Source organism: Schistocerca cancellata, chromosome 1 (genome assembly GCF_023864275.1).
Source record: "Schistocerca cancellata isolate TAMUIC-IGC-003103 chromosome 1, iqSchCanc2.1, whole genome shotgun sequence".
Taxonomy (NCBI): Eukaryota; Metazoa; Arthropoda; class Insecta; order Orthoptera; family Acrididae; genus Schistocerca; species Schistocerca cancellata.
This window is the reverse complement of record NC_064626.1, coordinates 678,821,186-678,893,274: the sequence shown is the minus strand read 5'-3', so window position 1 is coordinate 678,893,274 and position 72,089 is coordinate 678,821,186. Positions and strand designations below refer to the sequence as shown.

The window sequence follows — 72,089 nt, the reverse complement described above, 5'->3', positions numbered from 1 at the left end:
GCTGCTGCTCGGCTGGACTGCTGCTGCTCGGCTGGACTGCTGCTGCTCGGCTGGACTGCTGCTGCTCGGCTGGACCGCTGCTGCTCGGCTGGACTGCTGCTGCTCGGCTGGACTGCTGCTGCTCGGCTGGACTGCTGCTGCTCGGCTGGACCGCTGCTGCTCGGCTGGACTGCTGCTGCTCGGCTGGACTGCTGCTGCTCGGCTGGACCGCTGCTGCTCGGCTGGACCGCTGCTGCTCGGCTGGACTGCTGCTGCTCGGCTGGACCGCTGCTGCTCGGCTGGACCGCTGCTGCTCGGCTGGACCGCTGCTGCTCGGCCGGACTGCTGCTGCTCGGCTGGCTGGCTGGCTGGTTGGCACCTGAAACCCTAGCGCTTCGATTAGTGCTGGAAAGGCACAATCGAAGGGCGGTATCCTTTCGGAGTACCGCCAGAGATGACCCGTTCCCGAGCTCATAGCGCCCCTTAAATGCACGTGAACAGGCAACTTTTCCCCTTTCCCACCAGAGGGAGACACCAAAGCTGCGATTTTCACAGCGGCGCCACCGCCAGAAACGGAGGGCGACTGCTTCACACTTCGCGCTGCGGCGCGCTCTTCAAAACAACAATTTTTACCATGGCTCATTCATATTAACAATAGGTTGGTGCGTAAGTTCGTAAAGTTTTTGTTTTGCATGGTGATAGTCCGTCTGTTATGAGGTTATTTATCGATTGTCATTTTGTATTTGTAGCTCACTGTTTCTATTCGAATTAACGTATTGTCATTTTGTAATTTGGAGACAGTGAGTGGAGCTGTGTAGTGAGGAAGGTTCAAAAATCGGGTGTGTGGGTACTGCGTGCTTTACTTCAAAATCACAAAGATCAGCGGTTGACCACATGTGTGTTTGTGTTTTCTCGTTATCACTTGGCTCGTGGATATTATCAACGTTTCCTACCCTATAGCCGGCCGCGGTGGCCGAGCGGTTCTAGGCTCTTCGGTCCGGAACCGCTGTAAGCGTATTGTCATATCGCTGGCTTAGTTGTGGAGTATCTTTGCGGGCAGCCGCGTCTGTCAGCGAGTCGAGCGCGGGACACGGTACTGTTATGTTGTGCAGTGCGTAGCTCTGCATGTGAGAGGCTTTTTTTAGTATTGAAGTGTTGCTACAAGTGTTGTTACAGTAAAGTGATGAAATGTGGAAGTGATTCAGAGGAAAGAGTGTCAAGAAGTAATGAAAAAATGAGCAGTACCGTCGATAACGTATTTATGTATCCTCTCGTTGCGTATCGCACAGCATCGATCATCCGCACCGTGTTCCGTCTCCCAGAATGAACTAATGTGAATCAGTAAAAATTAGTTATCATAAAAGAGTGCAATCAAGTGCCAGTATCTTGTAGCGAGCGTGAGAACGTGCGTTCGGTCATCGCGTTCCGCATTTATCAACAATCAGCCGCGCCACGACGGTTACGCGCACATACAGTGTGTAAACTTTTAGATGGCAGACGTCTCCCTAGTCCTGAATCGGTAGAAGTCGGTAAACGTCGGGGGGCTTCTGTAGGCACGCAGTTTCGACTGCTGCCAACATTATGTAGCTGAATGTGTTGTACAAGGTAGCCATTGTCGTCTGCTTCGTTATTGTTTTGCGCTGTACTGTTCTGCGTGTTTTTATTGTTCAGTTGTGCTAGACATTATCAAAATGAGTGAAGAGGCAGTTGCTGGCCCATCTAGGGAGTTTTTTTAGGAATACGCCCGTGGTTTTATATACTTTTTTTAACACGTTTTCGAAACGTGTTGCGAATAGTGTTAGTAGTGAAGAAATAATAGAAAAAAACGTCATGCCTGACGCGGCACTTTTTCACGCATCTCGATGTTTACCATGTCATATCTCCTGAATTATATTTCGTAAAGAGACATATATTTGCCGGCGCATTTACTGATATATGTGGATACTGTATGCGAAATATGTTGCGATTAGAGTTAATAGTAACGAAATAATACATTAAAACGGCATGCCTACTGCGGCAGATTTACGGTATGTACTGAAAAAATGTAAGCGACAACCTTTTTTCCTTTCGTTATTTTTTGGGGGGTGTCAGCGAGAAAAATTTACGTAAAGGTTTGAAACTGTCTGTAACGTTTGTTGCTAGTCGCTAAGTGCTCTCATTCTGAAATAGTGGATGCATAAATCTGGGTATTTTCCCGCGGTGCCACCTCATTGCTTATGACGTTATATCTCCTCAAGAATGTGTCTTATTTCTTTTTTTTCGGCTAGGAACCTTCGTGGGTGTACGGAGAACAAATCACCAAAATTTCATCGCAATCGGATGAATGGCTCGGGAACGCACTGAGGGCAGACATACAAACATTCATTTTTATATAGAGAGATTGACATTTACGTTATACTATATGATCAGTTTAAGTATATTTAAATTTCATAATTAATAGTTTAACATTGCGGGGAATGAAACAAAATGAAAAAAAAAATGCGAGCAGTGGGAATCTAACGCAGGTCCGCTGCATGACAGGCCCTTCCCTAATCAATTGCGCTACGCATGCTACAGTGACCTACCTGTTGAAACATTGTCCATTACTGTTTTCGGGCGTTCGGAGAACAACTCACCAAAGTTTCACTGCAGTCGGATGAATGGTTTGTGAACGTATAGTAGACAAACATATATATATAGTACGATATTTTCCACATATCCATCACGCGTAGCAATAATATGGCGTAGTCTCTGAATGAAATTACCCAAAGCCTTTGACAACGTGTCTGGCGGAATGGCTTCACATGCAGATGAGATGTACTGCTTCAGCTGTTCAATTGTTTCTTGATTCTGGCGGTACACCTGGTCTTTCAAGTGTCCCCACAGAAAGAAGTCACAGGGGTTCATGTCTGGCGAATAGGGAGGCCAATCCACGCCGCCTCCTGTATGTTTCGGATAGCCCAAAGCAATCACACGATCATCGAAATATTCATTCAGGAAATTAAAGACGTTGGCCGTGCGATGTGGCCGGGCACCATCTTGCATAAACCACGAGGTGTTCGCAGTGTCGTCTAAGGCAGTTTGTACCGCCACAAATTCACGAAGGATGTCCAGATAGCGTGATGCAGTAATCGTTTCGGATCTGAAAAATTGGCCAATGATTCCTTTGGAAGAAATGGCGGCCCAGACCAGTACTTTTTGAGGATGCAGGGACGATGGGACTGCAACATGGGGCTTTTCGGTTCCCCATATGCGCCAGTTCTGTTTATTGACGAAGCCGTCCAGGTAAAAATAAGCTTCGTCAGTAAACCAAATGCTGCCCACATGCATATCGCCGTCATCAATCCTGTGCACTATATCGTTAGCGAATTGTCTCTCGTGCAGCAATGGTAGCGGCGCTGAGGGGTTGCCGCGTTTGAATTTTGTATGGATAGAGGTGTAAACTCTGGCGCATGAGACGATACGTGGACGTTGGCGTCATTTGGACCGCAGCTGCAACACGGCGAACGGAAACCTGAGGCCGCTGTTGGATCACCTGCTGCATTGCCCTCTGTGGTTGCCGTACGCGGTCGCCCTACCTTTCCAGCACGTTCATCCGTCACGTTCCCAGTCCGTTGAAATTTTTCAAACAGATCCTTTATTGTATCGCTTTTCGGTCCTTTGGTTACATTAAACCTCCGTTGAAAACTTCGTCTTGTTGCAACAACACTGTGTTCTAGGCGGTGGAATTCCAACACCATAAAAATCCTCTGTTCTAAGGAATAAACCATGTTGTCTACAGCACACTTGCACGTTGTGAACAGCACACGCTTACAGCAGAAAGACGACGTACAGAATGGCGCACCCACAGACTGCGTTGTCTTCTACATCTTTCACATCACTTGCCGCGCCATCTGTTGTTGAAAATTGTAACTACTGTAATTTCGAAAGTTTGTCCGCCTGAAAATGTACTGTTGTCCCAAGCATACTGCAACAAACGGTGTATTTCTATCGCTGCTCGTTTAGTTTTTATTGCCGTTTCAAATATACCGGTCATTTTTGAAACACCCTATATATATATATATATATATATATATATATATATATATATATATATATATATATATATATATATATATATATATATATGACGATTTCAGTTTCGTTTACGAACAACATTTAAAGCGAGTTTTACTTCAAAGCCTTTCGTCTGCTTTCGTGTAAGCATGACGGGCAATTTGTAGTGCCAGCACTGCAATTGGTAGGCGTGCCTTGTCCCCCCCAACGGCTCCTCTGCCCTCGCCATCCAATGCTTGCTTCCTCCTCTCCCCGCACTCCTCTCACAACTCTGCCGTCTTACAGTTAACACACTGTACGTACAAGTGTGAACTGAGAACTGAAAAATTAACTCTACAAACAGTGTTATATCATTACTAGTGTCAAGGAGGACTATTACCAGACATCTGGATGTGTGACGAGCGTAAGAACTTTCGTTCGATCATTTGGCTTCCGCATCATCAACAATCACCTGCGTCGTGTCCGCCCCAGTAGCTGAGTGGTCAGCGTGACGGATTGCCGTCCTCCGGGCCCGGGTTCGATTCCCGGCTGGGTCGGAGATTTTCTCCACTCAGGGACTGGGTGTTGTGTTGTGTTCATCATCATTTCGTCCCCATCCGGCGTGCAGGTCGCCCAATGTGGCGCCGAATGTAATAAGACCTCCGCCGAGGCGGCCGGACCTGCCCCGCGAGGGGCCTCCCGGTCAATGACGCCAAACGCTCATTTCCATACCTGCGTCGTTTCGGTTACGCGTACGCTCGTCTGAATTATATTGTGAACAGATAAACATCAAGGCTGTTAATTGGGATAAAAATTTACGATTTAGAGTGTAAACAGTGCAACCTGTGGTTTCTATATCGTCTCAGAATATAGTTGTTCACACCAGCCGTTGAACAGTGTTGTGTTTTAACGTTGAGTTGCTCCCCTTATTCGCCTGCATATTTCGATAAATATTTTCAGGCAAGCCAGCAGCAGTGGGGAGCAGAACAGCACGACCACCGTTGGGTTAGTCCGCAGCTCGTGGTCGTGCGGTAGCGTTCTCGCTTCCCACGCCCGGGTTCCCGGGTTCGATTCCTGGCGGGGTCAGGGATTTTCTCTGCCTCGTGATGACTGGGTGTTGTGTGCTGTCCTTAGGTTAGTTAGGTTTAAGTAGTTCTAAGTTCTAGGGGACTGATGACCATAGATGTTAAGTCCCATAGTGCTCAGAGCCATTTGAACCATTTGAACCACCGTTGGGTTACCAGGTACGTGGTGCGGACAGGGCGCACGGTCAAGAAAAGCAGGAACGACAACCCGTTTAAGGGTCCCCCACCCCCATTAGTACTCCCGGGCGTGTTACACCGCGCGACTGCTACAGTCGCAGGTTCGAATCCTGCCTTGGGCATGGATGTGTGTGATGTCCTTAGGTTAGTTCGGTTTAAGTAGTTCTAAGTTCTAGGGCACTGATGACCTCTTGATTCCCCGTCACGTCAGTCGTTGGTAGGACTTTGTCTGTTGAATAGAACTGAATAAGTTTATTTTCTCTAAATTTAGGGATCGTCCATTTTCTGAGAACTACTTAATAATTCTTTGAGAAACACCACTGACAACCGGTTCTGTTGTTTTGTCGCTAAGGTATTTATAAGAACACTAGTACCATCTACAAAAGTACCAATTTTTCTCTTTGAATGTTAAATGGAGAGTCATTCAAATATATGAGTAACAGGAGCGTATCCAAAATTGAATACTGTGAGACTTCCTTTGTGATTTCTCCCCAGTCCCGAAAATTTTCTGCTCTTCCAACACTGTATCAGTTATCCAGTACAATATTCTGTTTCTTCAGTGTGATTCAGCTAGTTGTGTGTAAAGCCATAGAGTCCACAAAACTCGAGTCTTTGTGAGAGTGTTACACGATTTACACAGTCGAACACATTGGAAAGATCATAAAAAATTCCAAAAGACTATATTTTACTATTTAATTTCTGTAATATTTTATGAGTGATCGTATAAATAGCATACAGCTCAGGAAAAAGTTCTTTCTTTCAAGAAAATTGCACAATCTGTATGTTGTGTTGAGCCGTGCTAAAAATTGCTGTTTTGAAGAGCGCACCACAGCGCGTTGTGTGAAGCAGTCGCCCTCCGTTTCTGGCGGTGGCGCCGCTGTGACAATTGCAGCTTTGGTGTCTCCCTCTGGTGGGAAAGGTTGCCTGTTCATGCGTATTTAAGAGGCGCTATGATATCGGCAAGGGGTCAGTCTGGGTGAGTCTGGAGTCAGTCTGGGGTCAGTCTCTCGCCCCCAGCTTGCTAGTCTGTCTCTCGTCCGAATTTGTGGCGCAGTGAGAGAACTCAACGAGTGGTCGCCTGGTCGGGGGCTTAGTTCCTGCGTCTGAGTCTACGCGTTAGGACGCCAGTCTGTTCGTGTTGCTCAGGCAACGGTCATTGGCGGTTGGATCGATCGGTTGGTCGGTCGCGCACTGAGACACAAGATGACTTGTCCGCCTTGAGCGTCGGCTTATGTGGGGTCGCCACGTGAGTCCAGTGGGCCGCGCCGTATAGCGAGGGGTAGTGGCTTCGCGACTGACATGAGAGCAACTGGAGTCAACCCACAACATCAGTCTGACCGATGCGAGCTGCGACGCCGTGAGACCAGTGTTTGGCGCGCCTTCCTGCGTCCGTTGAAGCGGCTGGCAGTGGACAGTTCCGGAGAGCGTTTTGGGTGTGCTGCGCCAGGTCTTCGCCAGAAATCACAGTTTATTAGAAGTTAAGTGATTGGTGATATGTTGTTTCATTTACTTGTTGAATTCTACTTGTTTTCTTGGTGAGATCACCAGCTGCTTTGTTTTGGGGTCGTCCCACCATTCTTCTCCATTTGCCCACCCGCAGGGAGGCGGTTATTTATGAATTGGGTGATCCGTTTTTCCCTTGTGGAGTAGGGGCAGGTTAGAGCAACCTGCAGTTTGGGTTGTTCGGTAATCTCCCTATCAATCTCTCGTAGGTTAATAGAAGCCTCTGTCATGTTTGTCGGATTCGGTGTGTTAACGAATTTATTGCTTTAAGTGTAACGGCCTAATTCCTGAAATATGTTTTTATCTTGCCTATCATCTTGAGAGGCGGTATATGTGTACTGTAGAGCATGTTTGGCCAACCTTGTATAATTTTATGTAAGATTGCATTTCATGGGCTTTTACTTAAATGGTCATTTTAGTATATAGAGTTGCCACCCTTCCACTGTAAGACTTTTCTTAGAGGTTAAAATGAAGTTGCACCTTCGGTGGCAAGTTACTCTTTTAATTTTAGTGTTTTGTACCATTCCCATCCTTCCTACTGGGTGCATAGTTTTTGTGCTTGTTTGAATTGTTAAAATTGTTACTTTAAGGTAATCTGGTGTGTTGCAGATTTGCACCTGTGTAGTCTTTCAGAGGTTGTTGTGAGCGCTTGTGACTCTGGCCGTGTCAAAAGGGAGTGGCATGGTTCTCAGCCCAAAAGCTCATACACTCAAAAATTTGTTTCTTTCTGCCTCTGAATAAATTGTAACTTGATATTTAGAGGGTGCTTTCTGCTTATAATTTTAAATCTGTTTCTTAAAAAAAAGCTTTTATGAATAAAATTTCCATTTGTTAAAAGCAATTTAATTTTGATTTCATCAGTTACTCCCTGGCAACTACTTCCGCGGTCACATAGTGTGATTAAATGTGTTAATGTTCTTGACGAATCGCTAGTAAATAAAGTAAATTCTTAAGAAAAGGTTTGGAAGTAAATTCACGGTTCATGTGTAATGAATTACAAATGAAACTACACGATTTCAGAGACTTTCAAGTCACAGATATCTATCAAGTGTAACATGCATTTTATTAAAGCACCTATGCCTCGGTTTTAGGCATGATATCCACTTCATTTGATATTGAGGTGCTATTTCAACACATCTGCATCCACATTCCGCAAGACAACTGACGGTGTGTGTGGCGGAGGGTACCTTGAGTACCTCTATCTGTTCTCCCTTCTATTCCAGTCTCGTATTGTTCGTGGAAAGAAAGATTGTCGATATGCCTCTGTGTGGGCTCTAATCACTCTGATTTTATCCTCATGGTCTCTTCGTGAGATATATGTAGGAGGGAGCAATATACTGCCTGACTCCTCGGTGAAAGTATGTTCTCGAAACTTGAACAAATGCCCATACCAAGCTACTGAGCGCCTCTCTTGCAGAGTCTTCCACTGGAGTTTATCTATCATCTCCGTAACGCTTTCACGATTAGTAAATGATCCTGTAACGAAGTACGCTGCTCTCTGTTGCATCTTCTCTATCTCTTCTATCAACCCTATCTGGTACGGATCCAACAGGAGCAGAATTCAAGCAGTGGGCGAACGAGTTTACTGTAACCTATTTCCTTTGTTTTCCTTAGGATTCTTCCAATGAATCTCAGTCTGGCATCTGCTTTACCTCCGATTAATTTTAATGGACATACCATTAAATCACTCCTAATGGCTACTCCCAGATAATTTATGGAATTAACTGCTTCCGTTTGCTGACATGCTATATAAAGGATCTTTCTTTCTATGTATTTTCAGCACATTACACTTGTCTACATTGAGCTGGCCGCGGAGGCCGTGTGGTTCTACGCGCTTCAGTCCGGAACCGCGAGAGTGCTACAGTCGCAGGTTCGAATCCTGTCTCGGGCATGGATGTGTGTGATGTCCTTAGGTTACTTAGGTTTAAGAAGTTCTGAGTTCTAGGGAACTGATGACCTCAGATGTTAAGTCCCATAGTGCTCAGAGCCATTTGAACCATTTGTCTACATTGAGATCCAATTGCCATTTCCTGCACTATGTGTCAATTCGTTGCAGATCCTCCTGCATTTCAGTACATTTTTCCATTGTTACAACCTCTCGATGTACTACAGCATCATCCGCAAAATGCCTCAGTGACCTTCCGATGTTATCCACAAGGTCATTTATGTATATTGTGAATAGCAACGGTCCTACGACACTCTCCTGCGGCACGCTGAAATCACTCTTACTTCGGAAGACTTCTCTCCATTGAGAATGACATGCTGCGTTCTGTTATCTAGGAACTCTTCAATCCAATCATGCAATTGGTCTGATAGTCCATATGCTCTTAATTTGTTCATTAAAGGACTGTGGGGAACTGTATCAGACGCCTTACTGAAGTCAAGAAACACGGCATCTACCCGGCAACCCGTGTCTATGGACCTATGAGTCTCGTGGACGAGTAGCCCGATCTGGTTTTCACACAATCGTCTTTTTCGAAACCCATACGGATTGCTACAGAGTAGATTTCTAGTCTCCAGAAGAGTCATTTTACTCGAACATAATATGTGTTCCAAAATTCTACAACTGATCGATGTTAGAGATATAGGTCTATAGTTCTGTACATGTGTCCAACATCCCTTCTTGAAAACGGGGGTGACCTGACCCTTTTCTAATTTTTTGCAACGCTACGCTCTTCTAGAGATCTTCGGTACATCGCTGCAAGAAGGGGGGCAAGTTCCTTTGCGTACTCTGTGTAAAATCGAACTGGCATCCTATCAGGTCCAACGGCCTTTCCTCTTTTGAGCGATTTTAATCGTTTTTCTATCCCTCTGTCATCTATTACGATATCTACCATACTGTCATGTGTGCGACAATCTAGAGAAGGAACACATTGCAGTCTTCCTCTGTGAAGCAGCTTTGGAAAAAGTTGGAGAGAATCTGCAATACTGTCCGAGTTTAGTGGGAATACCAAGTGGACTGTGGAGTGAATGGGAATTCGAACTGAAAAGGGATGTGTACTAGGCTAGTCAGTGCAGCTATGCAAAGCCAGTATGCCAGGGTAGCAAAAAGGTTGACGTGTCCACCAGTATTAGAGTACTGGGGCTCCGACCACAATTTTGATACCAAATTGATATCAAATCGACATGCAAATTAATTAAATTCATCAATTAATTATCCCCACACCCACAGTCCAACCTCCCTACCACCCCCCAGGTTGACGTCATGTGTTTTGCTCAGTCAGCGTGTAAGTCCCCGCCCCCTCCACCTATCCACCTCTTACGTTCCTTGTTGGTGGGAATTTCGAGTTTTCATGGGAATTTCTTTACTCCAGGACTCTGTTGACGTCCCACCCCACCACCCACCCAGGAACTGGCGGGAAGCTAAAAATGGTAGTGCTCTTTCCAAGACTCGAACCCTGGTTCTCCTGGACAGAAAGCCCAAGTGCACTCCCTCCCACCCGCAACACAAATATACCACCAGAGGCGCTTGAAATTGGCGGGAAATTAAATATGACTGTGCCCTTTTCGGAACAGAAACCCTCGTTCTTCTGGGTGCAAACACAAGTCCGCCCCAACATATGGAAACTGTCCAGGTGGAGAAGGATAGGTTAGTGTACTTTTTATTTTGGTTGGGAAACTGAAGTAACTATCGGTCTTACGTAATTAACCATAAGGTTCGGTTCTAATTACACAACTATATGTATAGAGCTACAAAAGGAGTACCTACAATCACAATACAGTTCAAAAATTGACGATACCATACAATCCCTGTAATCCTGCTGGGAAAAAATTCATAATACCACTAGAAACTAATGGCAGAAGTACTCAAACTTTATCCTTCACCTACAAGCTGGCAGGAAAAAAGCTGGAGTCGAAGATACTGTATTTTTTGGCAGGAATTGTGCTCAGTGGACAAGATACTGGTATTGAACAGAGAGCAGTTTAATGAGAGAATCACCTCTAAGCAAACAGACTGTATCCACTGCTGATTGATGTCAGAGTTCGCTACAGATGCCTCCCCTGCATTGCTAGACAACTACCCTGCCGCCCAGGTAATCGAGGCCTCTACATCCTACCACAACCGACGGAAAATGCTTCACTGTTCCAATTACAAATCGAAATTTGTGAAAGAAGACCAGCATTTGTACTTCGGAGGGTCATCGTCCCAAAAGATTAAACCAGGGAAGAGTGGCGGCAGTAGAAGTGCTTTCTCCTCGATGTGCAGTCAGGAAGTAGTGAAATTAGAGCTACCTTCCTTCTTCAGTACAGTGCACGCCGGTGGTGGGAAGAGGGGTTTTGGCTGGGTCCTCCAGGAGGCGGTTCTTCGCTGACACAACACTTCACAACAGAACAAAGCGAGATAAATGACGCTAAAACGTAGTCACATCCTGACAAGAGCATAGCTGTCTAGGGCGACCACACACGCCCTGTGGGCCTGGCCCCACTCTCAAGCGCCTGCCGTCCTGCGATTGAGAACACTTGTCAACACACCTCCTGTAAGAGAGCATCTGTTAAAAAGAAAAAAAAAAAACAATCGCGACTATAATGAATGTCCTCTTTCCATGAAAATAGACGTAGTCCATTTTCTTTTAATGTTACAGACAAAGTCGGTATAGTTTTTACGTTCGACTACAAGATACAATTCGTATCTCACTCCCCCTGTCCCCATTATTTTGTGACATCCAATGAAGGAAAAAAATTACAGCACCGCCACCACCTATTACAGATGATAAAACAGTGGAGATCGGGCTACACACCTGCTTAAAATCGAAAAAATACTATCACACGTTCGCTGCGAAGACCATCGATACTGCAGAATCTCTCATTATTTGTAAACCATTGTCGGAGTAGAGGAAAAGCGAGAATGTAAACATCTATGTTAAGCAACTTCTTTAAGCTTGAAGGACAAAGTACAAGGCCTGACAGCATCCCTCACGCTCAAATCAGTATCTGTAAGTAAACTGCCATGCACGTGTGTATTACAAACATTTCAGATACATGAAATAACATTACAGAATACAGCCTTTCACGCCATTTCCTCACATCTTTGAAAGAAACACAAACATCTCACGTTCAACAACAATGAGCTAGAATTCAAGAGGATGTTGTAGTTTTGTACACTATGACAGGTCCAGTTTTACCAATGTGATGCTATGTCACAAAACAAATCGTGAGAGCCTGCCTCCTATGACAACTAGTACAGAAGCATACAAGATTCCTCCAATACATCGAAAACAAATACCATATGTGTAACCACATTTGACTTTTTTTTGCTGCATTATTTGCCTCTAGTGATGTGTATGTAAAGTTTCTCTCATCCAGCAGACAATCATTCTCAATAACAGCAGATTTTTGTATTCTACTTTCATAAGCAATTTTATCATTACAGAACAGCATGTTTTATGCAATCTATTCACATGTCGGGAAAAACACTGTCATTTCCAGGTACCACAACGAGCTATAATTCAGTTGGTGTCTACTTACTAATTAGAGGTTACAAAGTATGAAATAACACAGCACTTGTGGTATTTCTATTAGTTTTACAAGAATAATTGGTGTAGTTTGAGAGCATTCCGTGTGTTGACATTTCAAAGTCAGTAGGCACGAGGGAATTGCAGTCATTTCAGATGTATGAAATACTGCCACAGATCGGCATCTATCCAGTCATTTAGTATGTTCGAAGGTACTCCTCATCGTTATTTTGTAACATCCAAGGTTTGTAAAAAAAAAAAAAAAAAAGAAAAAACTATGAACTATCTATATCCAAACTCTAACGCGTCATTCCACTCATTCTAATAGATCCTCCTGTAAGATTTTACCTTGTCTCTCTCTTCTGATATATATAAAAAAAAATACTGTCTGCATGCTGACATCGAGCATATTACATATATTACTCCACTGGAGCAGATGGCTGATTTGCACAGGCCTTTGTAAGGCTTTTTCTCCTGTACTAGCGGAAGACTGTGTCCAACAGACTATCGATCACAAGAGAGGAGTCCTGTGCAGTTTAATACATTGGTTTTCAGCTGTAGCATATCCAAACTATGTATGACTACAGCTTTTTACACTGACATACACTTTGTTTTTCTATTATGACGTCGAGGTCTGTGTCAGGTGCTAAAGTGACATTAACACGTTCCTATCCATTTGGTCTCTCAAAAAGCTGAACATTGCATGGTGTAAAGTATGCAGCTCCCACAATACACAGGATGGTAGAAATAAAACACAGAGGCATATTTTCTCATAGACAGAAATGTGGAAGACTTCACAACATATGGAAAGTGGATGTGTTCACAGCATTGTATAGTATTTCCAAACAGCTATCTGAAGGTAATGACCTATACAGTAAATCTCATCTTCCATAGTGATGGGGTAGCAGATGTCTCAGTGTTACATTTTGAAGAGCATTGTTTCCTAATTTTGCAGTGATGCACATGAAAAGTGTTCCAGTGTTGACCATTGCTGGAAGGTTCTGTTCACAACATGCGCAAGATGGTACAAATAAAAAGAAGTACTGTTATCTAACTGGTGCAGAGCATCGCAGCACACAAAACAGCAGAACTGGGACGATCATGTGCCATCATCGTGGATCTTTACGAGTATAAAACTAGGTGTGATAGGCGCAGCTGGACGCCTTGGTTTGCTGTTATTACTGGAGGATCTTGACAATATTGTTATGAAATGTCAGTAATGTACCTTGCATCGAAGATGTTATACTCTTTAGCAGGATGAATTTAAATGAGCTTGCATCCCATGCAGAATCGTTTTGTGAAGAGTCCTTTGCTATTTACAGAGCTGTAGCACTGTCGAAAATATTGACCAAGTCGAAATCGAGACTTTGCGATTGGTAATATGCATCCATAGTCTCTGTACATACGTGTTTATAGCTGTCAGCGGCAGACAGTTGTGTTTCGAATGGATAACTTGCTAACTGTTTGTCTATAAATGACATTGATGGAGATGCAGACTCTATAGATATGGAGAAGGGAAATTCTCACATTCAATGATGCTAAGTGCAATCATAACACTGTCAACTAATGAGTAGCTTATTACTAGGATAAAAAAATGCCTGAAATGCACAGTTTGTAGGTGTTGTGGGGATGTATCAGAGTTGGAAGGTATAAACAAAAGTAGTGAAGCTCATTTGGAAACCAATAAGAGCGTATACTTATGGGAAAAATATCAGAACTGCTGCAGAAATCAACTCTGTACACATGTCAACTCCCTGTTTCAGATACCGAAACGGTAGTGTGAAAGTCAAAGAAACATGTAGACCTGTGCCATACTTTGAGTTTTCATCAAGTGCACAGCTACATGAGTCTGCAGACAAAGTCTCTGATGTGTCGTAGAAGTACAATGATTTGCTTCCAGACTTCGAGTTTCCAATCTGTACCACTTGTAGAGCCTCATCTAGGTACGAGGCGAGTGCTACTATAATTCTCATGATTTTCCTATCCAATATGCATGCATGTATATCATCGGGAAGAGGAGAATTCTTAGGATTTTTTAGTAGGCTGGTGTATATGACACACAAATATCCTTGTATAAAGTCAAACAATGCATGGGTATGCCATCAATATTACCATATAGATACGGAAAACTAACAAAAAATATAAAAAAGTGACATAAACTCGGAAAAGATCGAGGAAAACCTGGTATGATTACGACAGATTGATAGGAAATACGTAAAATTGAGGGAAATACGATGTAATATGTAAAATCATGAAATATTTGCCATATTACGTAAATTGACTGAGAATATATAAAATTAGAGAAAAAATACCACGAAATGTGGGGAATTGAGGTGGGTTGGGGGTTCCCAGACATTCAAGACCGAGAAAAGTTTAAAAATTGTTCTCTGTCTGCATTCAGTTTTAACCATCCCCCTCCCCCTGTAAACGACATAGGTTTCCGTAACACATACTTCAACAAAGGCGATATAAGTATTACACAGATGCGCTATATTAAAGCAGCAAAACATGTGTATCTCGATTCAGAATTCCGTTCTCACACATGCTGTCGAATATAGATATTACCGAATTATGGTTGGTTCTCTTAATCAAAGTTATTCTTTAAGCAATAGGGAGAAGAAACGATGCGTTTATCAGACCTAAGTCGTTTCCTAGAGCATTCTGTAGGAGAGTGGACTGATGCCACATATATCACCCTTAATAGTGTGAGGAGAGTGTACTCAAGAGACGTGGTGTTAGGGCGAAACTGCTATATTATCGCATACATGAGCAAAACCACCTAACATCATATCAGGACTTCTTTGCGCGAGAGGAATGCTACCAGAGCCATGGAGATGCTACTGTAAAGAGCAATATGGCTGTTATGTCTCCTGTGGCTACCAGTTTTAGTGCTTACTCCCTCCTAAGAAGTTGCTGTTTCCGTGCAGCAGAGAGTGGTTGGTAGCTCAAATCTATCGACTATCGAAAATATTCATATATTTTTCCTCCATCTATTTCTTAGGCACAGCCACATCTGTGAAAACCATTACTACTAACAACAAAAAGCACGACTGATGTGGGAAGTGTGATCGAGGATATATGTACGTTTCCGACTTAAAAAGACGTATAAAACCCATTAGTTTATTAACAGACAGAACAGCAGCCCCCATGACTTCATTGTAGTTGGTTTATAAACAGCTCAAACAGCATATATACACCGGCAATGTCTTCTTAGGACACTAGAATAGTGTAGAAGGAAGTAATTTTATCATTTTCGTCATCTTAGTGATTGGGGTGGGTATATGTCTGATGTTGGACAAATATATCCTGCATTAGAGTATTAAGAGATTTGCATTCTGCATGACTAATACGTTGGAAACCATTTGGCTTTGACATTATAGCTTTTCTAGGTGCAGAACCGTGTGACCATAGGAGTGTGTATTTATGCTCTATGATCACTTCCATCATGCTGGTACCTTCCTGGTACTGACTCCAGATCCCAGTGGAAAAATTCTTCAGAATTACTTGAAATGTTTCAAACTCCATCCATCTAGAGCTCCATCATGTATAAACCACATGTTTCTTCTTAAGCGCCTCTTATATTACCAACACTCTTATGTTTACTATACACTGATAAGGGCTGCTACCCTTCTCGACATGCATGCTTCTGGATTGATATTGTGCACTTGGATGGGGGTCATGTATAAGACCAGTGCGAAACAGTCTTCAATGAACAGCAGTTATGCACAGAGTTTGCTCTGTTCCTTCACAAGATATGGAATGTAGTAGTTATAGGATCCTAATACTTCTGGTCAGTTGCAGATTAAATTGGCGACGGTGTTGCAGGGAGGATTAGTCCAGGACAGTGGGTGGGGTTCTGTCAATCTCCAACCTTATCCTACGAGTACAAGAATACTCTGTCCATGTAATCATAAGTTTTACACTATGATTGATGTGCTGGGAATATGTAAGTAACCTAACGGTACTGGTATAGAACGCTGTCTTGTATACTTTGTTGTACATGAACAAATGGAAGTGCTGCACAACTATCTGTCTGCATTCACATTCTAGCATATGGTACTTGCGAATTAATGAAGGGTAGTTCAGTGACGATACAGAAACTGGGAAGCATTCTACTGTGTCATGAGTTGGTATTGAAATTGAGGAACAACTGGTAAAATTGCGATTGCACTATCAACTGCAGTGCATATTACATCATCCAATATTGACAGTGTCTTCCCCATCTGATCTGTCCACTGGTACACTGTTGATTACCACGTAATGACTGACTGACACAGCTAGGTTGAGATGGAGAGTGCCTAGGTGGAATGCTGGATATCTGCTACTTGTCACTGTGGAGCATGGGATGAAGTATACAGGCTGTTGTTTGTAAGCATTCCTCTATGTTGTACTCTCGTCATATTTCCATATACTGATATGCACTGCACTTTATTCACCAGTAAGATAACAGTACCTCTTTTTATTTCTACTACTTCACACGTGTTGTGAACAGAAACTTCCAGAGATGGTCAACACCAGAACAATAACCATGTACATGACTGCAAAAAGGAGAAATATGCTCATCAAAACAGAACACTGAGACATCTGATACCCCATCATTGTGGAAGATGTCATTAACTGTATAGGTCATCACCTTCAGATAGCTGTTTGTAAATGCACTACAATGCTGCAAACTCATCTAGTTTCCATATGTTACAATGTCTTCCACATTTTTTGTCAATTAGAAACATCGCCTCTATGTTTTATTTCTACCATCCTGTGTATTGTGGGAGCTGCATAGATTACACCATGCGATGTTCAGCTTTCTGTGAGAGCCAAGGGATCGAAACTTTTTAACGTCGGTTTAACACCTGACACTGAGCTTGAAGTGTATAGTGGTGTACAAAGCTGTAGTCACACACTGATTGCATGTACTACAGCTGAAAAATAGTGTATTAAACTGCTCAGGAATGAATAACACAGGACTCCTCTCTTGTGATTTACACGTGTCTTTGCAAGTGACTTCGACCATGGGCCACCTGCTCCAGTGGAGAGATATGTTGTAACTGTGGAAATACAGATAAGATACCTACAGCAGAATCCAATATTTTTTGACATTTAATATCTGTTGATAACTTGTACTGTACTTCTAGTTCTAAATGTGTATGCTTTACTACAGAAACTATATTTAATACGTAATGGATGTAATAGTGTATTTAATTGTGAATGTATATAATATATTGTAATTATAATGTAAATATTGTAAACTGCTGCGTAATACGAAAGGGAACGTTTTCTTAACAAATCGATTGCAGAGACGCAATAGCAGTAGCTGTGCCATTGTTTATTTTGGCATATGCAGAGTCCTGTCATACTGTGAGCATAGAGCAAACACAGCAGCTTGAGTGATGAAAGAGTGCAGAAGTTTCCAGAATGAGATTTTCACTCTGCAGCGGAGTGTGTCCTGATATGAAACTACATGGCAGATTAAAACTGTGTGCCGGACCGAGAATCGAATTCGGGACCTTTGCCTTTCACGGGCAAGTGCTCTGGTTCGCAGGAGATCTTCTGTAAAGTTTGAAAGGTAGGAGACGAGGTATTGGCGGAAGTAAAGCTGTGAGAACGTGGTGTGAGTCGTGCTTGGGTAGCTCAATTGATAGAGCACTTGCCTGCGAAAACGAAGGTCACGAGTTCGAGTCTCGGTCCGGTACAAAGTTTTAATCTGCCAGGAAGTTTCGATTGCAGAAGTGTTTGTTGGGCACTCTTGTAGATGTGGTGTGCAGCTATGACTGCATCAGTATATGTGAACCAAATTCGTTAAGCTGCGTACTGCGATAGCACAGTAGAAAAAACAAGAAAAGTATTTTACAACAACTATTCTGCGTTACAATATCATAAAGTCACTTCTATCGAAAAAAAAATCTTTTACAATACTATATACAATAAATCTTGTAAGGTGTCCGCATTTTTCGGACCTTACATAAGCTTCATACGTGTGATACAGAAAATAACTCTATATTGTCAATAGGAAGTAAAGGCAGAGAGAAGTCACGACAGATATTGATAGAATCGAGACGGACATGTAACAGCCAGATCAGCATGAACAACATGAAACACAGGAAGTAGAAATATCGAATGAGACCGAAAATGTAACACATTGTGTTCAGTCTGGTCAAATGAATGAACATGAGAACAGCGGTGCGCATGATTCAGATGTAGAATCCATTGTCAGTAATTTACAGTATGTAGAACCGAACGTGATCATATTGAATCAGACAGGTTTGCAATCACATGATAGAACGAGTGTTAGTGCACCTACACTGAGTTCAGAAGAGCAGGAAACGGTTCACGAAAAACGCGAGAGGGAACGGTTACAACAAACGGCAACAGGCGAAAATGATGTAGGAGTAGAAAACGCCGACGTATTTGGTATGTTGCAGCGGTTATTACAACAATCTCAAGTATCAGCAAAGCGTTTAGAAGGAAACATAACCCAAGCACAAAACGAATTAGCAGGCATTTAAAGGTCGCATAACTCAAGGACACTAGGGCTGAGAGAAACTAACAAAGATATACAAAAAACGCGTGATAATATTCAAGCTCAATTAGATCAAATCCGAAATGAAGCTCAAGAAGAACAAATTACGCTTCAAACTCTTGTTACACGGCACACACAAATGAGGACTGACATTAACATTGTCCAAGCAGACATGAAGACGTTACGTGAAGATACGCAACAAAGTGACAAAAAACCTAAACAACAGGTGGAAGCTTTTGCCATCAGAGCGTCGACGAAAGTGAGACATGTCATTGCTGAAACGATGTCCCACAAAAGAACAACGACAGCTGCATTAAAGAAATTCGATGCTCATATTTTAAAGATACAAGAGAAAAACGAACATCAGTTTCAACGGCTCAGAAAGGAAATTTTGCGTACAATAGAAAGTCGTCGAGGAGACGCAGGAAGCGTTATTTGGAAGTCGCAAACGACGACAGAATCCACTTTAATGTCAGTTGATAATACTGTGAAGATGGCAAATTGAACAGCCGCCGATAATACGATAGAACGAGAACGCGAAAGTACAGGTGAAGTGAGACGGAAAGGCACATGTGAATGTCAGTCCGAAACCGCAGACAGAGATCGGGATATTAGTCCAAAACAGCAAATCCCAGAACAATACGGTAACACTAGGGAACAATGTGGTTTGTGACCACTTGTTCAAGAGGGAATAACAGGTCAGTCGTGAATACGAGAATGTGGGTTGCAGCAATGTTACGTACATCACGCACAAAGCGTGACATACGCAGACCAAGCGATAGCGACGCAATGCGCAACACCACAACATGTAGGACGAGTACCGTCGGGTTACAGTACAGTATCTCAAGAGCCAGAATTGCTTACAAGACAAGATACAGAGCCGGTAGCGGGCATTATGCACGCATATTGCGCAATGAAACGTGCAAATGATTCTGCGGCACAAATGTAACAGAATGAGCCCAATTACACACGTTTGCGTAGGTTTGATGCAAACGTAGGACAGAATTCGAGTTTTCAAACACAGAAAAGTATGATGTCACAGAGTGGAGCAAGAAATTTTGATGGTAACCACTTTCTTACAGTGCGCAAATACCAGCACTATAAGGAAGATACAAAACAAATATCCTACATCCTTGCACATTTATTGATCAGTTCAAAGTAGGAATACCAACACATTGACCTGTGAAACATAAACTAGATTTCATTTGCGCGCACATCGAAGGAAGTATAGCCGAAACCATGCAGAAAATAGTGAAAACTTGCGATTCGTATGATTCGTTTCGAGCAGCCTTTATAGCTAGATATTGGTCACCTGAGGCGCAAGTGAGAATAAAGTACGGCCTATTGCAAAATGTCTCATTTGAAAATTCGCGAGAGAAAACCACGGTCAAATTCTTTGAGAATATGGCGAAAAGAAATCAATGTTTAGACAGCCCATATAGTGATGGAGAATTGATAGAGATATGCAAAACTAAACTACCAATGAAATATCAACAAGTGCTGATAGGACATGGGGGCGATAATGTTGTAACTTTCAAAGGTGTTTTGCGAGAAGTTGAGTTCATGTATGAAAATGACGCTCAAAGACGTCGTGAGTCAGTATAGAATAACTTTGAAAGAACAAGTAGTAAAGAGACTAGTAAAGGTAGCAAGGGTAGATCGGAAATATGATTGAATTCCAGACGGAATGGAGATACTTAGGTAAGTAGGAATAGTGGAAATACTTGACCACAACGTAATGGGTATGTATTTAATAATAATAATAACTGAAACAGGACGAATAGGGACGAGAATAGGAATGGCAATTGGAGACTTCGGGAAAACCGACAGACTGATTTTAATCAGCGATCGCCAGGTCAATGGAGAGAAAGTAGATGGGGAGGTGGTGCAAGAACGCAACTACAGCCAAATACGTCAGATAATTACAGGGGAAATGGACCGCAGATGGAGATTGAATTACGAACACCAAAACCAGGGAAGCATACAGAATGACAGGCGTCAGGTATTGCAAGGGTTCAAGCAGATAATACACTTTCTGCAGAAAAGAGTAACGCAGTGACAGCACCGATAAACAAGTTAAAATATAGTGGACAGGAATCGAAACTGGAAATAGGAACGAGAGAAGGATCGTCAAAAGTATCAGAACCGATACTTCAGATGGGAAGGAAGCCACAACAAAAGCGTTGGGACGAGATAGATTGGACACATACGGACGATGAGGAACAACTCCTAGCGTTATCCAATCATGATCCGAGTAATAATGAGGAAGCATTGATGTATATGGCGCAAATGTTTGATTCTGCACAGACGAAAGACGATACTCAACAGGATAATACATATTCTAATGTAATTAGTCACGGTACAATTGATCAAGACGGTAAGAGTTACCCACAAAATACCGCTAGTGTAGGTCAGAAAGAAAAAAGGAAAGTACGATCGAGTACACCTAATCAAAGGTTCGACACGCTGCAAAATTTGTTAAAATCCTTCCATCAAACCTTGGAAGAAAAACAGAAACAGTTGGATGTGTTATGGATACAGGGAATCGAACACAACAGGGAAAAACAGGTATATCATAGGGAGGCCGATGATAGGGCAAATATTTCGTCCAGGCCGAAAAACAAACGAAACAATAAAGCATCTGAATAGTCCGATAAATCGGAGTCAGGGGTATATAATTGTGGCACATACGAGAACATAGTATGGCAATATTACCGAGACTATGTAATCACCAAGCCAGATAGAGATAACAGTATCGCAATAAATAACGACATAGCTGCAAATGTGAATCTGCAACCTTCAGTGGCAGATAACAAAGATGAAAACGAAGTCTTGAATCAGGGTGCGAGTACAAACACACCTAATGTAGATTCTAACCAATCCCCAGAATCTAAACGTGATGTACTATCACGTTTAAAAAATAGTGGTCATGTTTTAAAGTCCAAATTAAATGCGATCACGTGGATGTGTGACGAGGAGACAAAGTTAAAAGAGAGAGCAAGGTGTCAAAATGATGTTTTAAAATCTATATTGGCTAAGGTAGAAGCTGATCTAAAAGCAGCAAGAATACATTTACACAATTTTCAAAAGGGAAATACTTCTCCCCAAACTTTCGAACAAACACAAATACATGGATTAAACTACGAAGTAATTGAGGACGTATTAATTGAGGAAGTCAAAGACGAGAGTATTTCGGAGATAAGTCCGATACTGTGTGTAACAGTAAAGGATATTGGCGTTAACGCAATTGTAGATAGTGGAAGTGAGATAACGACAATATCAGAGGAGTTATTTAATAGACACAATAATGACTGTTACGCATACGAAAAGAATGAAGATCCTGAAGTGGTAAAAGTCAAACATAAATGGAAAGAAAAGAAATTGGTTGACATTCCACAGCACTATTTGTTGAAGAATGGCATGCAAATCTACAGGCACATTGGAAATTAATTTTACAGTAATCATATGACAATTAGCCATGAGAATACAAACAACTAGATCATGAATAATATGGAACAAACACATATATGTTACAGGTTGCAGCAGATATCCAGATACCAACAAGAAGAACTACAAACAAGTAATGATTCAAAGTTATGTCTCATTATACTCATCAATTAAATAAATAAACTAGACGAGAAAAGATTAATAAAAGGAAACTAATAGCATGGCGAAATAACAAACTAATCCACATATCACCAATTGATACTCATAAATGAAGTAAAGGAATCGTAAAACCAAAATAAAGTAATTTAAAGACATATAAATGATAAATTTATGTAAAGTAACTACGAAAATCTTATTTAAATAACGAACATTTAAATATTTATTGTGCTATTTATATAGATGTTCATTTATGCAAATATTTATTTAAAAGTCTATATAATTATTCGATGTAAAGTTCATATTCTTGTATTATCTATGTAATTAATTTATGTAAACTTTATTGTAAAATTCATGTAAAGAAAATTGTAAGTAGTGGTCAAGAGATGAAGAAGACACAGAGCCACGTCATTACCAGCGTATGGGTAAGGAAGGAGCAGCCAAGCTGATGTTAAAAACGAAAGCTCGACGGGAAGCTACAGATCTGAGTTAGCGCAACATGGCGTCAGCAACAAACCAGCGACCGAAGGATAGAATTCACTGACTCACGCCTTACAGGAAGGTGGATAACGAGCCAGGTGGTTATTAAAGAATGTGTCTCACCCCATTTGCCGAAAAGAGTGGGGAAAGACAGCAATTAGGGCACCTGGGATGCACACGTGCAAGGAAGGCAAGCAAACCCCATTAGCGACAACAACAGTGACAGGAAACAAGTTAAGCTAGCATTATCATCACGACCGCTTGGGAAAATAAACGCGAAATATTTCTCTTGGTTACTTAATGGATAAGTGTATATGGGAATGCAGATTTATCAGTTCCGTGATCTGCTCAAACTTCGTATCTCATAACAAACATAATTGATAATCTTTTCTAATAATTTACTGAACAACAAATCCTGTCCCTATGTCCGAGAAGCGCAAGTTCCAAGAATGAAGACGTGAAAATACACCAAGAAACGAAGAGAAGAGAGGGTCCCAAGATGAGGGCAGAAGACAGAAGATTCCTTTATTTCCAATCTCTTACCTTAAAACCAGTATGAGATGTCGCAAATCAACTACAAGTAATATTCGACAAACCTTTACAATTAATTTATTCAGCATAAAAAGGTGGGCAAACCTCCTAGCATAGCTCATATTGGGGACTTCATACATGAACCTGCAACTACTGTTGAGGAGTTACACTCAATATTCTCGATGGCAACTACACGAAAAATGGACAAGGACACCTATGTCATTACCTCATGACAGAGCCTTGGACGAATTGACCATTAATAGCAGTCACCATCAACCACTTAGGACTGTAGATGTCAATGACCTTCAGCAACAGCAGAGTCTACAAACGACTGTCAATATCAGCGACCACTAATCAACAATAGCGTCAAGAAGAAACCCAGCACAAAATTAAGTGAAAGTGTCACGAAGAAAGTTAAGCTTGTGGCGGGGAAGTCGTGGCAATATTCGAAAAGGAGTGAAAAAAGACACTAATTTGAGCAATAGAATTAAAATACCAGTATATAAATTACACATCGACCACTGCACATTTGTATTTTGTAATTCATTTTATTTTTGTAATTCCACTTGTAAATTGTAAAAGTAATTGAAAAATGTACCCTATGTTTATACTATGTATTCCATATGTGAAGTTCCTTTATTTTATCTAAGTCATCATGTTTCTATAATATTGTATTTCATATGTAAAGTCTGTTCATTTAAACTAAACATAGCAAAAAATATTTTTGTATAGCAGAGATAGAAAACACGTCCTTGCAAAGATAAATAAGACAAGAAAAATGTAAAGTTGGCACTATGGAAAATTATTAAGTATTTAAGTATGATAACAATTTAATTAAAGTAGCAGGTATATGTGTTGAGACTATAGATAACAGAAACAAAACGCTTCCTTAACTTCAACTCATCATCCGTAATCAACATCACGAGTGTTTGGTAACTGTGGAATGCCTGGAATTATTACTAACAAAGGACAATATAAAGTGTGGACTAACCATTTTGACATAATTTAATTATAAGAGGAAGGAAATACTGTAGATCTGAATTCAACAGAACTGTTAGAAAAGATTGTCAAGCAAAACAGTAATCATCTAGAAAAAATACCGTGTAAAGCCAGATTTCAAATTAAAAGTTCACGATATTACGACAGGATCGTCTAGGATAAGATAAAATTAATTGAGCTTATAATTTTGCATTGCAACGACCAATACCTCAACCATTGCTCACAGCAGCACAAAATCAAGTGGGCAGGGACGGCATGTGTAAGGTGTCTGCATTTTTAGGACCTTACATTAGCTTCATACGTACAATACAGAATGAAATCTTCAGAAAATAACTCTATATTGTCAATAGGAAGTAATTATGTCAATCTCGTGTACCGAATAACAATAAATATCTACCCTTATAACGGCAGCGGCATGCGTAAATGAGATAAAGTGAAGGCGGCTTGGAAGCCAGTGCATGTGGCTAATGGTATTGGGAAGCCATAATTAACGTTAACAAAAGAAGGCCCAGCTGCAGCGCAGACATAAATAAGGTGAGTACAATATAACACCTTTTAGAGTAAACATAGCCGAGACCATGGGTAAATGGTGATACTACTACAATAAAGAGGCTAGCAGCGACGACCCGGGCAAGAAAAATAAGAATTCACTTATAACGAGGAAGCAGTTGGCCGAAACCGTACTGTGAGATTTAGTAGAATTTCGGTGGGGAGATTAAGTCATATAAAAGCATTTTGAGAATTAAATTAACCCACAGAGAGCTCTTGTCTCACGGCGGGCCACACACATGCGTGTAGTAAAATTAGCGAAAACGTTGAGACTCAAATTTTACGTTTGCGAAGTGAGGGCGGTACGCTTCACGTACGTGGTGTGTAACGTAAAGCGTTAGTTCATATTCCTGCGGGAATTTTTGCGGGCTGAGATTTGTTCACGTCGCTCCATCCCATAGCGAGTGTGCGATTGACATTAATTTCGACCAGGGAAAATTTAACGTTCTACAGAACGCAGGAAAGTTAGGACTGATTGAATTCAGTCAAGGGCAGAGTAGGAAATTAGCATTACAGATCCAGTACGAAGAAAACGCTGCCGCAGTTCCCGATTGGTAGTGTACTAACGCGCGTTAGGCGAGATTAAATGATGAGTCGAGATTTTGTTCACTCCAACCTGCGTACGCTTTGAATATAGAAATTCAAGAGTTAGTTACTAACATACCCTCCACTGAGTACATGAGAGTTTTCATTAGTTCAAAAGATAAAGTTTATTCTCCACCATCTTATCCCATTGCTCAGCAATGACAACGTAGATGCAAATTTCATCGATAAAGGTTTAATTGTTTCATTTGTCATAATACTTTCATATGTAGAGATGAAGTTTTAATAACCACAAATTCAATGTCTAAATGGTGATTAATTTGTTGAGAGTTGAAAGTAATAAAAACGTCTTGTTGTTCATGACTTGAACCTTGAAAATTACGATAAATTAAAATGTAGAATGAGACAGGGAGAGGTTGTGTTATCATTTTAGGATAAATCTCAGACTTGTCATTTATATTAATTTGGGTATTCTTGTAATGTCACAGTGGTATTTCAATTAATTTCGAGACAGGACCAAAATTTATAGCTATGTGGAGTGCCTTTTTACCACCCTGCACTTGAGACGATAGTTAAGATACATTATCCATTGGCACATTAGATACGTTATCCTCTTGCATAAAGACCTTAAGATACGTCGCCCGTTTACAATCTATTGACATATCGCCTGAACCGGAGCATTGGTAACAGAAGAAAATATTTTCTCTTCAGAAAACTTGATTCTGTTCCAGTCAAAATCGTTATACTCTTCCGCATAAGAAATATGGTCGATCTTCTGATAATACGTCAAGCGTTAATTTATAGCAGCTCTTCGGCATAAAAGTCCATGATCTTTGAATCTCTTTCTCACAGTCCTTGCACCACCAGGAAACTGAGAAACCTTCCCCAGCTGACGGCAACTGAGATATGATTTGGTGTGTATAGTGTCGAACAGACATCCGTCGTACCTCTCACTGGAGACAAGGAGTCGCCCACTCCCACTTTTCCGCCCGATATGTCCTGTTTCGATATAGTGTTTCCACCAACGCCTAGACGTCCTCTTTGGAATTCCACGCCTCTCACCAGCTTCAGAAGGGCAGAAATTTCCGTCCTCAATCAGTGCGATAACACGAACTCTTGTCTCTTGATTCCACTGAGCACACATTATGACTGGTGCTTATGTGATGTAAAGTACATTTTACATATCATGTGTGTGTGTGTGTGTGTGTGTGTGTGTGTGTGTGTGTGTGTGCGTGCGTGCGTGCGAGTGTGTATGTTGGGAGAGGGAAGGGGGGGGGGAGTTAGAGGCCCCCAATGATGAGGTTATCAGCGCCCTCACTTAAACTGAAGACAGTTTATTGTTATAATGACGAACAGAAATGTATTACGTAAAAATACACAAGTGTCACTAGTTAATGAGATGTTGCAATAGTGGATAAATAAATAACATTAAGACGTGAAACAAATGTAGTACTACAAATCGGATTAAAAATCACTGTGAACTATTTTAATGCGATGAAAAATTACAAACTGAATTTTTACCCAACACATGTCCTGCATATTACGTTAAGTAAGTAACATGTATTAACTGCATAATATCGTTAGCAGAGACAGTGAGCACTTGTCGCGGCTCGAGACGAGTGCAGCGATCAGCAGTGCCCAATGCCGCCGCGATTTGTGTAGGTTGGCTGAGCGTGAACACTGCAGCAGACGCTTTGCCATAAACAGAAAAAAATCACCTTGGCTCTGACTGCAATGAGCGGACATCACTGCCTGTATGTTCTTATAGTAACCAACGTAAGAGTCTGCTCACAGGTGCCATGGAGCAATTGGAACGAGTATCATGTCATTAGTCATCAGAATATTAACCAATAATGAAATGTCTACTCTATTTGAATCCCAAGAAAATAGAAACTTTCTCACAAAGTAATGTGAGGTGATATCAAAATTTATCTAACACGCAAAAATTAACTGCAGAGCTTTCATGCACGCAGTAGTGGCACACAAGGAAATATTATGTCTTGGAAGCCTAAACTTCATTTCCTCCTCTCATATCAACACCCTTATTTTAGTATCAAGTGAGAAAATAAACACAAATAATTAAAATTTCTGAGAAGCATGTGAAACGTCCCCTTAGAAAAATTAATGAATTGCTGTGCTGGTAAACCCCTTACGTTATTTGATTTTCAAACAGCTGAGCAAAACTGAACGTACTCAGACATTTCTCTCTTTATTTATTCTGATCATCACTAAACTGACACACAATATTTTTAGCGCAACACAATCTGACTTTCAATAATCCCTACAAAAGAATGGACCTAACTAACAATAACCTATACCTTCCTTGAGTCACTTACCTCACAAAAATCTTCGTTACTCAAACTACTACAATACAGCGAGCGCCAATACTGCAAGCTAAATAAAAGATTCTAACTACAGAAGGCACTAACTACTGATAGGCATAGTTAGCAAATGAAAAATTTTGATAGAGAACAAACAATGTATTTACCTTAATAGTGTTCAAAAATCATAATATATATATATATATATATATATATATATATATATCAGTCCATGACATCCAGTCTTACAAATTTACTCTCTCTGATGGACACACGTCCAGATCATCCGCTCTCAAAACTCCGCCATCTCACTCCCCACATCCACCACTGCTGGCGGCTCACCTCCAACTGCGCAACGCTACGCGCTGTTCACATCCAACTGCCCAACACTACAATAACGAATATTCCAACACAGACTGCACACAGCACAGCCAGTGATTTTCATGCAGAGCAAAAATAAAAATGCTAAAAACCTAATAATATGCCTCGGAAAAATTGGAACATTGGACGACGAACCGGCGATGAGAAACGGAAAATGATGTTTGGATGCTGGAATGTGCAAGGTATTTCCACTAAAATAAATTTACTACCTGCAGAACTTGACATGTTCAACATGAATGTTGTTGTACTCTCTGAAACAAAGAAGAAAGGCCAATGAGAAGAAGAACTGGATAATTACGTACATATCTGGAGTGGGGTATCAAAAGCAGTAAGAGCCGAAGCAGGAGTCTCCAGTATCATTAAAAAAATTATGGAAAAAAAGAATCACGAATTGGACATTCATCAATCAAAGTATTATAACTGCTGAAATGACATTATTTGCTAGGGAAGTCGTGATTATTGGCGTACATGCACCCACGAACGACACAAAATATAAGGAGAAAGAACATTCTGGGCCACACTCAGAAAGACTATTGAAAAAATTCCAAGAAGAATGGATCTGATTGTCATGGGAGGTATGAATGGAAGGACAGGAATTAGAGAATCCTGTAGAATAGTAGGAGAACATGGGGAAGATGAATATAATGAGAATGGGGAACGATTGATTGCAATTTGTGAACAATTTGATGTAAAAATTACCAGAAAATTTTTCAAACATGAGGACATTCATAAACTTACTTGGCAACAGAACACTAAAGAACTTCGTTCTATAATAGATTATATTATCGTTAGACAAACAAGTAGTTTCAAGGCTGTAGATGTCAGATCTTATAGAAGAGCCCAGTGTGGATCAGACCACTATCTAGTCTTTCTTGCCATGGAAGAATGCAAGGAATGATACAAGTAACATAAATAAAACGAACCAGACTGAGGGAGATGAAAATTTACCTTTTAATATTGACAGCCTACAAGACGAAAGTATCAGAACACTCTTTGTGGATGGAAAGGAAACTGGCTGAATCATTTGAAGGAAGTACAGAAGAAATATATGACTATATAAAAACTAATGTGAAAATCATAGCAACAGAGGTGTTGGGTAAAAAAGATAGCAACCACAACCGTGCAGCAGAGTGGTGGTCAGAGGAACTAGATGTCCTCGTTAGAGAAAAACGAAATGCATTCCTTCAGTGGTTGAATGATAAATCAGAAGAAACAAGATCAATGTAAAAGGAAAAGAAGAATGAAGTGATGAAAAAAATAAGGATGCCAAAAAATGAAGCCAAGGTGAATAGGAAATTAGGATTTGGAAGAGCAAAAGAAGCATGGTCAGTATTAAAAGGGCTTCGACAGGATACAAAAAGCAAAACCAATCTCCAACTGATAATACAAAAGGAATGGGAAAAGTATTTCCAAAAATTATTAAATGAGGACAGAGAAGAATATCTAAAACAAGGAACAGTGGAGGAAAAAAGACATGAAGATGATGAGATCCAGATTTTAGAAAGTGAAGTACTTCAGGCGTTGAGAACAGGAAAGAATGGTAAATCACCAGGACCGGGCAATATCAGTCTGGAGTGTCTGAAATATGGTGGTGACAAAATTGTGAAACTGATAACACAGCTCTTCAACAAAATAGTACATGGAGATTTAATAGCCAACGAGATGAAGCTAGGTTACATTAATACAATATTTAAGACATGAGATCGCAAAATTTGTTCAAACTATCGAGGAATTTGTGTTACAAACATATTAATGAGAATTTTTGCGAAAGTAATTAAAAACAAACTGAAAAAAAATTTTAGAACCCAAGAAGAAGAATGTGAATTCACGGATGGAAGATCATGTGTAGACCATATTTTCACATTACGATAGATTTTTGAGAAACATAGGGAAAAAACCAAAAAATATAGGATTAATTTTCATAGATCTAGAAAACGCGTATGATACTGTTCCAACAAAACTACTTTGGAGAGCACTACATATGACAAACATAAACTTTTCCTTGATTAAAATAATACAACAATGTATAAAGATAACATTTGCCAAGTGAAAGTTGGTAATAAACTTCCACAGATATTTAGAACAAGCAAAGGCCTTTTACAGGGCTGTCCCATGCCACCATCATTATTTAAAACCTATATAGATATTAGCTTTAGAACATGGTCTCGTAAATGTAATAGTATGGGATTAGAAATAAGAGATGGAGTTTACCTACATCATTTATTGTTTGCTGATGATCAAGTAGTCATAGCACAAGATGGAGAGGATGCTAACTGTATGCGCAATCAACTAGCAGTAGCATACAAAACTTGGGGTTTGAAGATTAATTACCAAAACACAGAATACTTGACTAATGATTCAGAGGAGCTATACATTGAAGGAAAGAAAATCAAAAAGATAAACTCTTTCTGTTATTTGGGTTCCATTTTAGAAATCGAGGCAAAATCAGAGTCATAAATCAATAAAAGAATTAGTAGCGGACGGAAGGTCATTGGGATGCTTAACTCAGTCTTATGGAGCAGGAATGTAATAAGCAGAACTAAGAAATTAATATACAAATCCGTGTTAGAGAGTGTGGTTCTGTATGGAACGGAGACCTGGACAATTAACATGAAGCACATTAAAAAATTACAAGCTCTAGAGATGGGCTTCTGGAGAAAATCGGCAGAATCTCCAGGAAAGAAAAGATAAGGAACACTGAAATAATAAGGAGAATGGAAATAAGAGAAAGAATATATGACGTAATGGATAGGAAGAAATAACAGTGGTAAGGGCATGTACGATGAATGGAGAAAACCAGATTACCAAAATTGATACTGGAGTGGGAACTGGAGGGGAGAAGATGAAGATGGCGACCTATGACCACCTGGATCCAAAATGTACAGCCCACATTGAGGAGAATGGGCGCAGAGGAAAAGGACACACAAGATGGAAACACCTGGAAGAATATTTTGAAAATATAGTTTAAGAACGTTTATTCTTTGTATTGTAATTTCCGAGTAAATTATTATGTTGGAGATAAGCCTCTGTAATGAGGAAAAGCTCAAAATAATAAAAAAAGTAATCTTAAATATCGAAGGACTGACATCCACACTGTCACAGAGCGTTGAAATACAGCAAGGCTATCAGGACACAACGGCCAACTTGCCTGCAGGACCTATCTACACACGCTCCTTGTCATACGGAAATACCCATTCTTGCCGCGTACCACATACGCGGTACCGCCCCGTCCATTATTCCACTTGCTCGCAGCCACACTGTATTCCTGCGAGGGTTCGGACGATGTCGTGCGTCTAGCACTGAACACTTTCAATGGCTCGTCGAGACCTGAATAATTATACAGGATGTTTCAAGAGGAATAGTAAATATTGTAGGAGGTGGTGGTATAGACAAACTGCAGAAGAAATGTCATACAACATGTGTCCAATTTTTATTGAGTACGTACAGTTAGGTTCAATGCACTTTACTTTCATTTGTTGGACCTTACAGAATCCTGTTGTCTACACATCCTTGAAAATCAGCTTCCAGCATTACTGGAAGAGGTTCCTATAGCTACAAGAATGCGTATGTTCCTCCAGCATGACGGGGCTTCTGTACTTTCCAGTCGTCAGGTGACACTTCATCCAAACCTAACATTGATGGATCAATAGATATGGCCTCTTTTCCTGGCCACCAAGGTCACCGGACCTTATCCCTTTGGAGTTTTACCTGTGGGGATAGTTGAACAGCGAAGTCTACAAAGAAAAATTAACCCAACAGCCGATTTGATCGTTCGGATTATGAATAGCGCAGAGCTCATAAAAGAACGCAAAGACGACCTCAGAAGAGCTACATGTGGTGTTATCAATAGAAGTCAAAAGTGGGTTGAAGTTGGTGGGGGAATTTTTGAAAATCAACTTCGAACGTCCTCATTTACCTTTGCTTTAATTATGTTAGGGTTACGAACCTGTACACGTGTATTCAATAAAATGTGGATAAATTTATATGGAATTTTTTACGCAATCGTCTACACTACCACCTGATAAAATATCTACTATTCCTCCTGAAACACCCTGTATATGCATATATGTGTGGTGTCTGTTCTTTCTGAACGTTTAATAAGTGACAGCGATTTGGAAAATCTACGTTTGCGAGATAGTTACTTTATGCGTAAACACAGTGTCTCTCATCGTTTACTTTGTGGGAAACCTGCTTCTTTCTGTTCTAGCCTATACTATAGCAATGAGTGAATGCTCACACTCTTGATACCTCGCTGGATGTGCTGCTGCAACTGTAGCCAAAGATTGAAATCCCACTGGAAAAGCATATTTCAAGTCAGATGGTTTTTCTCCTCTTCTACCGTCATTGAAAACGATCACAACGAAATTAAGTATATGAATCCTACGAAACCCTTGACTTCATACTGCGGTGCTATGCAGATGAAAATAGTAGTCTGCATTATTAATTGTTGGTTCACAGGCGCTTCTCTGCCACTTATTGTAACTATTTTTTTAATGTTAGAGCTGGAAGAATAGAAACATCAGATTTTCGCCACGTGGAATATTCGAATCCACCTCAAGTCTTCACGTTTCGAGCAAAGACAGTATATCCGTTAGAAAAGCTAACAACAAGAAGCCTGGTCATGCCTGTTTTCTGGTGGACATGCCAATGACACTGATCTCAATAACACTATTCTATAGCAAAGATACATTGCCAACTCAACCACTGGAGAAGCTCCAAAGTTGTGAATCGCGTCTGGTAAATACGCTTTCAAGGTCTCTGTCCAATTAAGACACAAATAATCGTCGCAGTTAGTAATCTATGACATTTCGTTTGCACTCAGTGCATCAATGTATTACAAGCAATTACTCTCTAGCCCCTGAACCTAGTTATAGAAATGTGAATAAGACTCATTGACATATAATGAGGATATTCCGGCCCATGCCACCCACAATTTTGAGACGTACCTCTAGTCACTTCCGAGGTTACTTACAGAATACATCAGCTGGTATCCTTCCTGGTAGTATAACTGAAACTTGGCAACAACGCAGAATACGTTTGGCAACTCTGTGACCGACGAGTTGCTTCCTTGATGGCACAGACCTATACTGCTAATTCGCTTGATAGTATTGTGTCATTTCAGTTGAATAGTGTGAGTTATTTTCTCTTGAGTTGTGACATAAGGATATCAATTAATGCTTTTGAGTCCACAAAAGTCATTCCACACGGGGAATACAACTACACTCGTCTCTTACGTTGCGATGCGTTTATCTGTCATAGCAGCTACTGGGCAAATAAATAAGACCCTCAGGTCGAGATCAGCATGTACGGTCAGAGGGTTAGCTGCCCTCTGCAAGAAAAAAAATAAAAATGAGTTAATGGATCAACGATAAACTTGAACAACGTTCTTGCCTTCCAGCTGCAAGCTGCTTTCGTCCGCCTTTCGACACTCGCTGATACCCAGACTTTTTTGTGGCAGAGCTACTGGCAGGCAGAAAGAAACTCAATAAGGAGATCGTAAGACAACGCTCGAATAAAATTCGTCATGCTACTTTCAGTACCACTTAGTGTCGGAGCGAAAACCTTATGACATATTTTTTGTTGTTGTGAATACATAATTTTATCTATGAAGTGCCACATTTTCATAATACTTTAGTATGATGCAGGACATGAAGTAAATATAGACCTTTTCAAAGTCAAAAGACGGTAAATCGTACTAATTCGTCTTAAAATAGGCCCAATCGTCTTACAGACATTTAATGTTTTATTGTCCGCGCCTGGTAGCTGAGTGGTCAGCGCGGCGGACTGTCATACCTAACGGCCTGGGTTCGATTCCCGGCTGGGTCGGAGATTTTCTCCGCTCAGAGACTGGGTGTCGTGTTGTCCTTATCATCATCATTTCATCCCCATCGACACGCAAGTCGCCGAAGTGGCGTCAACTCGAAAGACTTGCACCAGGTGAACGGTCTACCTGCTGGGAGGCCCTAGCCACACGTTATTTCCATTTCCAATGCTTTATTAAGATAGTCTGCCGTCGTGATGTTTCTTTAGTAAGTTGAATTTAATTTGTATTAGTACAGTGAATATTTTAGTTGCGTTTTCCATTAGTTTTTTGAACGCAGCAGTAATCATCAAAGAGAAATTAATCAGCAACTGTATATTTTTTCACAACATCTAAAACAATCTGACATTGTTAAAGCAGTTTACAAATTTTACCCCTGTAGAAACCTACTGGCTCTGACGATGTCATTAAACCAGAGTAGTTTGTAGAGCATTTTCGTCTAGGAATGAATAGCCTTGATCGATCAACAGCGGGAGAGCTAAAATTTTACGAGTATTCGATCAGAGGGACAACTGCCAGAGAGATGACTTCCCTATCAATATCCTTGATAGTTTTGTTTCTCAAATCAACAGAGTGCGTTATCATGCAGTAGCACACGTGATGTAGTTTCGTCGGTCGACTTTCTTACACTGCGACCGAAAGGTGTCTCAACTGTTGACAACTAATTCCAGCTGTGATGGACACACGCTTGAGGTAGAATTCGTATACAATACACACTTTTGGAGCTATCAGATGGAAAATATTATGTTCACACTACTCTTTGCTCGGGTTTACGTCTTTTGATAGAGCCCAGCCTTTCATTTCTTCTTAGGAAGTTAACGATAAAGGCATCATAACTCGTCACAAGTAACAGTATTGCACAGTAATGCTGATGACATTCAAGCAAAATTGCAATAATAGTCACTCCGTCGATTTTTGTTGTTTCGAATTAGAGCATACAGTACTCCTACACCAGAATTCTGAACCTTGCTTGTTGAATGAAAATGTCGCATGATTGTTAAATGGTAATCCATCACTTATAGTAGTAGTCGAGACTTCCTTAATGTGGAAAATCATTCATGCCAGAACGATCTTTGTTGAAACAAGAATATCGTTTTCTGGCGTATTTTTCCCAAAAGCATTCGCTCCACACCCAGTTCAAATCTTTCGAGCTGCCTCCTCTGCATTCACCCTTCTATTATATCAAAAATAAATATCGTGTTGGAGATGTTACAGCTTTTTCCACTTCCGACCCCATTTTACAACGCTTAACTGTAATTCATGATTTTATAATGCTTAGCTGCAACATGATAACTACAACTTCTAATTCGAAAATGAACATTGATACATACACTGACAGCGTCGCGCCGCGTTCACCTGGGCGGCGCCCGATTTCAGGAGGCGGGTGGCGTGTGGCCGGTGCCCGGTAGCTGCTTTAGCGCGAGGAAACACCCGAGCGTAAGCTGTTCTGATAGCGACTCAGTCACGAGCTGTCCTGTGAAATTGTTTCTGGAAGTATTTGTTATTATTGGTGGGTAGAATACGAAGTCAATTATCTTCGTTATTCAATCAGACTCATAACTTTCGACGAGGACCGAAATGTGGTAGGAAAAGAAAGAGAGAGATACGGTTGGACGCGAACACATGTGTGGAATTCATGACGATTACCACTTTTTTTTTTCTTTTTGAGCCGCTACAGGAGCAGGACGACGGGAAGGGCAGGGGTTGACACCCGAGGCCGAGCCATCCCGGCGCCATACCCACACAAAGTGTTCTAGGATGGAAGGATCAGGGAGAGGATTTAGTGGGTTTGTCTATGTTATTTATTTTTTATTTTATTTTGTTGCATTTATGGAATTAATTTAGCCGAGGACCCGAGTCGTCTTCTCGTCTGTTGGTAGGGGTTCCTTCCTATTCCGTGCGTAGTGGGTCAATATGCTCCTGGATTCTTCTTCAGTATCAGCTTCTCATACCCGGAACGCCCCAGTGAGCAGGAGGATCCGCAAATAATAAACCTAAATAATTAGCGAAGTGGGTCCTGTACTTCGAGTGGCGGCTGAAGCCTGCATGTGTCGATGTCAGAAGGGACCAAAAGTCGAGTGTGCCTTTGCGAGCATCACGAAATATGTGGTAAAGGGCCATGCCTTTTAGCCAGTTAACGGCGTTCGTCATGATCGTTGGAAAGTATCCGCCGTCGGGGGGACTCCGCCAATCGCCGCTACGTGATTAGTCAGACCTCGATGGTCGTGGCACAAGGCAGCCGGTGTGCATTTGAATCAAGGACTGAGCATGTCGGACACAAGAGGTCGTCCGTCAGATGAATGGTAAATACCCTCTGACGAGTAGTAAACTTCCCGTTGATAACCACGTACCACAATGAGCGCACCGTCGTAGGCAGAAAAGGCGTGTGTACCGCTCGCTACACCGTGTTCCAGCCAACTTCGGGGTGTCTGTGTGCGACTTTATTGACAGGTTGCAGCTGTTGATAAAGGCAATAGAAGTCTTTCGCGCTGGGCATCCGTGCCGTCGGAAGGTCTGATCTTAAGTAGCTGAGGTAAATCAAGAACTCTCGGATGTGGGCGAGTGCCGGTGAAATGTGTCTTACGGAAACCGGGGGATGCAGAGAGTGTGATGCCACCTCGACTATCAGTGTGCCCGTCAGATTGGCGTGGGCAGAGATCCAGTGGTGGATGTGGAGAGAGAGATGCCAGAGTTTTGAGAGGTTACTATAAGCGTACGATCTGGACGTGTGTCCACCAGAAAAAGGAAATTTGTAAAGATGGATGCCATGAATTGATAGATATATATATATGATGAGTTTTGAACACTATTAAGGTAAATACATTGTTCATTCTCTATCAAAATCTTTCATTTGCTACCTATGCCTAACAGTAGTTAGTGCCTTCAGTAGTAAGAATCTTTTATTTAGCTGTCAGTATTGGTGCTCGCTGTATTGCAGTAGTTCGAGTAACGAAGATTTTTGTGATGTAAGTGATTCATGAAAGATATAGGTTATTGTTAGTCACGGCCATTCTTTTGTAGGGATTTTTGAAAGTCAGATTGTGTTGTTCTAAAAAATCTGTCAGTTTACAACTGATCAGAATAAGTAAAGAGAAAACTGTTTGAGAACATTGAGTTTTGCTCAGCTATTTGAAAATCAAATAACGTAGAAGTTTACTAGCACAGTTATTCGTAATTTTTCTAATGGGACGTTACATCGTTTCAAATTATAACGAGTGGATGGACATGTACGTGCTGTTCAGAATAGATCTCCACCCCTCGCTCTCTTACGGATTTATGGACAGCCCTGCAGGATTCACGGTGTCAGTTTCCTCCAGCACTACTTCGACATTAGTAGAGTCCATGCCACGTCGTGTTTCGACCATTATGCGTGCTCGCAGGGGCCCTCCACGATATTAGGCAAGTGTACCAGTTTCTTTGGCTCTTCAGTGTATAATCGTGTATTTGACAAGAAGCCAGGCGTAATTGAAATCTGTGAATATGGGATAGAGGTGAGGCCCCACGAAGCTTTAAATGAAGTGTTGTCACTAGATTCTTTTACTACCAATCTTGTAACATGGACCATTTTTACAGTTAACGTTACTATATCGAATACTGAAAGTATTCGCTAGTAGCTGCTTCTTAGAGAAGCTTACACTTGTAGTAGCTAAGAGATGTATTTCGTGCACTCCTTGTACATTAATTGTGTTTGAAATAGGTTTGTGTCAAAATAACGTTACAGTCCGTGGACCAAAAGAGAATAGTACTTCAGCACACAGAGAAACGAAGCTGACGTTCATGTTTGTATGTAATGTTTGGTACTATTGTTGAAAACGTTCTAGAAAATAGGATGTGAGAAGAAAATATTTTGTTAATAAATAAAATGAATTGAGCCATTTCTTTAATCATATTTCACATTTCTTTAGAGAAGCAAAACAAATAACAAAGACAATTTTCGTCTGAAGAAGCACACATCTGTAGACACTGCTGAAACTTACAGAAGGAGTTATGGTAAGGACCAAACTTCTTTAATTCACTTCACAATTAATCAATAAAAGCCGATAGTTTCACAACATCTAGAGCATTATAAAGCTAAACAGATTTAGTTCACATGAATGATAAAATGCTGAAAGAACACTTAACTTTGTGATCACATAACTGAATGGAAATCAGATCTTCGCAAGCGAAAATTCATTTTTTTGCAAGCACGGGAATACCGCTTAAAATATCATTATAAAAGCAAATCTAAAAACTTACTAGAAGTTTAATTTAAACTGCACATAATCTTAGGCAATAATACTATAAGATCACATGGAAATATCCACAATATCACGATTGAGCGATTTGTTCCAAAGCAAGATTCGTTTTCCACTCTCTTAGGGTCAATAACAGATCATCTGCTGCCATTAGAAATATGTGTCGTCGACTATTAGATAATCACTTCCGATTTATTGAATGCTTCTCTTGCCGTGCTTTACTTCAAAGGAATTTTAGATGTGGCGATATCGTTAAGATACAGCTGTTCATAAACAGATCACCCAGAAAACAAAATTGGTAACGGGTGAAAAACATCATGCATACATCATATTTGTTACGATGTGGAAAAGACCGTCTATGATAAATTATAATATGCATACAGAAACTGCAGTTGTCAAACTTACAATACAAAGACTGGTGTAGAACACACTGTCTATAATGAGAATGACATGATCTAAAAACTTTTTCTGAAATGTCAGGTACTCTGAGTTTCTACGAAATGTACATCAGGTTTGTCTATGTGACATTTCTAGGTGTTTCCTTAATGGAAACTTGGATTCAGTTGCTTCTCCCCTTGAGAGTTATTTTTCGTGATACGACAAGTGTGAAGCAGAATGAAATATGTTACTTCGCTGCAATGTTGTTAACTTAGGTAAAAGGGCAAGCACTTTTTAACTTTCATCCAGAAGCTGTCTTCACTGAATCTTTGTTGTCGTCATCAACATGTCCACCTGTGATGTATTCCATATCGTCGTTGATCTGTGCAAAGGTCTTTCCTCTTGTTTCGGGCAGCAGCTTGTACATGTACACTGCACAGACAAAGCACATAAAAGAGAACGCCCAGAAGGAGTAATAAGCACCCAGACCGTCCGACACCACTTGGAACAGCTTCTTCAGGACAAAGCCATAGAGAGCTGTTACTGTGCTGTATAACGTCAGGCAGATGGCCTTAACGGACACGTGGAACACCTCTCCTGTGAGCAGGGATCCAATTGGCGCTGATGCAACACTGTTGCTTAGCTGAAACATATTTAGTACTCATTAGCACAATGTTACAGTTCAAATGTAAGATTTTTGCATAACCCTTGACAACTAAATACTCTGAAAAATATGCAAATTAATGTTTATTACAGGAACTATTGTTGAGGATTCAAAGGTGAATATGATGAGTAACTAAAGACGAGCATAGATTTTATCAAATGAGTTTTGCATTTTTTTAGTGCTTAGATTGATGGCTGCTATTAATTTTTTAATAGAAGTCATTTTACTGTGTCAAGTTTTCTTGATTCTACTTGAAATAAACACTTTATTTCATTGACATCCTTGGACATATCACATCAGTATTGTTAATATTTTGCCCAATGTTTGGGAATGCAGTGCCACATTTGGATACTAGTGACAGGTGTCTCATGGGAATACAGATCCCTCGCATGTTCTTACACAATCATCGGCCAGGATGGGCTTTCGATGATGACTAGTGTGAAGCCTGATTTGCCACATGTCTGCAGGAGCATTTGACTAGAAATACTAGAAATTGTGGTGTTCACAGCTGTAGAATTGTATCACTATGAAAAACACTGTTTCAGCTGTATGATAAACATGTATTCATGAACCAAGTAATTTCATGCCGTTAGAGCCACATCTTTAGGGATACATCTGTATATGAACAACGGCAAAACGTATAAAAGTCATGTTTCGGATTTTACACGAAACTACATAGGAAAATTATGTACTGAAAATTCACTTAATAACTTAGTTCAAACGATAACCAGTAGACGACCCAACATTCTCTGTCCAACTGTACTAAAAATGTTCGACCGTCAGGAGATCGGTAGTCAAGATATGGCAGATTGTAGGAACATCATTCCGATAAAGGAAACACAATAATGATAAACCGATAATACAGATGGATGGAAAAGTATAAAACAAATTATATATTATAGAAACCTACGTTAAACTGATGAGGTAAAATAAATCTCGAAAAAGAGTCTGCATAATTATAAGATAAATACGGAAGGTCAACTCTAGGTAAAGTGCTGTTTACAAAACAGACCATCATCGAGATTAAAGAAGGACTGAGGAAACGGAAAATTAAATATATTATACAGATGTACCGAAGATGTAATATCGTCATGACGTCAAGAGGCAGGGACCGGCAAGACTGTAGCTGAGCTTAACCGGAGACAGTACTGATCAGGAAAACAGGCAGATGCACATAAGAACGTATATAGCGGGGGCGACAAGAAACAAAATCAAAGTTATTTTATTATCTAACCACGGTGGGGCAACCATGCGTAGTGGAATACAATTATAAAATAAAATATATATACAGATTTATTAAAAAAGTATCTTTAGGAAAAAATACATAAATGGTGACAATACTAGAGGTCAACCAGGAAAGGTCAGAGCGAAGGACAGTGATTTCAGGGAAGAATGCAAAAAGACTCCGTATAAAACTGGTTTGAAATAAGGAACAGAATGCATGTCTTAGGTGGTTATATTCAGGCAATCGTACTTGGCTAAAATGTTGCAGTGGCGCAAGTATAGTTGCCCATTGAGTGTATACAATGGGAGACGCTTCCTGCATCTTCACATAACTATTGTAACAGGCTCTTCTGCCTATCATTTGTAAAATTACTTGTATAGATGCTACTAAAATTTCACTGCCACATTTTACGATATTGTTCCCATGGCACCTCCGAGTGCATAAGTTGTTACCAGCGTGCGCCCGTTTTCTTTATCAGTGCCATCTCTGGTTCGGCTCGGTTGCAGTCTCAGTAGTCCCTGCGTACCTCTTGTCACGACAGTATTACTCCTTTGCTACGTCTATACATCTACATCTACATCCATACTCCGCAAGCCACCTGACGGTGCGTGGCGGAGGGTACCTTCAGTACCTCTATCGGTTCTCCCTTCTATTCCAGTCTCGTATTGTTCGTGGAAAGAAGGATTGTCGGTATGCCTCTGTGTGGGCTCTAATCTCTCTGATTTTATCCTCATGGTCTCTTCGCGAGATATACGTAGGAGGAAGCAATATACTGCTTGACTCTTCGGTGAAGGTATGTTCTCGAAACTTTGACAAAAGCCCGTACTGAGCTACTGAGCGTCTCTCCTGCAGAGTCTTCCACTGGAGTTTATCTATCATCTCCGTAACGCTTTCGCGATTACTAAATGATCCTGTAACGAAGCGCGCTGCTCTCCGTTGGATCTTCTCTATGTCTTGTATCAACCCTATCTGGTACGGATCCCACACTGCTGAGCAGTATTCAAGCAGTGGGCGAACAAGCGTACTGTAACCTACTTCCTTTGTTTTCGGATTGCATTTCCTTAGGATTCTTCCAATGAATCTCAGTCTGGCATCTGCTTTACCGACAATCAACATTATATGATCATTCCATTTTAAATCACTCCTAATGCGTACTCCCAGATAATTTATGGTATTAACTGCTTCCAGTTGCTGACCTGCTATTTTGTAGCTAAATGATAAAGGATCTATCTTTCTGTGTATCCGCAGCACATTACACTTGTCTACATTGAGATTCAGTTGCCATTCCCTGCACCATGCGTCAATTCGCTGCAGATCCTCCTGCATTTCAGTACAATTTTCCATTGTTACAACCTCCCGATACACCACAGCATCATCCGCAAAAAGCCTCAGTGAACTTCCGATGTCATCCACCAGGTCATTTATGTATATTGTGAACAGCAACGGTCCTATGACACTCCCCTGCGGCACACCTGAAATTACTCTTACTTCGGAAGACTTCTCTCCATTGAGAATAACATGCTGCGTCCTGTTATCTAGGAACTCCTCAATCCAATCACACAATTGGTCTGATAGTCCATATGCTCTTACTTTGTTCAATAAACGACTGTGGGGAACTGTATCGAACGCCTTGCGGAAGTCAAGAAACACGGCATCTACCTGTGAACCCGTGTCTATGGCCCTCTGAGTCTCGTGGACGAATAGCGCGAGCTGGGTTTCACATGACCGTCTTTTTCGAAACCCATGCTGATTCCTACAGAGTAGATTTCTAGTCTCCAGAAAAGTCATTATACTCGAACACAATACGTGTTCCAAAATTCTACAACTGATCGACGTTAGAGATATAGGTCTATAGTTCTGCACATCTGTTCGACGTCCCTTCTTGAAAACGGGGATGACCTGTGCCCTTTTCCAATCCTTTGGAACGCTACGCTCTTCTAGAGACCTACGGTACACCGCTGCAAGAAGGGGGGCAAGTTCCTTCGCGTACTCTGTGTAAAATTGAACTGGTATCCCATCAGGTCCAGAGGCCTTTCCTCTTTTGAGCGATTTTAATTGTTTCTCTATCCCTCTGTCGTCTATTTCGATATCTACCATTTTGTCATCTGTGCGACAATCTAGAGAAGGAACTACAGTGCAATCTTCCTCTGTGAAACAACTTTGGAAAAAGACATTTAGTATCTCGGCCTTTAGTCTGTCATCGTCTGTTTCAGTATCATTTTGGTCACAGAGTGTCTGGACATTTTGTTTTGATCCACCTACCGCTTTCACATAAGACCAAAATTTCTTAGGATTTTCTGCCAAGTCAGTACATAGAACTTTACTTTCGAATTCATTGAACGCCTCTCGCATAGCTCTCTCCACACTACAGTGTGAAGATTAATGCAACCGACAAACAGCAGGCCGGCCGCGGTGGTCTAGCGGTTCTAGGCGCTCAGTCCGGAACCGCGGGACTGCTACGGTCGCAGGTTCGAATCCTGCCTCGGGCATGGATGTGTGTGATGTCCTTAGGTTGGTTAGGTTTAAGTAGTTCTAAGTTCTAGGGGATTGATGACCACAGATGTTAAGTCCCATAGTGCTCAGAGCCATTTGACCCATTTCTTTTGACAAACAGCAGTGACTGATTCCTGACAGGAAGTTGAGGGGAAAGGTCCTGTGAACATGTGTTCGTTAATGGACAGTGTGCGTACGACAACAAGTCGTCCCGGAGCACAGTACAGAACTGCATCGCATCCTCGTCACAACAAAAATTCAAGGTGGCCTTCATAGGATGCAATACACGCGTTCACACGTCGCATCGTGGATTGCCGCACTCTTTCGCACGTTCCGGCCTCTCTCTCCGAATACGGTCACAGGCGTCGAGAACACACTGTTTAAGGATCTGCACATCAGGAACTGGTTCAGCATGCACAACGCTTTTCAGATGCCCCCACAGGTAAAAAAATCCAGGGGGTTCAAGTCTGGTGATCTAGGAGGCTGTGCTACATGACCTTCGCCTCCTATCCAACGTCCACGGAAGATGTTGAGGTGTCGGTGAACCGTAATGCGTAAGTGCACAGTCATGCAGAAACCAAAGAACGTGATGCTGAACCGATCCTGATGAGGCACCTCGACTATTTCCCGAGGATTGTCTGTAATCCCTCAGACGACGATTATACAGATTGATACTTCATCGGTAGACAGGACTGATTACAGAAATCCCATAATACTGATTGTGTGGAGCAAAAACCATCCAGAAAATACTCCTCGTAGAGGGAAATCTACTGCTGAAAATCCTTTCACTGCCGTATTTTGACTTGACTACCGACCTCTTGATGGGGGAACATTTTTAGTATAATTCGATGAAAGATGTTTGGTCATCTAATGGCTATCGCTTGAAATAAATGAGTGAGTAATTTTACTATATGTACATTTCAACTACATTTTAGTCAAAACAGGATTTGTATATGTTTTGCTCTCGTTTATGTACAGATGTATCCCTGAAGATGTGCCTCTAACGCCATGAAACTAGTTGGTTCATAAAAAAAACATATTATAGAGCAGAAACGCTTTTTATCATCATAATACTATGAAAACTATTGTCACTTAGCGTTCAATTATAACCTGCAACAAGCCTACGTACATGATAATTTTGTGCTGATAGAAGGTGTTTATTATGGTTATTTGTTATGGTGACTCTTAAGCCATTTTATCTTTTTATCTGTTTGTTATTCCATACATATTATAAAAATGGGTGGATATATTTGCGTAAGTAAAAGGGGCGTCAAAAGTTTGCGTTTGAGGATGTTGATTAAGTGTGTATGAAACACAGCAGGATTCCGATATGGTTATATAACGGTTGGTTGGTTTGGGGAAGGAGACCAGACAGCGTGGTCATCGGTCTCATCGGATTAGGGAAGGATGGGGAAGTAAGTCGGCCGTGCCCTTTCAGAGGAACCATCCCGGCATTTGCCTGAAGTGATTTAGGGAAATCACGGAAAACTTAAATCAGGATGGCCGGACGCGGGATTGAACCGTCGTCCTTCCGAATGCGAGTCCAGTGTCTAACCACTGCGCCACCTCGCTCGGTGTGGTTATATAAGCTCCGACATGTAGGCAAGGGATTAGTGCGGCATTCGCGTTTTTCCAAAGTGCGTGCGATAAACGCGGACACGTCAAATGTGGCAACGTTATTACCAAATGTGCCTGGTGAAAACCACCATTATGTAATGGTGCGCAAAGTACCTTACTGCTCTTGATTCAGCACAAGATGTCGATCGATCTGGGAGCCTCACTGCATATTGATTTCAAGTAACCTTGTGGTACTGCGCAATGCCGGAGGAATTACAGCGTGCAGTTAAGGCGAAACTTCTGGGAAAAGGTTAAACAAGGTGTGTTGCTGCTTCATGATAAAACACGTCCCCATATCGCAAATAACGTAATGCTTAAGTTATTAGAACTCAAGTAGGAAGTCACCGAGCTCATCTCTCTAGCCTTGATCTCTCCCCATGCTCCATTTGCTCCCGTAAAGAAGACCTTGAAAGATCGACGATTCCTGTCGGGGGCGAACGTATAGCAGGCATTTAGAGACTGTTGCATGCAGCAGGACATTGCGTTTCACCAAATGGGTATCTTCAACCTGGTCCGTCAATGGGATGGTAGCCTCAATCCGCACTGTGATTTTGTCTGATTGGCATACCTATTCTGGACTGTACGGCCTCGAAAGGGAACTTTCTGACCGCCTCTTGTTGACGGTCACTCACATTAATGTGATCACTGCTTAAGTTCGACGTCAACGTGCAACAACCACACACAGACGGCAGGTTACAGCACTGGCAACACAAGGTGTAAATGTAAGGAGGGGGGGGGGGGGCGGTAAACAGCGCATTCGTTGTCGAAACGCGGAAACGGAGCGAATTATCTGACGTCCAAACGGGCGTGATCGTTGGCTTCTGGGCCTAGGGTGGAAGCGTTTCCGTAACGACTATGTTTGTAAACTGTTCAAGTGCCGCCGCTGTTAAAGTATACCGTGCATGGCAAAATGGAGTTATCCAAAAACGACGCTGGGGCAACTGTGCTACACAATGGGCCGTAGGTGACAAGGGTGAACGACGACTGTCGAAATGTGAATGGGCAAACAGACGTCCAACTGTTGAGAAATCGAGCGCCTAGACGAGCCTAGGGGCTACCAAAAGTGTCTCCTGGACGACCGTTCACCGAACGTTGCTGCTTATGAGACTCCATCCACAACAGTCACCTGTTTCTTGCACCTGTGCTGACTGCTATCCATCGTCCATGAAGACTGGAATTTTCAAGCCAGTAGCGCAACTGGACGTCCACTGAGTGGTGACAAGTGGCTTCTTCAGAAGATTCAGGAAACCCATGACACTAGAGTGCTTTAGAACAATGTATTTATTTGCTGTCAGTTTCGATCAATGACAATCATCTGGTACGAAAAATTGACTAATACAAGTTAATCTTGAGCCACAAAATCGCATTAGCGCTCAAGCTCATGAATAATAAAGCAATAGTAAGTGACCAGTGGCATAAAAGAAATTTAATTTCTTTACCGGTTTCAGGCATTTAGTGTTTTAGTGCCCTTCGTCAGAAGGTTATATTTATCATATTGTTTGGAAGTGTCAACTATGAGATGCATGCAGCAAAATGCCATGGTCACGTGAATAATATCACGGGAGAACAATAATTTTCTCACATCAGCAACCTTCGTCTAGCACAGACAACAGGAAACCTTTTCAGATGAATCACGTTTTACGCTCCATCGGAGATATGGCCGTTGGCGTGTACGGCACTGCAATAATCGTCGGAAAGATGTCAGAGGAGCGAGCGTTATGGTCTGGGGAATATTTTCGTGGCATTGCCTGGATGCCCTCGTCATTCTGTAAGGCACAATGGATCAACGTAAGTTACGCTTGGAGACTATGTCTACCAAAGCGTACAGTTTGTGTTTTCCTCAGCGCGATGGTATCTACCAGCCAGACAATGCAACGTCTCACACAGCTCGCAGTGTACGTGTGTGGTTCGAAGAGCACCATAATGAGCTTACCGTACGCGCCTGGCCACCAAAATCTCCTGATTTAAACCCAATCGACAATTTATGGAACCACCTCGACCGGCCTGTTTGCACCTTGGATCCTCAGCCGAGAAACCTGGGGCAGCTGGCCAGGGCACTGGAGTCAGCATGCCTCCACATCCCTGGCGGTGCGTTTCAGAACCTCACTGACACTCTTCCTGCACGACCGCGCTGCAAACGATGGTTATTCAGGCTTCTGACAGGTGATCGCATTAATGTGACTGGACCGTATGTAGGTACGTTCCCCATCTCCTTCTAAGCCGCTGGACCGTTATCAACCAAACTTGGTACACATATCGCTTACTGTCTGGAGAGAATGGCTTTAGGGGTTGAAACCAAGTACCTGTCCTAGGGTGGGGATGGGGGGGGGGGGGAAACGAGTGTAACCCAGACTTTATTCATCCAGTATTTGAGATTGATTATTGATCATTTCAAACCTATACCATACTTTTTCTCGCTAACAACCCACATAAAATGATGAAAGAGGAAAAGTTCTTTCTCCATTAGTTCTTAATCCGCTTACTCCATTTCTCACTGTTCGTGCAGTATAACAGCTGCACCGGGTTCGACATTTTATTGCTACCATACTCTTAACTGTAAACACAAGACTTTTCCAGACAATATTCAGATATACCACTGAATGTATCTGCAAAACTGTATCATCATACTACACAAAGTTCAGGAGATGATACGTGACAAACACTAATTCTACATGCAATAGGTATCACAGACAGTGTCCACATAAGGCGCTAAATGCACCTCCAAAACCATATGGTTGTACGCCTTACGTTACAGGAGATATGACTTCATACACATCGAGCTGCGTGAAAACGAAACTACAGATTGATATTCACTAGAGATAAAAGGTAAATTTGTGTACAGATATGTGTGAAATACACTCCTGGAAATTGAAATAAGAACACCGTGAATTCATTGTCCCAGGAAGTGGAAACTTTATTGACACATTCCTGGGGTCAGATACATCACATGATCACACTGACAGAACCACAGGCACATAGACACAGGCAACAGAGCATGCACAATGTCGGCACTAGTACAGTGTATATCCACCTTTCGCAGCAATGCAGGCTGCTATTCTCCCATGGAGACGATCGTAGAGATGCTGGATGTAGTCCTGTGGAACGGCTTGCCATGCCATTTCCACCTGGCGCCTCAGTTGGACCAGCGTTCGTGCTGGACGTGCAGACCGCGTGAGACGACGCTTCATCCAGTCCCAAACATGCTCAATTGGGGACAGATTCGGAGATCTTGCTGGCCAGGGTAGTTGACTTACACCTTCTAGAGCACGTTGGGTGGCACGGGATACATGCGGACGTGCATTGTCCTGTTGGAACAGCAAGTTCCCTTGCCGGTCTAGGAATGGTAGAACGATGGGTTCGATGACGGTTTGGATGTACCGTGCACTATTCAGTGTCCCCTCGACGATCACCAGTGGTGTACGGCCAGTGTAAGAGATCGCTCCCCACACCATGATGTCGGGTGTTGGCCCTGTGTGCCTCGGTCGTATGCAGTCCTGATTGTGGCGCTCACCTGCACGGCGCCAAACACGCATACGACCATCATTGGCACCAAGGCAGAAGCGACTCTCATCGCTGAAGACGACACGTCTCCATTCGTCCCTCCATTCACGCCTGTCGCGACACCACTGGAGGCGGGCTGCACGATTTTGGGGCGTGAGCGGAAGACGGCCTAACGGTGTGCGGGACCGTAGCCCAGCTTCATGGAGACGGTTGCGAATGGTCCTCGCCGATACCCCAGGAGCAACAGTGTCCCTAATTTGCTGGGAAGTGGCGGTGCGGTCCCCTACGGCACTGCGTAGGATCCTACGGTCTTGGCGTGCATCCGTGCGTCGCTGCGGTCCGGTCCCAGGTCGACGGGCACGTGAACCTTCCGCCGACCACTGGCGACAACATCGATGTACTGTGGAGACCTCACGCCCCACGTGTTGAGCAATTCGGCGGTACGTCCACCCGGCCTCCCGCATCCCCACTATACGCCCTCGCTCAAAGTCCGTCAACTGCACATACGGTTCACGTCCACGCTGTCGCGGCATGCTACCAGTGTTAAAGACTGCGATGGAGCTCCGTATGCCACGGCAAACTGGCTGACACTGACGGCGGCGGTGCACAAATGCTGCGCAGCTAGCGCCATTCGACGGCCAACACCGCGGTTCCTGGTGTGTTCGCTGTGCCGTGCGTGTGATCATTGCTTGTACAGCCATCTCGCAGTGTCCGGAGCAAGTATGGTGGTTCTGACACACCGGTGTCAATGAGTTCTTTTTTCCATTTCCAGGAGTGTATATTAAATATGTATGAAATTCATGTGACATGTGACACGAGCGTATGTGAGCGAAGCCGCAGGTAAGAAACTACTCTTAGACCAGTCGATCGATTTCAACAAACTTGTACTCAGAGGGGAGGAAGAGAAGATAGAGGGATTGAGGAGGATATAGAGGTAGCAGTAGGAGACGTACTCAGAGGGGGAAGTTGCAGACTGACAGATGGGGATGGAGTAGATGGTCAGAGAGAGGAGGGAGGAGCAGACTCATATAAATCTGAGTAGGAGTTGTATAGAGAGTGGTTAGGAGGAGAGAGGTAGAGAGGGAGGAAGAGGAGATAGAGAGAGAGTGGGATGAGATGGACTGAAAGAGGGAAGGATGAGTTGGACCAACAGAAAATAGGAATAAATATTCGTACATACTGGGGCAGTACCACGTACTCAACTAGTTAGTAATAATAAGTAGCACCACGGAAGAATTCTGTGAATATGGAGTACTTTATTTCTGATGATAACTTCTAGTGCAGTCTGCGAATATTATTTTGTTTTCACCTCATTTCACTACACACAGCACTGCAATTTTGAAATTCAAGCAGCAATGTATCTGCCACTTGAAATTGGTATCTGTGAAAATTACCTTTGCAAGCTCCAAATTTCTGATCATCTGCCCCATCGTTGTCTACCTATGATAGCGACTACAAAAACGTGACGTTAACACATTATCTGGATCTCAATGTCCATTAATACACAATGTTAAGTTAAAGTGACTTCAGTATTTTATGAATTTTATAGATGTGGCTAATTTATTCACTTATATAAAGGTCAAATATTTAGCACAATTATAAACTGAACCACGGGAGAATGAAGTGTTACTACCAATGACATTACCGTATGGGCCCAGTTTCCTCACTACATGCATAATCCTGCGAGTCCCTCATTCATTATTTAACATTTCCTTTCTTTTCTGTGGTTTTATGAAAGTCTGGGTATAGTTTGTCCAAGTTCAAAAGTATAGTCTTGAGAATCTGTTTCAACTGTGAATTCTAAATTCTTAAAAATATTCGTTAAGTACAATATAGATCGTAATTATTTGCCAGTTTCAGTTAAAACGCATCACAAGACTCTGTTTAGAAGTATAGCTCAGCAAAGTCACCCCTGTATCTATGAGTGCTACTGTCGGTACCTGGCGATACCAGTAGCAACCTTGAATTTCCTGAATGTCTCTCAGGTCATCGCTGATAGTTATATAGTTAGTTACATGTTCCACACATCATTTTAACGACTCTTCTGCCGAAATGGTGCGGAACGAATCAGTTTATATGACACGTGTACGTGATCAGTGTAACCATTAGGAACGTATGTTATAGTGCTAAACATGGAACTATATTTACAATTTAAAAAAAAAAAAAACACAGGCTATCAGTTTTTAAATGAAACTTGTCCTCGAATAGATACATTTTTTCAGGAGAAATCATTTTAGCTTATATTAAAACTTTCATTAGGGAATATACATATATATTGCGATGGTGCAATTAAAATGTCTAGCTTATTAAAGATATGCCTACATGGCGACCCCAGGTGAACATCACATGTTATTCTTACTGCTAGCGTTTGTGCTTTAATAATCTGTTTCTAAGCGGTGAACTATCCCAAAAAATTAATTCACAAGATATTATTGAACTGAAATGTGCAAAATATGTCAGAAAGTTGATTCATTTGATTCCAAGTCAAGCAACAACAAGATAGGCAAAAGCAGCTGAACTTAATTGTGTGTAGCTCAGTTATACGCTTCTTCCAGCTTCCTTCATCAATATTTACATATAAAAATTTGGAACTTTCTACCCTGTTTACTACCTCCCGTACTTTTGCTGCATCAGTTGTTGATACGGCTATTTATAGTAGCGTACTGACCATAGTGTGTTTTTTCAAAATTAAGAGAGCCCATTTTTAGAGAAAAATATAATAATTCTTTAAAAAACATCATTGACGACCTCTTCTGTGTCTTTCTCTCTAATGAGATTTGTGGTAACGTTAGTATCATCTGTCAAAAGTTCCAGTTCTGCTTGTTGAATGTTAAGTGTAAGCTGATTCACATATATATGGAACAGGTACGGACTCAAATGGAACATTCTGAAAATTCCTTTGTGATTTCACCCCATGCACTAATAGTCTCTCCCCTCTCAACATTGTTTGAATTATTCAGCACAACATTTTACATTCTGGATTTTTAAATATGATTCGAACCAGCTGTGTGTGAAGCCATCAGTTCCACAAAACATAAGTTTTTCTAAGAGAATAGCATGATTTACACAATCAAATGCCTTCCAAACATCACAAAAAATACCAGCTATCGATATTTTATGATTTAAGGCTCGTAAAATTTGGCAAGTGAATGTATAAATAGCATTCTCAGTCGAGCAACCCTTCTGGACTCCAAAGTGTGATTTGCTAAGTAAGTTATTTCTACTTAAATGTGGTATCACTGTATTCTACTTTTTCGAATATTTTGGAAATAGATGTCAGTAACGAAACTGGGCGATAAACCTTTAATTCTTCCTCGTCCCCTTTGTTTAAAAATAGCTTAACACTTTCATATTTTATCCTCTCTCGAAAAAATTCCTTGTACTAGTGATACATTGTACATACATATCACTCAGGACGTTAAAACAACGTCTCAGAATTCATTCTGAAATTCTATCAACACTGTATGAAGTCTTGTGTTTTAGAATCATTATAATTCTATTAATTTTTAATGATGGATGTTGTTTCTACTTCTAGTTAAAATTTTATGCAATGATTTTTTAATGTGTTACCTTGTTTCTTACACTTAACCATTTAATCGTATATCTGCCACTATGCTTGGAAAGTGTCTGTTAAAGATATTTGCAACTTGTGAATTACCAATCACTGCATCGTCATTTTGTTTAATTGTTGTGGTATCTTATGCACTGACTGGTTGTCCTGTCTTCCATTTCACAATATTTCTTATTTTTTTTAATATTATCATCTGTGTTATTAATTTCTGTTACGAAGTGTGTATTTCTGGACAGTTTAATGACTTTCCTTAAAATACTACATTATTTTTTATAGAACTGAAGTAACGTCAGATCTTGACTTTTTCTGGCCTCTAAATAAATATGTGTTTTCCCTTTATCATGGCTTGCATGCTTTATGGACTTTTTGGATGACGTTTTAGGAAAGCCACTTTTAAATATTGACACAAATTTACTATGGAATATATCGAATTTCGCATTAGCATTTCTTTCTTCACGTACCTCATCCAACACTATCTCTTTTAATATCTTCTTAAGACATTTTTCCCTGTTGTCATTAATGTGAGTAAGGCCCATTGCTCAGAGCTGTGAAATGCTTATTTGTTTGTTCTCATAATTGTACCTCATGATCAGGTAGTCCATTAACAATGTGGAATACATTAATTATTTCAGTCTGAGCACCGTCTGAAAATTTTTTTGAGTCATGTCCTGCTATCTTGCTGCATGCAAGCTGGAAAATTTGGCCAACCAAATATTGAATACATTTTATTTTTCCTGTCAGAATCGTTTAATAAATCTGCACTGAAACCTCCACTAACTATTAACTTCTTCTTCATGCATGACTGGTAGCTCAACAAAGTATATAGATTGTTTGTAAACAGTTGAAAGCTTCCTAGAGAGTACTTACAGACTGCTGCAATAACATAAACATCCTGCAGTAACAACTAACAAGCACATGTTTCTCTACATAAAAACTTCCTGTATCAGCATTATAAATATTCTGTCCAGCATGTTTACTCTACAAGAAAATCATGCTAGCCTATAATCCCTTAAATTTAACTTTTCCATCCGTGTGATCATATTGTTTTCAGAGATGGACAGAATATTTACTACGGAAGACTTACAAGAAGCTTATCTATCTTGTGCCTCAACCTCCTAGTGCTCTGACTAACAAAGCAATTTTACATTTCTGTAAACTGTCACATACATAATGGATCTATTCTGTTCTAATTTCTGTGAGTACTGTATGTCTATAAACTGGTTCTAACTCAAAAAATGTGCCCCTCTGACTCCAGAAATCACAGAGATCTAGCTTTGTAAATTTCCTTTACTTCGCATCTATGGTTACAAACTTTCTTGGCACCAGACAAAAAAAATTGTGACCATAGACGTGAAGTAAAGGAAATTTATTCTATATTCGGTTCACTGTTCAATTCGGACGATGTTGCAGCTTTGTGTGCTTGTGGGCCCCTCACACATTCTTCAAGATGGTTAGCTAATCTGTCCTTCCCCCTCCCACTCAGGTGTAGGCTTGACTCGTGTATCCTCTTCGTTTCAGTCAAAAGCAATTCACTCAGCTCTTTGTGCATAAGTCTGATGTCTGCATTAGATTTTAGAAGAAGAGATTTCTCTGTTAGATTATTCGACCACAGTCTGGTTTTACCCGAAACTGGTAAATAATTACGATTTTGGCTTTATTTAATAAATATTTTATCGAAACGCTATTTTAGTTTCTACAGCCTGTCCCCCTTGTATTATTAGTAGCAGAGTCTTGCGCTAAAGTCAAATGGCACTCCCCCCATGGATTCGCCAATATCTGCATTTCGTATGCGCACGGGCTGTACCAGACAGCTACATGATTATCCTGCTCTTAAAGCAAGTGACTGGATTAATAGCAGTTATCTGACGAGCGATGCCCATATTCATTGCATTGTTGTATTCCTTAGCACTCTTCGCTGTTTTCTGGCACAGCATGGCTTATCGAGTGTCGAAACACTTGTGGAAATCAGCATGAGGTTGCGAGCAGTGAGAGTATTGAGAAAGAACACAGTACGTCTGTATTGTGCGGCTAGTAAAGCATTTGGGTTGGACAGGTAGTGTGCTTGCATAGCCGGAACACTTAAGGCGACTACTCGCGTAAAGTGGGAAATCCGTGTACGACTGGGGTACAAATTTTGACTTGTCACCATTGAATTTATTTCAGTGCCCCATTGCTGCTATGGTCAGAATTTCAATTCCACCGTCTACATTACTCTATTGGTTTTACACCATAGTATCTCAGGTACTTTGATAAAGCAGGGGACTTTCTTTCTTGTGTAGTAACTAGTATCTGTGGTGTAGTATATTGGATGTAGTATATTGGATGTAGTATATTGGACACTACCTACCTTCTGTAAGGCTGAGCAAAATATTTTAATAAATAAATATGTATGATTGATTTCTGAATTATTGTCCCTACGAGTTCATCTGCAGCCCACAATAATGGACGTTATCATGTCTGATCAAAGGATGTTGCCGCAAATTATCTTCCGAGATAGCAAAAGGCATGAAATCATCAGCATATAGTTGTGGTCACGAATGTGTATATACTGATGAGCCAAACCATTCTGACCACCTGCTTAATAGTTTGTCTGTCTGTCTTTGGAACGAAATACATCGCTGACTTGCCTATTGGGGCTCCGACAGTTTCTTAGTAGGTTTGTGGAGGTATTTGGCATTAGATGTCTACGCACAGGTCATGTAATTCTTGTAAATAAAAGGCTGGTGATATGCGTACACGGTGGTGGCGCCAGATAGCGATCCACATGGGTTACATAGGAGTTACATCAGTCGAATTTTGTGACCGAGACATCAACGTGAATTCACTATAATGCTCCTGAAAGCACAGTAGCACGGTTCTGATTCCGAGACACAGACAGTTACACTGCTAAAAGTTGGCACCGCCGTCGTGGAATATATCAGGCATGAGGGGATGCAGGTGGTTCGAGCTGTTAGCGTGTCTTCGATTACCACCACAGGTCCCAATCAAGCGCAAGACAACATTTCCCATAGCATAATACGGCTCGCCCCCCCCCCTCCCCCGCCTCCACAGCCTGTGTCCGTGGTCCGAGGCGCACTGCACGTTTCGAGCCGCCGTTCACCTCTACGACTGCGTTTGTGGACACGACCTTAGACCTAGTGTAGCAAGTAATTTACCCGAAGAACCGACACGTTTCCATTGATCGACGGTCGAATCCAGATGGTCCCGCGGCCATTGCAGTTGTAATTGACGATGTCATTGGGTCACTTAGGGGGGTGGTCCGTTGCGGAGTTCTATGTTCAGCAACGTACTACGAACGGTGTGCTCCCCAACACTAGTGCATGCACCAGCATTGTGCTCTTGCGTCAGAGATGCCACACATCACAATCTATCTCTCTTTACAGAGCAGACAAGCCTCCGAACCCCACATTCTGTGAAGAGTTGTGGACGTCCAACCATTTAGCACCTAGTGGTAGATTCACTGTCCTCCTACCTCTTTTGTTCACGACAGTAGCACATATTCGCCGTTTCCGAGATACTCGTTCACAGGTTCTGCACAATAACGATTGCTCTTTGTCAAAGTCGCTTATCACAATGAATTTACCCATTTGCAGCCCATTCGTCGCTAGGGTCATCGACCGTCCGTGTATGCTCCACTTACATACTTTTGTTACCACGTCACATGCTCGCAGCGCCACCACGTGGCGTCCAACGTCGCGGGGTGCAGTGTTCGTACTGTTTTGGTTTATCAGTGTAACTCGTGATCATATCTACGGTAAGTGTGAGGAGTAAACAACAATACAAATTACGTGGAAGAAAAGCATTATGTTACATTCTGTGGAGAATAAAATACCGAAGGAATTGCGACAGTAAATAAATGCGAAGGTGAGCTGAAAAGTAATGCCTCCGAATTCTTTAAGTGAAAAGTTTTAAAACTTTTTAAGTAGAACAAATTTTGTTAAGATTCTACACCTTTGCTCTTCATGTATACATATTTATTTCTAAACGTAGTCACCACGATGACGAACACATTTCTCCCAATTTATTGATACCGTTACTGTAGAATGTTTGACTTTGTACTTGGAGCCACAACATAATCTCTGCTAGCATATCGCTTCGTTGCTACCAAATTGAAGACCTCTAAGGTGTTCTATAAGGTTTGGAATAATATGAAAACCGGATGGGGCCAAGTCGGGATGATCGACGACAGTGAACCGAAGGCGTCAGATTGTTGCAGACATCGCAAAGCTCGTATGTGATCTGGCATTGTCATGAGAGGGTGCGCCACGTGCTGACGAAGTTTTCTGCGGTTATAAATTTGATCGCAGAACCTGTTTCTCACGCACCAACACAATTACGTTACAGCACGCCACGCTACAAGCTACAATTCGGAGCCCTCTAGCGGCGGAGGGTTTCAACTTGTTTCATCGAAGCGGGAAAGTCGACTGAGTAACACGCATGACATGTAACGCCTCAACCGATATTCAGAACAGAATAAAAAGAATTAGGAGGCATTAGTTTTCAGCTCGCCCTCGTAATAAAAATAAGTACATGCTTACATTGAAACAAATGAAGCAAGCGAGTGGTACCCAGTCGAAGACGGAGTTCACGTCGCCCTGGACGGCGTCAGCATAAAAGTATCCGCCCATTATGGCAAGGCAGACGCCCATTACTAGTGCTGAGCCTACAGCTAGAGGTCGCCGGCCGACCCTCTCGATGACAAATGATGACGCTAGACTTGAAACTAAAGAAACAGCAGTCACGATGATTGAAGACACATTTGCATCGATGCCACTTCCACTCTTCTGAAATATGTAGGTCGTGTAGTTAGCAAATGCTATAGATCCCGTAGATGTGTGAATCAGTCCGTATCCAAGCATTAAGAGTAACGTTCTCCGGTAAACTGGTACCAGAAATGTGTCTTTCCACTTCCCTTTGGTTTCTTGCTTCTGGCGGATAGCTTTGTACATCGTTTCTAGCTCGAACTGGAGTTCCTCTGGTGTCAGCTCGCCTTTGTACCTGACAAGAGACTTTACAGCTTCAGATTCTTTGTTCTGCAGGAGATAGAAATACGGGGACTTCGGCATCCATACGAACGTGACCAAAAATAAAATGGGAATAGACATGCAGCTGAAGGCAACAGTGGATATGGGCAGATAGGGCACGATACAGTACATGAGCAGACTTCCACCGTACATGAAGATACCGTGAAACGCCATGAGCGTCCCCCTTATCTCGATGTCAGCTATCTCACAAACGAACATGGTGGTAGCGCCACCGATGAACCCCCCAGTTAAGCTCCCGATGGCCCTGGCGGTGATCAGCACTTCATAGGAACTGGCAAAGGCGACCATCAGCCACCAAATGAGTGCGGGCACGGCGCCCACCAGCATCAGCATTTTCCGCCCGAAGGCATCAGCGGCGTAGGCAGTGGTAAGGATGGCCGCCAGGCCAGTGAGCGAGTTGATGGACACAATCCACGACCCCTGGTCCGGCGTCAGCGGCACCGGCGAGTCCTCCTCCTGCAGGATGGGAACAGTCGTCGGCGACCAAGCCATGAACGTGCCGAAAGCGAAGTGTATCACCGACGCTGTGAATATACAATTAATAATGCTGTGTAATTAAAAGCGGTCGTGAAAAAATGTAATACTGGTCATTTACAGAGAGTAATAGGAATTATATAAATAATAAACACGGAAGAAAATATGTGAGAGACCAACGAAAGGTACCGACATAAATTGGAAGAACACCACTAAAACGTAAGGTAGGGTGTGGCTTTCTGTATCATGGGACTGTGTGGATAGAAATAAGAAAATATTCTGCCGCTCATGCAATGTGCGCGACACGGCCTCCTTTCTGTTGCAGGACCGTTGCTAGCCAAGTCGCGTACAGGTAGGGTGACCAGATGCGATTATTTAAAAAGGAGGACAAACAGCTTCAAAAAGGAGGACAAAGGAAGAAAAAAAGAGGACACATCAAACGGGTGAACTGCAGATGAGGATACCACCCGTCAGCTTTAGACAAGTCACGTGACCGCAGGGAATTACCGGTAAATCTAGTAGTTAATTGTTACTGATGGTCAGGTGGTGGTTAACTGAGCAATACAAAAAAAAATGTAAAAACATTGAGTGTGGTGACAGTGTGGCGTCAATTGTTTTGTTATGTCAACAACACGGAATTGTTTACAAAGCGAAAAACCTAAGACCATTCACCTTCCTTCATTCGACGCACCACAACCAACATCTACAATTCAAGCAGCAGCTGACGACATGTAAACTGCACTTTAACCTTCCAAATACAAATAAATTGAATGACTATGAAACAATTAAATAAAACCATGACAAATAATCTGTTGAGTTATTTCCTACCTTCATTGGCCACTGAGACGTACGTTCCAGCTCCACATATCTTACATTCCGCTTCGAATTCATTTCTCCCTTTCTTAAAGCCGGATATTTGCAGGAAAGGATATCAGAAAATGTACACCTTCGTTGAGGCATAGCCAAATATTTTACGTGACTCACTCGCTTAAAAATTACACTCACAAATGACACGTGCACTACAGGAAGCCAGGCCAGTACAAAGCGAAGATACGAAACGAAAATTTTAAATAATGGATATTTGCATTCGCTGATAGGTAGATCAACGGTAACATCGACGATCCTGGTGCCCCCCTTTCGTGCGTGTTTATCACGAAGGCTGTGCCAATAGTTAAAGTATTTGATAAAAGAGCAATACAATGGGACGAATTGTAAATTTAACTGTATTACGCTCAACTTTGCGAAGAAGTCGGACACTGTAAAAATCCGTCCGGACCCCGGACAAAGAGCTAAAAAGGAGGACATGTCCGGATTAGTCCGGACGTCTGGTCGCCCTACGTACAGGTGACAAGAAACTTTTTCCAAACAAATTTAATCCAGACAGTGATCATCCATCAGGGAGTAAAAGAGGTAACAATAACAAACCAACATGCCATATTAAGTCTGTTTAAAATAAGGTCTATAGCTTAAATACATGAATTCTGGTTGTACAGTAGTGGAAATCAGTACAAAGACACGGTTCCTACAAAAGTAATAGTACAGTATCTGTAGCATAGTGTATCTAATTTATTATGAAAGTAATTGATGTATTTAAGACATGAAATGTAAATGAGCGTTTGGCGTCACTGGCCGGGAGGCCCCTTACGGGGCAGGTCCGGCCGCCTTGGTGCAGGTCTTATTACATTCGACGCCACATTGGGCGACCTGCGCGCCGGGTGGGGATGAAATGATGATGAAGACAACACCCAGTCCCTAAGCGGAGAAAATCCCCAACCCAGCCGGGAATCGAACCCGGGCCCCTTAGGACGGCAGTTCGTCACGCTGACCATTCAGTTATCGGCGCGAACATTTAAAACATAAACAATCATGATTGAATTACACAGTTTATTTCATAACACGAGTACCAAGTGAGGCGTTTGTATTTACTGGATGGAAATTCCTATAAAGGAACTACTGTCTGTTGTGTTATTGCATAATCAGCACTTTCTCCAACCTCTGTTTTCCTAATTACCACAAAAACTCTCTCCGGCATTGATTTTGTTCGGATTTGCAGTTCTTGCGATGAAACTGTGGCCCACTCTTTTAGTATCGCACGTTTCAGCACACATAGGCGTCAAATTGTCTTGCATTGCAATAAACACGCCTTGGAAGTATTCCCCAAAGGTTTTCCAGTGGATCCTATCTGGGCTAATCGCAGGTCAGGGCAAGACATCGATATCTTTTTCTCCGAATCACTTTTTAGTTGTAGCAGAAATATGAACAGACACATTATCCTGTTGAAACATTAGACATTCGTTTCCTAGATTCTCATACATTCTGTTCAATTATGTATCTAGCGTTTCAGCGTACATTTTAGAATTCATTCTAGAGTTCAGCCAAGCAATGCATGATTTAACTTTACCGCAAAAGACTGTCCAAATCACTTCCGCTACCAAAATTTTTGGTCCTTTACATCAACTCATTTGCTCTCAGATCATGCCAATAACATTGAAATACACCAGGCCCAATAAAATTAAACTTATCACTGAAGATAACTTTATCAATTCTGAAGTCCATGACATGTGTTTTTCAGCAAACTTCAATTTAGCCTGTTTAAGGTTGGGTGTTAGAGCAGGTTACTACAGTCGTTTCGTGAATGCAAGATGTTAGTCATTTGACAAAATTTGTCGTGACGTCTGACAATTCAACTGGTTCAATTGGCTCTAAGCATTATGGGACTTAACATCTAAGGTCATCAGTCCCCTAGACTTAGAACTAAGTAAACCTAACTAACCTAAGGACATCACACACATCCATCCCCCAGGCAGGATTCGAACCTGCGACCGTAGGAGCCGCGTGGTGGTTTCGGACTGAAGCGCCTAGAACCGCTCGGCCACAGCGGCACGCGCCTGACAATTACTGACAACTGTAAACCAGCGACAACCTGAGATGAATAACTGTCTATGATCCCTCACTTTCCGCAAAAGGAAGAGTTTGGATGCCTCAAATAGTTTTCTACTTCGCCCGTAATTTCTGTTCTGTGCCAATCGTGGGCCACTCTAACGAAATTATCAGTCACCGTAACTGAACGGTTCAACATCTTAGTGACTAGATGGTTAGAAATTTCCATTTCCTTGTGCGCACCGAATTTTGCTTTTTCATCTCATGATAATAGTTTTCCGCGTGGTCCACTGTCACTAATGGCGTCCGTTTCCTATCTGCAGTAAAGGCACATAGACTCACACTAACACTACACTGAGCCGGCCGCCTTTATGCAGAATTCCACTGTCTACCACCTAAACCGTTAACGTCTTGTTATATAGTGTACAACTGACCTCAAATGCGATGCCACCTGACTGCATTTGTCAGTATACTGGATCTCATACTATTGTATGTACACGATGCACAACTACTCTACAGGGCAATGCTAATTTTGCTTCAAAAATCCATGTCTTTGTACTGATTTCTGCTACTGTATAGCATCCATCAGGTCGGTCTACAGAACAACTAGAGAGATCTGTTATAAATCTGAGCAACTGCGTACACTTAAGAAATAGGGGATTGCGGCTATGTGAATCAGTCTTCGTGCGGCTTTCTGAAACGGAACGTAATATGTATTACTATTTTTATTAAGGTATTTATGTAGCCTAATTACACACAATAATCTCTCAGCTTCCACTATAAAATTTGTTTTTGATAAAATTTTCGATGTGGCCTGGAGACGTGCAGCTAATGTAGGAAATTCTGTGAGGGGATTTGACTCCACGGGAGCTTTTCCCCTTCAGTCCCCATCACACAAGTTCCTTCCTTCAATGTTTGCTTCATTTTTGACTACATCTGGAAGGTGGATGTATTCTTCCGTGCTCAGTTGCTTCTAATTCAGTTGTACTTAGAGCATCCGATTCACTACTACTTTTGCGTACATATCTCCCAGGAATTGTTGGAATAAACGGTGAATGTTGAGAATGTGGTTGCATGTTTCATTGTCTCTGATCATTATGGATAAACATAGAACTCCTTGAAAGTGACATTTTTATTGGTATTTACGCCTGTTTCAGGTTGGATCTGTTTCACATTAAAATGCTATTCGTCCTCGTGGTGCATAAATTGTTAAGGCGTAAAGTTGGTATCCTGACTGTGCCCACTCACAAACCAAAAACTTTTTCATACTCCTTCTCAGTTCCCAGTTCGTATCAGCGCACACTCCGCTGCAGAGTGAAAATCTCATTCTGGAAACATCCCCCAGGCCGTGGCTAAGCCATGTCTCCGCAATATCCCTTCTTTCAGGAGTGTTAGTTCTGCAAGGTTCGCAGGAGAGCTTCTGTAAAGTTTGGAAGGTAGGAGGCGAGGTACTGGCGGAAGAAAATCCGTGAGGACGGGGCGTGAGTCGTGCATGGGTAGCTCAGTTGGTAGAGCACTTACCCGCGAAAAGCAAAGGTCCCGAGTTCGAGTCTCGGTCTGGCACACAGTTTTAATCTGCCAGGAAGTTTCCTTCTCAGTTTCCGCTGTCCTCCTCTGGAACAAACTGCCCCTTAGCTTGCACAAAATTCAATCCCTTGCTGCATCCTCATAACTTTTTCCACAAAAATTAATGTACAAGGCCAATCGTCTCCTCCGTCAAATAGCAAAGCTAGTGTCTCCTATCTCGCTCCTTTCTCTTCTTCCTCTTCATCTATCTCTATTAGCCACGCAATCTTCTTTTCGTTTATATTTCCTTAATTATGTTTCATCATGCTTCTATTCTTCTCCTCCCTTCACCATCACTCTCCCTCATACTCCCTGTCTCTTTCATAATGTTTAATTATAACAGTACGTATCATCTACGAATACAAACTCTATATGTGTGTAATTTTCCAAGTGTGTCTTTGTAATTGTTTATTTCACTTTTTGTACTAGATGTAGTTTAACATGCCTACTAAAACATAGTAATGTAAAATAAGTAGAATGGCTGATTTGTAATAGAGGGCCTGATGGCCCCAATCTTGCCAGGTTAAATCATAAATAAAGTAAAGCGTCGGCACATTAGTCTGGAACGATAGAGCAGAGAGGGCTGTGCCAAAACGTCAGCCAACTGCACGCTGACCGACCCCTCTCTAGGACGACAACGCGACAGCAGCGACCTCTATGTGAAGAGGAGGTAAGCGCTGCTCCCGACTGGTGTCGGCCCACTTCTACAGCAGCACCAAGATTGGGCACGTCAGGACCTGCGACGTAGGAATTGTATAGACTGAAGAGATTCCTTATTTGCATATCACCGTTTGCTTGCGACACTTCTGTGTTATTGTCAAACTAACGTATTGCCATTGTTCATTTCACAATAAAACTCATTAATACGATTTGTCTGAAAGTTGTCTAGCGATCAGCCGGCCGCGGCGGTCTAGCGGTTCTGGCGCTGCAGTCCGGAACCGCGGGACTGCTACGGTCGCAGGTTCGAACCCTGCCTCGGGCATGGGTGTGTGTGATGTCCTTAGGTTAGTTAGGTTTAAGTAGTTCTAAGTTCTAAGGGACTTATGACCTAAGATGTTGAGTCCCATAGTGCTCAGAGCCATTTTTTGTCTAGCGATCCGAGAGGGCAGGCTTCCTAGACCCCACATATTTGACGTCAAGGCAGGACTCAACAGAAATGTTAATGAATACTTGAGGGCATCATATGAACGGTGAGTCTCTGCAGTGCGTCTGAGTTCTCTTCTTCGTTGTAAAATTATGTCACGGCTTGTGTTTCGACTGTCAACAATTACGATGGCAACTTCGTCTATCTGAGGTGCGTTAAATCGACGTTCGTGTTCTCCAGGTATTCTTTCGTCAGCTCGAATTTTAACTTTATATTCACCAGAAATCATTCGGTCTTTTGCTGTTCTGAATCTAGGATAAATAGGTTGTATTTGTGTAAGATCCTCTGTACATCTTGGACCACTCCTCAGTCCACTGATATTTGCGCATCGTCGATCAATATCTGGTTCTTCATTTCCAATGAAATGTACTTACAGATATTTATGGTCTTTTCCATAAAATTTCGGGCGTGCAGCCGCATAAATTCCATTTCTGCTTCTAATATTTCGGCTGAATACCGTCCAGCCATCTTCAGAGTGAGCCGAGGTGACTAAGGCTCCAGTACTTGCTCCGTCCTTTTAACTCGAGGACCGAACCACTGCGTATGCTTGTTCGGTTCTCGAGTCAAAAGGACGGAGCAACTACATCTTCATCTACATCCATACTCCGCATGCCACCCGACGGTGTGTGGCGGAGGGTACCTTGAGTACCTCTACTGGTTCTCCCTTCTATTCCAGTCTCGTATTGTTCGTGGAAAGAAGGATTGTCGGTATGCTTCTGTGTGGGCTCTAATCTCTCTGATTTTATCCTCATGGTCTCATCGCGAGATATACGTAGAAGGGAGCAATATACTGCTTGACTCTTCGGTGAAGGTATGTTCTCGAAACTTTATCAAAAGCCCGTACCGAGCTACTGAGCGTCTCTCCTGCAGAGTCTTCCACTGGAGTTTATCTATCATCTCCGTAACGTTTTCGCGATTACTACATGATCCTGGAGCCTTAGTCACCTCTGCTCACTCTGAAGATGGCTGGACGGAATTCAGCCGAAATATTGGAAGCAGAAACTGAATTTATGCGGCTGCACGCCCAAAATTTTATGGAACAGTCTTCACCCCGCGAAAATATGAAGATGCACATTTATAGTCTTCGGGTAGTGGTAGTAATAATCCCAGGTTCTGATAGAATTCTCCTTGGATGAAAAAAAAGACATAATCGATTTCATCTCAGTGTTGATCGCAATGACATTGAAAGAAGTCATTTTGAAACATGCGTCGAAATCTTTTATATTTTCAAGATTTTGATTTTGGAGTTTCCCCGGCCTTGCAATGTAAACATTAATGCGGAGGTGCTTCCAGTGGTGGTAACTGAATTTTTCCATTCATGCAAAAGTATCCTGGTGCTCCTCTACTGAATTTTTGTCCTTTGAAAAATTGGCAGATGTTATCCATTTTTCCGATTACGACGTGTTTGTGTTTGTTACATTCTTTTGTCGGGTGGTAGTGGAATCCTTCGTTTGTTAGGTTGTCCTGTTTACTTGTCCTCGTCCGCGTTTCTCTTAGGGTGATATTTTCATAGCAGTCTTTTAGTATAACATAGTGTCGCAGTTCTTGATTTTTCAATCTGTTCGTTTCGTTGTTCTTCGGTTTCTCTGTTTATGACGATGCTCACTGTCGTTCGTTATGAACTTAAACGTGCTTCACGCTCTTCGTCTGTTTCGTTTTCTCGCTGTTTTTGTTTTCGCCGTTTTGCTTCAGAATTAGCAAGATCTCCACCTCTTTTACTCTTGGGCATTGTCTAGAATATAGATCGAGTCAACTTCTTAGTAACAAATACACTAAGAACACTTTATATACTTTTCACACTTTATTTTCGATTTATATCCAGTCACTGTATCCCTTCACTGTTTGTTTTTGTTCACTAGCTGCACTACTTTTTCTGGTCCTCCCTTCGTCACTGATAAGAAACTGACGCTCGAACCTACGACGGGTCTTTATCAGTGAGTGACGCCCACTGGCGAATTGCAGGACATACCAAAAAGGACTCGAACGGTCCACAATGTTCCAGAACATTCCACAACATTCGGTAGTGCTCCACAATGATCTGGGATGTTCCCGAACAGTCTGGAATCTTCCCAGATGTTCCAGATTATTCCCGAACATCCCGGATCATTGTGGAACATTCTGAAATGCTGTGGACTGCTCTCGAATACTCTCAAATGTTCTAGAAAATTCTCAGATACTCTCGAATGTTCTGGAATGTTCTAGAAATTTCTAGAGGGCTAAATTTCCCAGCACTTATGTCTTCAGAATATCTATAAACGAACACCCTTCAAGTAAAAACGGGAACGTCCTTCATGGACGGCGGATAGAGAGCTACCACACCATATAACTGCCTTGATCGTACCGAGACTCGTTTCTGAGTTTTAGCGGCACTCACATTGTACACTTACTTTAAACATACACTCCTGGAAATGGAAAAAAGAACACATTGACACCGGTGTGTCAGACCCACCATACTTGCTCCGGACACTGCGAGAGGGCTGTACAAGCAATGATCACACGCACGGCACAGCGGACACACCAGGAACCGCGGTGTTGGCCGTCGAATGGCGCTAGCTGCGCAGCATTTGTGCACCGCCGCCGTCAGTGTCAGCCAGTTTGCCGTGGCATACGGAGCTCCATCGCAGTCTTTAACACTGGTAGCATGCCGCGACAGCGTGGACGTGAACCGTATGTGCAGTTGACGGACTTTGAGCGAGGGCGTATAGTGGGCATGCGGGAGGCCGGGTGGACGTACCGCCGAATTGCTCAACACGTGGGGCGTGAGCTCTCCACAGTACATCGATGTTGTCGCCAGTGGTCGGCGGAAGGTGCACATGCCCATCGACCTGGGACCGGACCGCAGCGACGCACGGATGCACGCCAAGACCGTAGGATCCTACGCAGTGCCGTAGGGGACCGCACCGCCACTTCCCAGCAAATTAGGGACACTGTTACTCCTGGGGTGTCGGCGAGGACCATTCGCAACCGTCTCCATGAAGCTGGGCTACGGTCCCGCACACCGTTAGGCCGTCTTCCGCTCACGCCCCAACATCGTGCAGCCCGCCTCCAGTGGTGTCGCGACAGGCGTGAATGGAGGGACGAATGGAGACGTGTTGTCTTCAGCGATGAGAGTCGCTTCTGCCTTGGTGCCAATGATGGTCGTATGCGTGTTTGGCGCAGTGCAGGTGAGCGCCACAATCAGGACTGCATACGACCGAGGCACACAGGGCCAACACCCGGCATCATGGTGTGGGGAGCGATCTCCTACACTGGCCGTACACCACTGGTGATCGTCGAGGGGACACTGAGTGCACGGTACATCCAAACCGTCATCGAACCCATCGTTCTACCATTCCTAGACCGGCAAGGGAACTTGCTGTTCCAACAGGACAATGCACGTCCGCATGTATCCCGTGCCACCCAACGTGCTCTAGAAGGTGTAAGTCAACTACCCTGGCCAGCAAGATCTCCGGATCTGTCCCCCATTGAGCATGTTTGGGACTGGATGAAGCGTCGTCTCACGCGGTCTGCACGTCCAGCACGAACGCTGGTCCAACTGAGGCGCCAGGTGGAAATGGCATGGCAAGCCGATCCACAGGACTACATCCAGCATTTCTACGATCGTCTCCATGGGAGAATAGCAGCCTGCATTGCTACGAAAGGTGGATATACACTGCACTAGTGCCGACATTGTGCATGCTCTGTTGCCTGTGTCTATGTGCCTGTGGTTCTGTCAGTGTGATCATGTGATGTATCTGACCCCAGGAATGTGTCAATAAAGTTTCCCCTTCCTGCGACAATGAATTCACGGTGTTCTTATTTCAATTTCCAGGAGTGTATACACTCATTTACATTTACGTGTGAAGTTTTTTTAGTTATTCTATTCTATTTTTATTATCCTCTACTAGCGGTCAACACATGAGAGGTGCTCACGCCGGGTTCAAGTAATTTCCTTCTTTCAGATCATGTGGTATTCTGAAACCCTGACTTATTTTTGAGCTGTGATCCTGTCTTTCAAGTTTCCACACGTGATTACGGCACGCATTTCGCTTAGAAGACAACTGCAGAGATAGTTAATAGTTCAGTTTATCAACAATTTCCTGCTTTAAGAAAACAAAAAGCTTTTCTCTTTTTTGTTGAGTAACCAGTACAGTGAAGAGTTTTGGAACAGAAAAATGCCTTGGTTGCAAAAGATATTAAGGATTTTGTCTGTAATTCTGCGGGTCCGTTCTTTTGCGCTGATTATTTACACAGTAATCGTCGGCACTTTTTTTCTAATCGCTTTGAATTTTGCGCTGGCTGAGAGATCACGATAAGTGCAAGCTAAGTAAGAGGCCAATTGCAAGGAAAACGGTCAAACCGAACTGGGGATTTCATCCGGACCTGGCGACTTCCCTGTAGTCAACTCTTTTAGTTGCTTCTCAGCGTCAGCGATAGGGATGTCCATTATACGGGAGTTTGTGCAACGATCATACAAAGGCATCTCTGTACGATCCTCCTGTGAGCTTGATTTTCTGTAAGTTAAGAACTTCGGCCTTCCTTCTCCTGTCTTCTGTTGCCGCAACAGACTATTCGACGAGAAACTGGAGAGAAGCTTTCGACCATATTAGTGATTTTCCATAGGACCGTAATTTTCTTGGATTCCCGGCGAGATCTTTCGCTAAGGTACGACCGTGGAAAATCTTAAGTGCGTTGCGTATCGATCCTTTTTTTAGACCCACGCATTTATATTAATTTTCACCTGTCGATAATTTCGAACTATTTTTTGAACTGAGAATGTGACAGTTTCTGTTTCCTTAGGATTATTTGAATTTTATCATCAAACCACGATGAGTCTTTTCCGTCCAATGCGATTTACAAGCAGTTTAAACTAAGTCCATCAATTAGAACTAAATTCATTGTCTAAGTAGACTGCATATAATTTTCGCAGCATTTTTCATAGCTTCATTAACTTTAGTGCCTCAACAAGAATAATGAACATTTGTTGTGCTGGTTACTAAATAAGGAGCCACTAGCTGACTTCTTATAATGACCAATACTGCAATTGTGCAGTACTCCTATTGATTTGCAGTATCGTCACATTCTTCCTGCATGACTTTCTGTCGCAATTACAAACTTCGTTAATCATCTTTGTTTTCGTGACAACATAATCATAGTCGATGAGGTCAGGTCTGTTTATTCTACAAGGTTTAAAATACTACTAGATGGATGGCGACTGATCTCAGACAAGAAGTGTTGAGTCTAGGGTAGCGTTCAGGTATGTGTGTGGCTTTATTCTAAGTACAATTTCGGAAGGAAGCTATGGTAGTGAAAAGTTCCGGTAACGATGGCAGGTAGCCAAAAAGAGTGACCAGATAAGTTGTAAAGAGGGCCACTGATTGTTAGACATTCTACAAATACTTCTAACTGTTGCGTGTTACCCAGGAATTCTTAGTTATAGCATGTGCAGTTGGTAATTACTGGATGCCATCGAGAAGCAACAATGTGAGCCTATCCTTTGTAAACATTTGGCTTTTACCTGTAATCTGTTCCCGTTTCTCCAAGTGAAATAGGTTGGTCTCACAATTTCATGGATCACACATGTACCAGTTTTTCAGGGAATACTGTGACTCGCTCGTCCGATAGTACAGTAATTATCAGGCAAAAAGTGGTGCATGGCACTTAGTGTCAGATGCGACCAGCAGTGTGCAAGCACCCTCAATTGTGCAGACTGCTTCACAGCGGCCCATGCTACCAGATACAAGTGTATGACATGCACTCTAAACCACAGTCTCCGCGCATTCTCCGAGGATCGACCGTGCATCGGATCTCTGCAGCCCACAGGAAGAAGAAATTCTCAGTTTGCTTGCTATGGCAACAGGTAGTACGGATAAGACGAATTAGCTATATGAGTAATTCGTTCATTCAGCCAGGTCTTGCACTCCTTCTCTACCACATACCCCCCCCCCCCCTCCTCCCATACTGAGGAACCCACAACCAAGTGAGCGAGGGATTCTGGGTCAACCTTAATGGACGAACTTGCTCCTAGCGCACCATATCGCTAAGTGTCAAGTGGTGTAACTCTACGCTGACGAGAGAGGATATTTAGGCCACCTGACAAAGGTCTTGAAATTGCTTAATGCATTCATTAGTCATCACTTTCGGAACACTGGGACTGGTCAAAATTGCCCATTACCTGATATGATACTTGGGCAGTTTGGACTTCTTGCCACTCTTGGAAATTTGTATTTACTTTCTAAACCTGGCGCAACATGCTTTTCAATATTTCAGAAAAATTATCTGCAACTGTCACCTCTCCAGTATTTCATCAACTGAACATAAAAAACAGTATCCTGAGTATCACAGTCCATGGTTCTAATGTTCAAAATCCAGTGGTTAGCCATTACCTGAGCTACTGTCTCCTTTTGCTAATTTTGTGCAGCAACTATAAAGAAATGATGTGAAAAGTGATGAGCTTAGTCAAAGATGCCGATTCCCCCTTATGTCTGTGCAGAGCTTACAAGAATATCCATACTAATGATTTGGAGCAGTTTGTTAGCCTCTGGTAATCTATGCAATGAAATTCACTGATGATTTAGCTCAGCTCTTTGCACACTGGGTATGGAGATATATATTGCTCGACATTCTGCTTCAATGGTTGCCACCAATGAATCTCCATGATGCGATGAGGAGTAGTTCAACGACCTCCATGCCATCAAAGGTAGAATTGTGAGCCTGTTTCAATGTCTCATTGCATAACCTTGCCGCCACAACTATGTATCATCTGGGCTATGTTTGCTTGCACAGCACTCTGATGTTAGCACAGAGTTGACCCTGAGTCAAGAACTACTGGAAGTCTTAGTCAGTGGCCTGAGCCTTTTGTCACGCATCTACAGAAATGTCAACAAGTTCGACTGTGTATACCATATGACTCAATCTGTTAGCGTTACTGTATGGGGTGATGCATCACTTCAAAACCATCTATGCCAAGCTGTAAATTCATAAATTTTGACAACATAGTTTACGGAGAGCAGCGACCTAGTGTTATATTTAAGTTAAAATTAACAGTCGAGATCGCAATAATATTTCTTTATTGACCGGTTTCGGCTTATATACAAGCCAGAATATTTTGGCACACCTTGGCTGGTGCTGACGGCCCCTCGGATTTCTCGTGGTACCACGAGCTGTGAAGCCTCTGAGGCCAAGTAGCTAGTTGTATCTTCAAGGCACACAGCTATTTTGATGCTGCATAATCCATTACAACCAATAGGCAACTATCTCAGAAGTAACATGTGACACGATAAATCATGCTAAGCATTTCCTTTTCTGTGGCTGAGCAATTCTTTTCTGCCTTATTTAATTGCATATAAGAATAATATTCTTAGTGCTCATTACCATCTATTTCCCGACTTAATATGCACCTTAAGGAATAGTTTCTGGGATCACAAGATAATATGAATTGTTTCTGATAATCTGTGAAATTGAGGATAGGACCAGTGGTTAATAAGTCCCTTATTCAGAGAAAGGTTTCTTCATAATCAGGAGCCCACTGAAACTTCATTCCCTTCTTTAATGAATGCTTATGGAATCTAACTATTTCTGCAAACCTCAAGACAAATTTCCTGTAATAATTACCTGAACCTAAAGTAATGCAGCTCTTTTTTGGGGTTCTGTACATCAGTCAGTAAAAACAGAACCATTATAGGATCATTTGTTACCCTTCTGCCAGTCTGTCTGTTGGGATCCCTTTTTCTCAGGAATGGGTAGAGGTATAAAGTTAAAATTTCTGTACAACATTAAGATCTATGGTCGTTTGGCAATGTGAGAAATGTAAGCTTCTAAATTAATGGAGTCAAAAGATATGGCTATTTATGTCAAATATTTTGATACTTGCAAACACACTCATGAAAACCTGTATATCATATATTTACATGTGTAATTATATCGATACATAACCCTTAAAATACGAGTCCTCCTCACATTTGTCTCGATTTGTTTCATACTCAGAGTAGAAGACATTCATACATCCTGGAAACATACCACGTGCCGTTGGATGTCGTTAGAAAACAGTATAATGTCGTTGAAGTGTGTAATATATTTTCGTTTCATCCTCATAGTTCCCCTTCTAATACGTAAAGGAATCCCGCTGGGGCATTTTTCAACCCAAATGGCATTGACTAGTATTGGTAATGACTAGATAGTAACATGAAGTGAAACTTCGTACAGTTTACTGTACCCTCTAGGACTGAAAAGCCATATACAGGAACCGATACCAAGTTTCACAAGTGATGATGGAGAAATTTGTAAACTAGCAACTCCATGATCGGATAATAGAAGAGTGTACCACCCCATGGAGTTAGTGCTGAAGTAGATGGGACAGAACACCCAATATCCTATTCTTCTAGACAGCAAATTAGGTATAAAAGAATTACTCATCCGCAGAAAATGAGGCGCTTACCATGATTTATGGTGTCACATATTTATGATGCTACTTATAAAATAGTTACTTGATAGTAATAATGGATCATGGAGCATCAGAATAGATCCAACTAGGTGCAACTTTAGAGCTTAGTCTATTTGATTTTGATGTAATGCACCATCCCATACACTAACAGGAACATACTGAGTCAAAATGTATGCACAGTGGAAGTTATTGACATTTCTTCACATGCATGACAGAATGCTTGGGTCACTGACTGAGACTAACAGCAGTTCTTGACTCTGTGTCAGTTCTGTGGTGACAATGTAATGCTGTACAAACAAACATAGCCCAGACGACATTGAGATGCGCCGGCAAGGCTATTTAGTACAAAGTGCTGAGGTGAATCATCAGTGAATTTCATTACAAATCATTAGTATGGGTATTCCTGTCCCCTTTGCACAGAATCAGGAGACACTCGACATGTTTGACTAAAACGATTACTTTTCACGTTATTTATCCATCATTACTGTGCAAAATTATCAAAAGAGGACAATATCACAGGCAGTGGTTAACCACTGGATTTTGAGCTTTGGAACCAGTCATTGTGAAAACCGACCAGGGCATTGTTTCTTATGTCCAGCTGGTGAAACATTGGACAGGTCGTGACATCTATACATAATTTTGCTAAAATATTGAGAAGCATATTGTGTTTGGTTTGCAAAGGGAAGGCGAAACTGCACAAATATCATGTCAGGAAATAGGTAATCTTGACCAACTCAGTGTTATAAAATAGAAGACTAATAACTGATTTACGAGATATCAAGGGCTTTGTCAGGTGGGTCTAAATGTCGTTTCCAGTAATGTAAAGTTGCATCTCGACACTTAGCAACATGATGCATGAGGGGCGAGTTCGCCCATTTGAAGTAGACCCTCAGTTGTTCGTGGCTTCATTGGTATGGG

General features: G+C 41.9%; 1 protein-coding gene across 1 annotated transcript; it reads right to left on the bottom strand.

Annotated features, from left to right (window-relative positions):
* Positions 1–38,232: 38,232 nt before the first annotated feature.
* Positions 38,233–56,329, bottom strand: LOC126162077 (facilitated trehalose transporter Tret1-2 homolog). Its single transcript, XM_049918352.1, has 2 exons — positions 56,179–56,329; positions 38,233–39,212 (listed from the first exon to the last, which is right to left on the bottom strand). The coding sequence occupies exons 1-2, from the start codon at positions 56,287–56,289 to the stop codon at positions 38,871–38,873; spliced, it is 453 nt and encodes a 150-aa protein (XP_049774309.1). The 5' UTR covers positions 56,290–56,329; the 3' UTR covers positions 38,233–38,870.
* Between the last annotated feature and the right edge of the window lie 15,760 nt (positions 56,330–72,089).

Bases quoted from the DNA above. Each gene is read 5' to 3' on its own strand.
- LOC126162077 (XM_049918352.1), bottom strand. From the start codon at position 56,289: ATGGGCGTCTGCCTTGCCATAATGGGCGGATACTTTTATGCTGACGCC. The intron at 39,213-56,178 runs GTAAGCATGTAC...AATATGTTTCAG, and splicing joins CTTGCTTCATTTGTTTCAAT to CTAAGCAACAGTGTTGCATC.